The 72,089-nt window shown below is 36.6% G+C and overlaps 4 protein-coding genes and 1 pseudogene across 8 annotated transcripts; 3 read left to right on the top strand and 2 right to left on the bottom strand.

The window, feature by feature from the left end:
• Nucleotides 1-30,002: 30,002 nt before the first annotated feature.
• Nucleotides 30,003-31,939, top strand: LOC114294122 (UDP-glucosyltransferase 29 pseudogene; annotated as a pseudogene).
• A 4,029-nt stretch (nt 31,940-35,968) lies between these two features.
• On the bottom strand, nt 35,969-37,285 carry LOC114294131 (protein FAR1-RELATED SEQUENCE 5-like). Its single transcript, XM_082918532.1, has one exon. The coding sequence runs from the start codon at nt 37,283-37,285 to the stop codon at nt 35,969-35,971; it is 1,317 nt and encodes a 438-aa protein (XP_082774658.1).
• Nucleotides 37,286-37,411: 126 nt separating this feature from the next.
• Nucleotides 37,412-37,843, bottom strand: LOC114294132 (protein FAR1-RELATED SEQUENCE 5-like). The gene has a single exon (XM_028238245.2). The coding sequence runs from the start codon at nt 37,841-37,843 to the stop codon at nt 37,412-37,414; it is 432 nt and encodes a 143-aa protein (XP_028094046.2).
• Nucleotides 37,844-39,644: 1,801 nt separating this feature from the next.
• On the top strand, nt 39,645-44,485 carry LOC114294153 (uncharacterized). 2 transcript variants are annotated; one of them, XM_082866511.1, is made up of 8 exons: nt 39,645-39,734; nt 39,878-39,984; nt 41,233-41,480; nt 41,788-41,986; nt 42,242-42,276; nt 43,091-43,193; nt 43,609-43,669; nt 43,974-44,485. In XM_082866511.1, the coding sequence occupies exons 4-8, from the start codon at nt 41,895-41,897 to the stop codon at nt 44,277-44,279; spliced, it is 597 nt and encodes a 198-aa protein (XP_082722637.1). In that variant the 5' UTR covers nt 39,645-39,734; nt 39,878-39,984; nt 41,233-41,480; nt 41,788-41,894; the 3' UTR covers nt 44,280-44,485. The 2 variants fall into 2 exon arrangements, with proteins under 2 accessions (XP_082722637.1, XP_082722638.1); XM_082866512.1 differs by having other exon boundaries at nt 43,385-43,669.
• A 3,043-nt stretch (nt 44,486-47,528) lies between these two features.
• On the top strand, nt 47,529-52,090 carry LOC145792058 (inositol diphosphatase DSP2-like). 4 transcript variants are annotated; one of them, XR_014331238.1, is made up of 7 exons: nt 47,529-47,948; nt 48,089-48,182; nt 49,151-49,209; nt 50,403-50,463; nt 51,028-51,081; nt 51,446-51,525; nt 51,629-52,090. XR_014331238.1 is itself a non-coding variant. In XM_082872549.1 (5 exons), the coding sequence occupies exons 1-4, from the start codon at nt 47,692-47,694 to the stop codon at nt 50,425-50,427; spliced, it is 435 nt and encodes a 144-aa protein (XP_082728675.1). In that variant the 5' UTR covers nt 47,529-47,691; the 3' UTR covers nt 50,428-50,463; nt 51,028-51,429. The 4 variants fall into 4 exon arrangements, 2 of the variants coding, with proteins under 2 accessions (XP_082728675.1, XP_082728669.1); XR_014331237.1 differs by having other exon boundaries at nt 50,403-50,884; nt 51,629-51,843; XM_082872549.1 differs by lacking the exons at nt 51,446-51,525; nt 51,629-52,090 and having other exon boundaries at nt 51,028-51,429.
• Nucleotides 52,091-72,089: the final 19,999 nt, after the last annotated feature.

Below are 72,089 nucleotides of genomic sequence, written 5' to 3'. Positions count from 1 at the left end.
ATTTTCGACCCTTCTCAATGAGTTGTGTTGAAGCACAGTGCCTGCCCCTGAACATGCCGATGTCCTTTGGGGTCTGTCTCCTTTGTGTGATGCGTCCTCCGTGATTCTTCTCTTTTTGACTTTCTTCGTCCGACTTCCCTAGAAGGTCGGTGAGAGTATCTTTCGCTCCTGTTGTGCTGAGGGGCTACGGGGATTATTTTCTGCCCTCCCTTCTAGGCATTGGCCGCTGGAATCGACGTGTCCTACAGCGGGAACGGTGGCTGCATGACGTTATTTTGCATCATGAAATTGACAACCGACTGCAGGTCTGCCAATTTGTTTGCCATCTCTTTTACCTCTTCGACCCTCCGTAGGCACCTATCCTTCCAAACCTGGAGGTCGTCCTCGTTATAGTATCCATTTCGATCTGGTTTCTTTAGTGCGTCATCAGTCTGGACGACGTTTTTCACTCCGTGATTCTGGTCACGAGTTTTTGTGTTGCATTCGTCTCTTGTGATATCAAGGTCAATAGGTCTCCCACTCCCAGCAGGAGTGTCGTCTCCAATCTTTTCCTTTTGTCCGTTACTGGCCATCTATTCTCCTTTCTTTCCCACAGACGGCGCCAAATTGTGTGAGTGATTTTTCGATCACACTGCCCAACTCAGTATTCAGCTGGAGAACACTAGCAGAATAGATGACACCTGGCTAACCTGCAACAGAAAGAGAAGATTCCAGCGGTGGTTCGTCCACCCAGGGGCACCCCGACGATCAAGTCAGTATATCTCTCAAAGATAATCAATAGTGTTAAACTTACTATTCAGAATATAAATTGCGTACCTTAGACCCACGGGGGTGCCTCTCTTTTATAGCTAACTCAATCATTTTCCCAATAGGAGCCTAGCTTTAATGGACTTAGGATTACTATCAATCTTGGACTCCCAGTAGGATTGGGATAAACTCCCTAAGAGTCTTATTTACCTTTATTTACCCAAGGGAATTCTGGAGGGTACCACTTCCAGCTCCTATTTGGCACTGTGGGGATATATTTTCTGAGTACCAACACGTGGCCAAGGTGACACCGACGTGTCAGCCGACGTGCCACGTGTCTTGGTCATAACGCCGAGGTGATCTCGGAGAGGCCGAGGTTATTTCCGAAGATATCGAAATTCGGGATAAGCAGGTAAGGGACAAGAGTCCTAGAATGAAGAAGGGACTCAACTTGGATAAGGATAAAGCTCCTAGCGAGTTTATCTTTATCTATTGAGGAGTCTAGGATAAGAATTGAGCTAGAGTCCATTAAAGCAATGCTTCTATTGAGACTAGGATGGAGTTAACTATAAAAGAAAGGCACTCCCATGGGTCTAAGGTACGCAATTTAGATTCAGAACAGTGAGTTAAGCACTATTGATTATCTTTGAGAGATATTTGATTACTGACTTAATCATCGGAGTGTCCCAGGTAGACGAACCACCGCCGGAGTCTCTTCTTTCTGTTGCAGGTTATTCGTGCTAATCCTATTCTGCCAGTGTTCTCCAGCTGAATACTGAGTTGGCAGTGTGGCTGGAGATTCACTCATACAATTTGGCACCGACTGTGGGAAAGAAAGGAGAATAGATGGTCAGCAACGGACAGAAAGAGAAGATTAGGGATAACACTCCTGCTGGGAGTGGAAGACCTGTAGACCTTAACGTTGAAGAGAACAACTGCAATGAAGACCAGAATCACGGAGGAAAGGACGTCGGCCAGGAGGGCGACGTACCAAAGAAAACAGACTAAAGAGGTTACTACAATGAGGATGACCTCCAGGTATGGAAAGAAAGATTCCTGCGGAGGGACGACGAAGTAAAGACCATGGCAAATAAATTGACAAACCTGCAATCGGTCGTCAATTTTATGATGCAAAATAACGTCATGCAGCCGCCGTTCCCGCTGCAGGACACAATGATTCCAGCGGCCCATGCCCAGAAGGAAGGACAGAAAACAATACCTATAGCCCCCCAACATGCCAGGAGCGAAAGACTCTCTCACTAACCTTCAAGGGAGGTTAGGCAAGGAGAACCAAGAAGGGAAAAATCTCGAAGGACACATCGCACCAAGGAGGCAGACCCTAGAGAACATAGGCATGTTCAAAGGCAAGAGTTGTGCTTCGAGGCGACCAATGGAGAAAGGTCAAAAAGGGCTCACAACGAAGCTGGAAGTAGTGCTCCTAAGAGACTGAAATCAGGAGATAGCCGAGCTCCTGGGCAGACCAAAGAGGACTTGAGAGATTACCTCAAGAGGAAGTAAGATCATGCCGAGGTAACTTCAACAGTTAAACTAAGAACACCATTCTCGATAGAGTTAGATAAAGTTGAGGTCCCAAAAAGATTCAGTATGTCGCGGTTCCAAGTATACGATGGTAAGTCGGACCCCAACTTTAACGTCGGATTATACCTGAACTCAATGGCACTGTATACTGGGAACGAGCTGTTGCTCTGCAAGGTGTTCCCCTCATCCTTCAGTGAGATTGCATCGGACTGGTTTCACAAATTGCCCAAGGAAAGTGTGAAGACCTGGGAAAGCCTGGCCGAGATGTTCGTGGCCAGGTTCGTGACGAACAAATTGTAGCCATTAAGGGTGGATGCCCTGATGGCTATGAGGATTAGTGAGGATGAAAGCCTTAGGGCCTACGCAAAAAGGTATTATGAGGTGTTCAGCCGAATACCCGATTGCAACCAAGAGGTGGCAATCGTGTCTTTCAAGAACGGCTTGAAAAAGGATTGCGCACTACGAAAGTCATTGGCAAAGACATTGGCAAAAAGCATGGAGGCGCTCATAGCTAGAATTGAGAAATACGCCAGAGCCGAGGAAGACACTCCAGGGATTAAGGCAACAAAGCAGGAGAAAACAAATGGCTCGCCGAAGCGAAGCCGAGGTAAGAACAGATCCAACAACCAAGAGATAGGGCTGAGAACTGCACAGGCAGTCACAACTGTATTTCGAATCCCAATTCACAAAGTCCTCGGCAAAATCCGAACCCAACCCTATTTCAGAGCACCAGCTAGGGTACCAGGAGAATTTATGGGAAGAAGCCTTGGTAAGCATTGTGCTTACCACAATGAAGATGGGCACCTGACTCAGGGTTGTAGAGCCCTAAAGTCACACCTGGAAGACCTAGTGAGGTAGAGCCATTTAAGGGACCTTGTAGATGAGGCCAGGACAAGGGAGGAGCAAACAAGACTTCCTCAAGCACCAGCAGCTCCACCTCTCCTAGCACAGTAACCACAGGCAGGCAGACCTCGGGTAGTCAATGTAATCCACTCGAAGGTCAGCGAAAATGAAATATGGGGAGAGACCTAGAAAGTAAAGCACCTGCAGCATGTATACCAGGTTCGGTAGAAAAGACCTCGGGCTGACGAGTATCAGGGACCGGTGGTGTCCTTTACTGAAGTCGACCTTAAGATGGTATAACATCCGCACAACGATGCCTTGGTAGTATCCCTCCAGGTTGGGGAGTGCCAAGTGAAGCGCATCTTGATTGACCAAGGCAGCTCCTGTGACATCATGTATGTCAGATGTTACAAGGAGTTAGGCCTTCACCCTGACGATATGGAGCAATCCAATGGCCCAATGGTCGGGTTCAATGGAACGCCGACATGGCCACTGGGCGCAACGAGCTTAGATGAGTAGGCTGGCACGAAAAAGATAAAGATAGAGTTCACCGTAATCGACACACCTTCCCCTTATAATATTATCTTGGGAAGGCCATAGTTGCATGCAATGGAGGCTGTTCCTTCAACATTGCATCAACTATTGTGGTTCCCAACAGAGCATGGGATAGAGGAGGTCAGAGGAGATCAACTGCAGGCAAAGAGCTGCTCCATGGCAGCAATGAAATCCACCTGCAGTATATGAGAACCAGAGAAGACAGAAATCGAAGACGAGGACGTGGAAGTCTTAGAGGAAGTCGGTAAGGAGCCAACCGAGAAGAGTGAAGAAGCACTGACGAAATCGTCCAAGAAGGGGATGAATAACGCTTCTTTCTTCTCGGCTCGGGCTTAGCCGAAGAAGAGGAAAAAGAGTTGGAAGCTTTCTTGAGAGCAAATATTAAGGTGTTTGCTTGGACGCCTTACGAAATGCCTGGCATTGACCCCGAGGTCACTTACCATAAACTGAACGTTGACAGGTCAGCCAAACCAGTAATCCAACGAGCAAGAAGACCGACGTTGATGCACGTCGAAGCGGTAGAAGATGAAGTAGGCAGACTTTTGGAGGCTAAGGCCATTCGAGAGATAAATTACCCGACATGGCTATTAAATACAGTGGTGGTAAAGAAAAAGAATGGTAAATGGAGGGGCTGCGTGGACTTTACCAGCCTGAACAAAGTCTGTCTTAAAGACAGTTTTCCTCTACCCAAGATTGACCAACTGGTAGACGCCACTTCAGGGCATGGAAGGATGAGCTTCCTAGATGCCTACAGGGGATACCATCAGATAGCCATGTACTTCCCAGATGAAGAGAAGACTGCGTTTATCACCCTAAAAGGGCTGTATTGCTACAAAATGATGCCTTTTGGGTTGAAAAACGCAAGAGCAACTTACCAAAGATTGGTAACCAAGATGTTCAAACACCTGATTGGCGGATCGGTGGAAGTTTACATCGATGACATGGTCGTGAAGACCAAGGAACCTGAAGGTCATTTGGCCAACCTGAAAGCTGTCTTTGACATCCTTAAAACATTTCGGCTCCGACTCAATGCATCGAAATGTGCATTTGTAATTGGATCTGGTAAGTTCTTGGGATACCTGGTGACCAGAAGGGGCATTGAGGCCAGCCCAGATCAGATTAAGGCCATGCTAGAGCTGAAGAGCCCGACGTTGGCAAATCAGGTGCAAATGCTGACTGGAAGGGCTGCAGCACTGAACAGGTTCATAAGCAGAAGCTCTGACAAATGCAAACCCTTCTTCAGCTTAGTGAAGAAGGCCACAGACTTCTTATGGACAGAAAAGTACGAAGTCGCCCTGGCCGACTTAAAGAAGTATTTGACCACGGCTCCGGTTCTCTTAAATCCAAAACCTGAAGAGGAGTTGTTTTTGTACTTAGCAGTTTCAAAGCACGCAGTAAGCGCAGTGGTAATCCAAGAAGAAAAATGGGAGCAAAGGGCTATTTACTATATAAGCAAAACCCTGGCCGATGCAAAAACCAGGTATCTACCCCTAGAAAAATTGACGCTGGCTTTAGTAATGGCTTCAAAGAAACTGAACCATTACTTTCAAGCTTACAAAATTATGGTGCTAACAGAACACCCTTTGAAGTCCCTGTTGCAGTAAGGAGATCTGACAGGAAGAATAGCCAGATGGGCAGTGGCCTTGGGGAAGTATGACCTGGAATACAGACCCAGAACATCGATCAAAGGCCAGGTCTTGGTTGACTTCGTGGCCGAGTTCACTCCATGAGCCATCTCACATCGGGATCCATCGAGCCGAGATGAACGACTTCCAAGCAATCAAAGAGGTGCCCAGTCGAGGGCAACAAAACAGAGGGAAGAAAAAAAACTAAGACCCTGAAGTATTTACATCAGCGACTCCTTTCGACTGCTTGTTGATGGGAGTTCAAATCGACAAGGAGCAGGGGCAGGAGTAGTACTGGTATCTCCAGATGGGCAGATACTAGAACAATCCATTCGTTTGGGGTTCAAGGCCTCAAACAATGAAGCAGAATATGAAACACTAATTGCAGGACTAAAACTGGCAGTAGCAGTAGAAACAGATAAGGTGATAGTTTTTTGTGACTCTCAACTTATAGTCAACCAAACAACAAGCAAGTTCGCAACCCGAGATGAACGTATGTCGGTATACGCAAAGGAAATAGGCAGATTGGTGGCCTTGTTTCAGAATTGCCGACTACAACAGGTTAGCCGAGATAATAATAGCCACGCCGATGCCCTGGCCAACTTGGCTAGTGCAATACGACCTGGAAAGGCAAGGACGATAATGGTCGATTACTTATCGGGCCCGAGCATCGAACCTCTGACCACAGAGCGTGAAGCAATGTGTGTGGACCTGGGACCAAGCTGGATGGATGCAATAGTAGCATTCCTTAAAGAAGAAAAACTGCCAGATAATCACAAAGAGGCACACAAGATCAGATTGAAGTCGGCAAGATTCAATCTGACAGCAGAGGGACATCTCTACAGAAGATCCTTCACTGGACCCCTTTTGAGGTGTGTACATCCTTCACAAATTGAAGATTTTTTATATGAAATACATGAAGGAATATGTGGAAGCCACGCTGGGGGCAGATCACTTGCCCATAGGGCCATTACCCAGGGGTATTGGTGGCCCTACATGCAGAAAGATGCAGAAGCTTATGTGAAGAAGTGTGAAAAGTGCCAAAGGTTTACACCTCTGATACACCAACCAGTAGCAGATCTAAACCCAGTATCCAGTCCTTGGCCGTTTGCCCAATGGGGCATGGATCTCGTTGGTCAACTCCCCCAGGCAACTGGACAAAGGAAGTACCTGCTGGTGGCAACAGACTACTTCACCAAGTGGATAGAAGCTGAATCCCTTGCCAAGATTCAAGATGTGGATGTGAAGAGCTTCATATGGAAGAATATCATCACTCGGTTTGCGATTCCAAGAGCAATAGTTGCAGACAATGGAACATAATTTGACAGTAAGCTAATCAAGAGCTTCTGTGCAAAATTCAATATCAAAAATTACTTTTCAACCCCAAGCTTTCCCCAAAGCAATGGACAAGCAGAAGTATCCAACAAAGTTATCCTGGATGGGATAAAGAAGAGGCTGCAGGCAGCAAAAGGAAAGTGGGTGGATGAGTTGCCCAGTGTACTCTAGGCATATCGGACTACGCCGAGAAGATCAACAGGGGAGTCCCCCTTTGCCATGGCTTATGGCACGGAAGTTGTCATTCCGCTGGAGGTCGGCATCCCAGGGATCAGAACCCAGGGAGTAGAGAACGAAACTAATGATATACTCTTAGCCTGAGATCTGGATCTTCTAAAAGAAAGAAGGGAGAAAGCTACAATTTAGCTCACAGCGTACCAGCAGCAGCGTACCAGAGCTTATAATAAAAAGGTCAACCCAAGGGAATTTCAAATCGGTGACCTTGTCTTGAGAAAAGTCGTCGGCAACAAGAAGGATCCCAGAGAGGGCAAGCTTGGCCCAAATTGGGAAGGACCCTACAAAATCATCTCGGTATTGGGAAATGGGACATATCGGCTTGAGGATAATGAGGGAAACGAGTTGCTAAGGCCTTGGAATACTTGCAATCTTAAGTTTTTTATCATTAAATTTTCTTGTTCTTTGTTATTAGCCGAAGTAATAAATAAAGCTTGATTTTTTCGTGACCGATATGATAGTTAACGACATTTGCAGAATGCATGTATAATGAGAACCCAAGTAGAACTTAAGTCCACATTAGGGGGCAGAGAGTTGGAAAACGGTTTTAACACTTGTTGAAATTTGTGAAAAATTTACAAGTTGAAATTAGACCGAGATCATGTTTAACACTTGTTGAAATTTGTGAAAATTTACAAGTTGAAGTTAAACTAAGGTTATGTCTAACACTTGTTGAAATTTGTAAAAAATTTACAAGTTGAAGTTAGATCGAGATCATGTTTAACACTTGTTGAAATTTGTAAAAAATTTACAAGTTGAAGTTAAACTAAGGTTATGTCTAACACTTGTTGAAATTTGTGAAAAATTTACAAGTTGAAGTTAGACCGAGATCATGTTTGACACTTGTTGAAATCTGTGAAAAATTTACAAGTTGAAGTTAGACAGAGATCATGTTTAACACTTGTTAAAATTTATGAAAAATTTACAAGTTGAAGTTAGACAGAGATCATGTTTAACATTTGTTGAAATTTGTGAAAAATTTACAATTTGAAGTTAAACTAAGGTTATGTCTAACATTTGTTGAAATTTGTGAAAATTTACAAGTTGAGGTTAGATCGAGATCATGTTTAACACTTGTTGACACTTGTTGAAATTTGTGAAAAATTTACAAATTGAAGTTAGACCGAGATCATGTTTAACACTTGTTGAAATTTGTGAAAAATTTACAAGTTGAAGTTAAACTAAGGTTTTGTTTAACACTTGTTTAAATTTGTGAAAAATTTACAAGTTATATATAGCCGAGATCATTTTTAAACATTTGCCGATATGAATGATTGGTGTATATAACCGAGGTATTTTACCCCGAGAAGATTACACAGTAAAGTACACATTTGAAGATATGAAAAATATTCCAAGTATGGAAACATATAAGAGTAGAAAAGAGAAGACAAAGATATAAGCATTCAGGAAAGGAAATTGTATTGACATTCAAAGATACCATGTCGGCCAAAGCTTACAATTGTTCCAAAAAAAGAAAAACAAAAGTACAGAATACAAAGGAAAATAACGTCAAAATTAAGACTCTTCAGCAACAGCAGATGGTTGGGTTTGAAGTTCAGAAGACTGCTGGGAGAACACCTCGGCAGCCTTCTCAGCCACAAGCTCGGCATCTATTTCCTGAATGGTTTGATCAATGCTCTTCTCGGCAAGAAGCACGTCCGAAGATGCCTTCTCAAGAGTAGCATCCTTGGGAACCTCCTCACCCTCCTTATCTTGAGTCAAGTGAAAGACTTGCTCATTTTGAGTAGGGGGCTTGGCCCCAGCAGCTTGCTGTGACTTCCTCACCAGAGCCTCTTCCTCAGACTCAGAATTGTCGTCGGATTGGCTTGGAGTTGGAGGGAATGGCAGAGGAAGGACGTCGGTGTTCCTGAGGGGCGAGTCATCGGGGATTTCGAGCTTTTTAAGTAAAGTCATCCAACCAAGGGTGAAACCATTGTTGTATGCCTGCTTTACTTGTTTCTCGTAATCTGCTGTAACGTCGGCCACTCCCTCATTATATCCCTTCTCGTCGGCGGCCTTGACTTCGGCCTCTTTTGTGGCCAGGGCATCTTGAAGTTCTTTCTGGGCCTGGGACATCTTTTCCTTGGCCTCTCTTTTTGGGCCTCGAGAACCTTCCTGATGGCCTCAGTGGATTTCGCTTTTTCTTTGGCTTCATTTTGAGCTTTGATAGCAGCCTCGACTTGATCCTCCAAGGTTTTCATCTTTGATTGCAAGTCTTTATTAGTCTTTTGCAGACTAGCAGCCTCCCTCTTCTTGTCGACCAGCTCCTTCCGATTCTCAAAGGCTTGCATTGAGAAAGAATGACCATGCTGGATGGCCTGAAAGTGAACAGAACAGAAGTTATTAGAAACTATCATAAGCATGAAAAGAAGAGAAAGAAATAAAACTTAACGAATAAAGAGACTTACTTGAAAAGAGCACTGGAGCATCAGAGCACAGTTTTCATATTCGCTCAGCTCGGTGTTTCGGTCAAGATCTCCGGGAAGAAGCAGAGCGGTACTAACGGCAACACCGACATTAATGTCGTCGGCACTATCGCTAGCCCTAACTGGCTTATCCTCCAGCGTGATTTGGGGGGCCTAGGGGGCATCGTGCTTTAGAGACCCCGAGGTGGTTGTAGCGGATGACCTCAGCCTCTTTGATCGGTAGACTCGGATGGTTGGGCCTCGGCAGGCCTCTTCTCGGCGGCAGAATGAGACTTATCACTCTCAGCCAATTTGGAGATTGGCAAGGTGTCCTCAGTGTCAACCTGAGTCGCCGTTGCCTTGGGTTGAGCCTTCTTTATCCTTTTTTGTTTTGGCTTTGGAGGCTGTGTTGGTACTGCCTGAGCGTCTATGGTGGATGGAATGTTGGCTAGGAGGTCTTTGGCGACTGCTTTTTGGCGACCTATCTTAACAGCAAAGACAATTCGTCATCGTCGTCGACGTTGAGATAGAGGGATCAGATATGAAACCGAGGTTGACGGCTACTCTGCTGGATCAGAGGTCGATCCTTGATCAGGTCGAGATATAGAGGCAGTTGGAGGAGTAGTGGCGGAAGGAAAAGACTGACTCTTTTTCTTCTTCTTTGGGATGTCGGGAAGTACCGACTTGTAGGTCGGGATAAAGTTAAGTACCAAAGGGGCTCTCCGTTTGTGTACTAGCAAATCCAATAGTTTCTTCAAGTCTTTGCTGGGAAAGAAAGACTAGCAGAAGCCCTTTGGTGGTTGAGGAAGAGCTGCAAAAAAAATAGACATTAGAAACAAACGAAGTATTGAAGACTTTAAAGACGAAGTAAGTATGAACACAGGGCTCTTACCATTACCCTCTACAAAAACTGTTTGAGGAAGAGGGTAGAGGTGAAGGTCCTCATCTGGAGTGAACTCACAGTTCCCCGAGGTAATAAAGTAATTATCCCCAGCTCCCTTGTTGGAGTCTGGGAGGTCGGCAACAATTTTGTACTCTGTAGACCTCGGTTTCAGGTAGTAAATATATCATGTGTCTTTTTTGAGGCCACACATGGTGTAGCAGTATTGGATGTCGGCTAAAGTAACCCTAGCGTTTTCTTGTTTGGCTAAGGCAATTATACCATTTATGATTCGGTAGGAATTGATGGCAAGCTACATTGGGTTCAACTTATAGTAATGGATTATCTCACAGAAAAGGATATTGAGTGGAAGTCGAAGTCTGCACTCGATAACGGCTATAACGGGAAAGGGCATAGAATCAGTTATGGACATGATAGAGTCATCTTCCCTAGCCAACCTTAGATGAACGTCGGTCGGGATGTCAAACTCTCGCCTAAAGTGCTCTAACTTGGTCAGGGTGTTTACCCTGTGCTACCACATATCCATGATATCGGCTTAACTGAAGGAGTTGGATTTTCAGAAGGGAGTGTTTTTTAGGGTTTTACGGACCTCGGCTAAAGCTTAAGAATACACAGAACCTGTGGGGGAATCGTTTTAGTTTTTCCTAAAAAATTTGTAGGTTCTACAAACAAATCCCAAACCTAGATCTATGGAAATGAAGATTGGAGGCACGAATCTGGAAGAGTCACAGAAAACAGAAAAACAAGAATGTGTTTCAGAATCAAGAACAATATTGAACTATCAAGAAACTCGTGACAAAATATGCATAAGGGCGCGAGGCCAAGAACAATGGCAGAAGTAAGAAAATTTGTAAAAAGTGTGTGCGTATTCAAGACACAAATTGGGCAGAAACAAAAGCGTACGGTAAATATGCTCGAATACATGATTCATAAGTCAAATACTTGAGCAAAACAGCAATGACAACAAATGATGAAGCGAAAACTTCTTGAAGAGCAACGAGCAATTGACTACAAGAGGAACAGTGGCTTACCATAAAATGTCAGGCCGATGTGGAAGTCGCCGAAGTCAGACAATGGTTGCAAAAACGACAGAACAGAGAAAGCTTCACCGGAGGAGAGGAAATAAAAGCAGTTACAGAGCTTGGAAGTCTAAAACAATGGCGTATTCTATAGAAAGAAGCTAGAGAGAGAGAGAGAGTCGAGAACTTGAAGGATGCAAAAGTGAAGAGACAGAGAGATAGAAAATTGATTTTTGTTAAAATGCAAAAATGGCGGCAAAAAGGTCATTATTGTGCCTAAAAGAGCGTATATGTCAGAACGGCGCACGCGAGAAAATTCGACTTACAAGCGCGTAACAGATACGCTCTAGTAAGGGGTAGGCACGTGTCCTAAATGGTTGGGTTATTATGCATAACAACTCATACGCATGAAGAAGCTCTTGAGATTCTTATTCTTAAAGAGACATGTCGGCCTGTATAAGTGATCTCGGTTGGGGAATTTTAAGCCGACATACTGATATAGCTTCTATCACCTCACGGTGCCGAGGTAATAGAACCTAGGGGGCAGTTGTGGGGATATATGTTTTGAGTACCAACACGTGGCTAAGGTGACGCCGACGTGTCAGCCGACGTGCCACGTGTCCTGGTCATAACTCCGAGGTGATCTCAGAGAGGCCGAGGTTATCTCCGAAGATATCGGAATCCGGGATAAGCGGGTAAGGGACAAGAGTCCTAGAATGAGGAAGGGACTCAGCTTGGATAAGGATAAAGCTCTTAGGGAGTTTATCTTTATCTATTGAGGAGTCCAAGATAAGCACTGAGCTAGAGTCCATTAAAGCAAGGCTTCTATTGAGATTAGGATGGAGTTAACTATAAAAGAAAGGCACCCCCATGGGTCTAAGGTACGCAATTTAGATTCAGAACAGTGAGTTAAGCACTATTGATTATCTTTGAGAGATATTTGATTACTGACTTAATCATCGGAGTGACCCCCTGGTAGATGAACCACCGCCGGAGTCTCTTCTTTCTGTTGCAGGTTGTTCGGGCTAATCTTATTCTGCCAGTGTTCTCCAACTGAATACTAAGTTGGCAGTGCGGTCGGAAATTCACTCACACAGGCACCATTCTTTGGCCGAAGAATTCTAGCCAAGTATACACCTCCAATACCACTCGAAAAATATCTTCAATCGGTATGTCGGGCCTAGCCAACGAAAGATCCTTGGATAGTTTTGTAACGCCCTGACCCTTTACACGTCATCGATATTGTCTACTTTGGGCCACGCCCACACAGATTTGTTCTTCCCAGTGGGTCACCCATTCTAGAACTACTCCAGCCTAAGCACGCTTAACTGGGGAGTTCTAATAGGGATTTCATCACTTGGGAAAAGGCCTCGATACTATATAAGGTTCTAGGTTTTTACTTTTATAGCCCATGAACTCCCCCTCCATTCCCGATGTGGGACACCGGGGTCTTATAATCCACCCCCCATAAGGCTGCACGTCCCCGTGCAGTAGCCTGCCAGCTTGCAAGCCCGCCCACATACACCGAGAGACGCCAGGGGCCCACACTCGGTACTCCGGAGAGTCGACTCTGATACCAAACTGTCACGCCCCAAAATTTGGACAATTAAATATTAAATTAGAACTAACCCCAATCAATATTCCATCATCCAAATCCTAGGGGTGAAACAAAAAAAAAAACTAAACGCCAACCAAATCATCCACCACAATTTCATAACTATCAAATACCTCCAACATTAAAGTAGCAACAACTAGTCTAAACAACTTAAATAAAGTACGGTTACAAACCATGCCAAATTATTCCAATACTAAAGTCATAAAAAATAATAATAATAATAAATACATAAACTACTAACAAGCCTAAGCTTAAAAAAAATAAAAGAAATCCAAGAGATATGCCCAAAAACTTTAGTTACTTCTCGTCACCACCGTAGCCTCAACTAATCCTGCAAAGGAAGCTCAGCTGCGCTCAAATAGAACGCACCCGAGTTGCCAAGAGACAAAACGGGTCAGTATACGGGTATACTGGTATGAGTACAAGATTTAACACCCACGTGTCCACCAGACACAGACAAAAATACATTTAATTCTTATCACGGGACAAGACAAGTAGTTCCAACCGTACCGAGACGAATGGGTAGTTTCCCGAAAAACAATGGCATTTAGTTTCTTGTCCGTACACAACGAAATATAAATTGATTATAGAATAGACAAAATAGAAATAAAAAAAATATGGTGGGTCAGCCCTGCATAAAAAGTTAGTAAGACCCACCATCCTGCAAAACAAATAAAGTTAGTATAATTTAATCATAAGTAACTTATTAAAAAAAATATAAAATTACACCGTTTCATACTTAAATAATTCGAATTGATCAAAACTCAAAGAACGAAAGTTGTACAGAATCAAATTTCCTATCAGCCAACATGAACGAATTTAACAGAAGCTGAACAGGTTAAGAGAAAAACTTGATATAAAAATCTAGACAGAACTCAATCGAAAAATCTGAAATTGAAAACGAACCAAAGCTGCCCTAAGATGATTTTTTTCGAAAAATTTCAAAACACGAAAAGTGTGCAGAATAATGTTTTACTTCAGTTCACGCGAAACCAATAAAAATGAGCTCGTTTCGTGGGTTAAAACAGCCTCTAAAATCTGCCTTGCTAAAATGAATCAAACCGACAATAATCAAGATCATCCGATTATGAGTTCTAATCGATCTTTTTAATAAAAAGATAAAACACAAAAGTTGTTTAGAATCACGTATACGTGCTTCTGCTCAAATTTCATAATTTATTAAGGTCGTTTATATTATAAATATATATTTTTTATCTTGTACATATCAGTACAATTCACACTATACTAATAAATTCATAATTAAATTCTTTGTTCCTTAACTCCACCACTTCGGCCCTCCCCTTCCGGCCTACACATATATCCCACGTGCCTCTCGTATACCTAACACCGCTCCGAAGCCAAACTTGCACGGGGATATCGTCCCGAGTTTGACTCACACTCCCCGGATGGTTAGCATATACGTATGCGCGCAAATCAAAGCACTCGTCTACTCATGAGAACGAGGCAACAATATATATATACTCAACATCTCACACATGAGAATAAACATAACAATGTCGAGCCTAAGGCATTCAAATAAATCTCATAATCCTCACTTTTTTTTTATACACTCTTTTTCACCATCACTCAAATAAAACAACAATCCATGGAGTCATGGTGGAGTATAAGGAATTTATCTATGGGTTCCTAATTAATTTTAAATTTCATATAACCATGAGTGTGATTACAACAATAAAATAAATTCATATAACAACCCTAAATTTGACATACCCAACAAATCAAAATAATCAAAATCAATCAATCAACTAAAAACCCTAAACCTTTCATACACAACTAAACAAAATAATTAAAATCAATCAATTATCTATAAACCCTAAATCTTACATCTACAACTAATCAGAATAATTAAAATTAATCTTTCATCTTTATGTAAAAACAAAATCAAACTAACATCAAACAAATAAAAATAAATAAATAAATAAAACAACGAATTAAACATAAATCAAAGAAAGTAAGTTTTGTACTCACAATATTATTTTAAAGATCAAAGAAATCTTTGAAAAATTAATGAAGCCACCAAAACAAGATCCTAACCCTAATCCTCCTTCTCTTTTCACAGCACACAGCACAACACTCTATTTTGATTTCTCTCTCTCTCTCTCTCTCTCTCTCTCTCGGCTCTCTCTCACGGCAGCCTCCTCTCTTGTAAGGCCCTGTGTCCCACATCGGGAATGGAGGGGGAGTTCCTGGACTATAAAAGTAAAAACCTGGACCCTTATGTAGTATCGAGGCCTTTTCCCAAGTGGTGAAATCCCTATTAGAACTCCCCAGTTAAGCGTGTTTAGGCTGAAGTAGTTCTAGGATGGGTGACCTACTGGGAAGGACAAATCCGTGCGGGCATGACCCAAAGCGGACAATATCGATAACGTGTAAAGGGTCGGGACGTTACAAATGGTATCAGAGCCGATTCTCCGGAGTATTGAGTGTGGGCCCCTGGCGTCTCTCGGTGCATGTGGGCGGGCTTGCGAGCTGGTAGGCTACTGCACGAGGACGTGCAGCCTTATGGGGGGTGGATTGTAAGGCCCCGTGTCCCACATCGGGAATGGAGGGGGAGTTCCTGGCTATAAAAGTAAAAACTTAGACCCTTATATAGTATCGAGGCTTTTTCCCAAGTGGTGAAATCCCTATTAGAACTCCCCAGTTAAGCGTGCTTAGGCTGGAGTAGTTCTAGGATCGGTGACCTACTGGGAAGAACAAATCCGTGCGGGCATGACCCAAAGCGGACAATATCGATAACGTGTAAAAGGTCGGGGCGTTACAAGTTTATTATGCCAAAACCAAATAAACTCAATAGCACCCATAAACACCATAGGGCACTGCCCAACCCGAGCACTTGACCAAGAGTAACAGAATATTATTGAATAATCCCGGAACGTTACGTGGTCATATTCCAAGTTAATCATCAATTACTTAATACCATGTTATTTCTCATCTCTAATATAAATCGTGGGCCTTTATCCCTCCCTATCAATCAAAAACTTATAGAACACTACGTATTCATATTTCGAAAATACTAAATAAGTAACAACACAAATTTGCATCAATCCATTCTTGTAACGACAGATTGAAAAAAATCATCTGTTCGATTGACTTTGACCAGACTGTCCCAAATGAACGTTGGCAAAATCACATTTGTTTTACAAAAAAAATTAATAAAAAAAAAAAGAGAAGTAAAGAAGATAAGTATGTTTTTGTTTTGTTTTCTTTTTCTTCTTTGTATCAATGTTTTTTGGTTAAAATTTTAAAATGTCACAAGTTTAATTGTATAAATTCATTTGTTAAAATTGATATTTTTAAATTTGTCATTTTTAGATTTTTCAACTAATATTCGTGTTCAATATTAAATTCTAAATGAAAACAAATTTTTTTGGAAGAATTAGTAGATTTAATTGTTATACTTGACTGAACAATTATTAGATATAACAGTATTGTTAGAAACTTACAATTTGAATTCCAAAATTTATTCACAACAAAAAAAAAATTGAATCTTATATGATTGAATTTATGATAAATCAAAAATTAATATGTATCATAGCTTATTATTATGAATTAAATTAAGAGATGCCCATGTTTTTTATTTTTTATTTTTAAAATAAAATAAATCTGAAAATCAAAGCAAAGAGAGAGTTTCAAACATTTTTTTTTTCTAATTATGCAAATTCAACTCTTTATTGGACTGTTTTTTTGGGGGGGATCCTCGTAAGTTATTGGACTTGAATAGTTTTTAATGTTGCAATATAATAGTTTTGAATAGTTTTTAAGGATTAAAATTTTAGTTTTGTTTGGTTTAGTTTTAAAATCATAATTTGAGTTTTGAGTTTTTAAAATGAGTTTTGATAAGAGAAAATTTGTTTGGTTATAAATTTTAAAATTTTTTTTAAATTTTGAGTTTTTGAGTTTGGAGGGTAGATTGGAGATGGGTTGGGAGGCCATTGGTGGTGTGGAAGCAATGAGGAGGAAGGTCAGGCAATCAAGGATGGATATTAATGCTAAAAAAATTAAAATAATTTAAAATTATAAAGATTTGTACTTTCAAATATATTTTCACACTTCTATAGTGACAAAACTAAATCTATTTTAGAAGCATTGATGGAAGGTGGATTTCTACTAATTCAATGGAGAGAGAGTAGTTCTCCTGATTCTTTTCTTGATAGAAGTGACATTGATTGGTGTAGAACACAATGTTTCGATTAAAATAGTTATATAAGATTAAATAAATTATTTAGTTAAAGAAGATAAAATGTCATATCTAACTCATAATTATTTTATTTTTTCTTTCACAGAAGTTAAAAAAATCTATCTCAAACGAAATTTTTTAGTTCTAGATTAAAATTGCAAAAAAAAAAAAAAAAAAAAAAAACTCAGATACAAAACGAACCCAAATATATGTGGAAGTTTCTCCATATGAGTTTCTTGGCAAGCTCTAGGAAGGGAGAGGTGTGACCATGGGCCAACCATGTCAGCATTAGGACATTTATTTTGCTCTGTTTTGTGTCATGATCTATCTCTCTGGTCTCTGTTTTGTGATTGGGGAATTTAACCTTATTTGATGTGTTCATTGATATATATATATATTTACCTAGTGATGTTGATTGCCGTGAAGAAATTCACACCATTGCTTCAGTGGTGGATTGCCCACAATATGACGACTTGTAAAAATTGTCAATAATTTTTTAATTAAGTATTAAGTATGATTCATATTTTTTTTGTAATTATATAGTTTGAATAGAAATATTTAATGATATAATTTTGTAATACATTAGAATTTTTTTTTTGGTAACACATGCGTTCCCCTCCTCAAGCTTGAATATTTTTTTTTTCAAAAATAATATTTATTTAACAAAATAAAACGTCTATTTTAAAATCATTTTTGCTGGCAATTTTTTTTTTTAAAAAAACAAATGGGATCTAAATATATGATTAATAATATTCAATCAATATGATTTTTTATATAAATAATTTACTTAAAAATACTAAAAAATAAATAATTTACTTAAAAAATACTAAAAAATAAATAATTTGAATCAATAAAATAGATTTGAGATAATCTCACAATATACTCACTGATCTAACTGATGAGCCAGAGCAAACTGTCTCCATATAAGTAACTCTTAGACCATCTCCAACGGTGAACCAAACCCAGCATCAGATTTAAATTTTGATGAAAAACCCACTTTTTCACGCTCCAACGGTTTCACCAAATCGATATCAAATCCAGAATTCAGCAAAAATGGTACCAAACTGAGTGCAGGCGAAGCATTTCACCAAAGCACTGTTCCTAACCGTTGGGATGGGAGGGACGGGTCGACCATCCGGTTGACCAACCGGTTAACCAACCGGTCGCCCCGGAGAAAGTTCAGACAGTTCACAAAAAGGTTCAAACCATTCAAAAAAAAAAAAAAAAAATTTTTTTGCCTAGGTGGTCGACCACCCGGTCGACCGGCCGGTTGACCACCCGGTCGACCACCAAAAGTTCAAAAAATTCAAAAAAAAAGGTTCAAACAGGTAAAAAAAAAAAAAAAAAAAAAAATTTTTTTGCTGTTACCGGTTGACCGGCCGGTCAACCAACCGGTTGCCCAGCGCAAATTTGATGAAATGGATTTGATGTTGAACCGTTGGAGCGCGAAGTATCAAATTAAGGAAATGACCCATTTTCGACTCAGATTTGGTGAAACATTTGCTACACCGTTGGAGATGCTCTTATGAGAAACACGCGCAACACATGTAATCCAAGCAGGGAATAACTTATTCCAAAGATATGCCAGTCTTCAATTATTTAAAAAATATTTATTTATTTATTTGTGTTCCTTATAAAGTTTAGTAAAGTATACAAAAATGATTGATTGGTACACATCACTTCTCCAACTACCACTTTATGAATAATTTTTTATTTTAAAGTTTAGTAACAACTAGCCATTATGATGATAAAAAATAAAATAAAATGGATATGGTGATATTATTATATGGGTATGGCTTACGTCTAGTCTGGAATCGGATTGGACCGTGTTGTTAGATCTGTGGAGGTTCATCATGGATCTCGTTTTGATAATTTGAAAGAACTCGTCGAGTACTATATGCTTGTAAAAAATCACGTTGATCGGATATCGATAACTATATGATCAAATCAGTTTCGTATTAAAAAAATTGGACGGTGAACAAATTAACGGTTGACAAAAAACTGTTTTGATCACATAGCTATTGATATCCGATCAACGTGATTTTTTATAAACATATAGTACTCGACGAGTTCTACACATTGAACGGTTCAGATTATCAAAACGGGACCTATGGTGGGCCTCCACGGGCCCAACAACACAGTCCAGTCCGATCCCGGACTGGACAGAAGCCATACCCTTATTATATAAACAAAACATATATCAACATTTTCATAATCACCATAAATCACAAAAACAGAGGCCATGGATAAAAATAATAAAGCAATGTTAGTGTCTTAATGCTACCATGGTTGGTCATGTTATTCTTACAGTGAATGTGTGTGTAAATTAAATGTATAAATAAAATAAATAAAAAAAAGCAAATAATTAAAAAAATAATTATATAAATTAAATTTCGAATTAAATGCTTGCAGAAATTAAAGTTGAGGCTTGTGTTCGATACAATCTCTTTAAAGTAGATTTCGCCTTCGCTTCGGTGCTTCGAGATTTAACAGCGTTTACTTCCCAAGAGACAACAACTAACACTTGATTTGCAGCACTACAAAATCAAGTCTGGCGAACTAAAAACTATGCTGTAACTCTCTTTTTCTTTTCCTAGAATTAAATGTAGAATAAATGCAAGAGCACTGGAGGAACATAAGAAGAATGAAGAAATTTTGAGGAGAAAATTTAATGCCAAGACTTGCTGGAATGGAAGGCTTTATATAGAAGCAATGGTGGCTTTTCTGAACAAGTACCAATAGGAAAAACCTGTTCGGAACAGGAACAGATCTGTTCAGAATAGAAACAGATCTATTCAGGTGGAAATTGCATCTGTTCGGGTGGACTTTTTGAACCTACTTGGATGTAGACCTTATGAACCTGTTCGGATGTGTTTGGGTGAAGGAAAAAAAAAAACTAGATCAACTTATTTTTGAATTTTGAAACCAAAATTAAAAATAAATAAATAAATTACAAATGTCTTTGGCCCAAAAAGATAAGTATTGGGCCGGACAAGTCCAACCCAACCTCACACCATGCATCTGCGTCCAAGCCCAAGCCTAGGCCTAGCTCGCCTGGATAGACGGCGGCGACAACATGCGTGTGGTTTTTGTTTTAGGTCCAATAAGTCTAACCCACTTTACCTATAACCTCACATTTTCATAAACTTGGGTACCCCTTGGGGCCCATTCCAAGTATCCCAAGCTAGAGTATATAAACCTATTCAAAACTTTAAGCCTTTCCAATATGGGACAAGCACATTTCACAAATATGTAGGAAACCCACCTAAAGCCATTTTCACAAACCCGAAAATGCGCGTTGAATTCTTATTCATTCGAAAATGGTTTTAAGCAACCAAATACACGATTGTATTCATTACGCGATATTAAACATGAACCCAATGAGAAACGTTAAAAATAATGCTTGGGTTTCACCTTAATTAATGCTCAAAGTTAACAAAAAATAAGATTTTTCCAAAGCCTCTAAAACCATTTTCCAACAATCCCCCACATGAATGGAATTCACGATAACTGACATATAACAAAATACAGACAAAGAAAAGTACATTAAGAAGATACACCACATCGAGATAGGTAGCTTTTGACTTTGAACCTCCTCTAGTAAAAACCTATCGGACTTACTGGTTAACTAGTAGACGCGATGCCTTGAACTATTTAGCAGTTTGTGTAAGCCAAGACAATAGTCTACACATAGTGTATCTGCAGACACAGTTTGGTTCTTATGGTTGTGTTCATTTTGGCCCTGAACAACACTTGGTAATTCATGAGTGCTCTAAAGAATTTTGCCTTCTCAATTCTCACAAATGCGGTCCAGTTCACACTCATATAGGTGACTTCTTATTAAGAGTATCCTGCTATACCCCACTTGGATGTTCAAGCTATAAGAATCATTAAAGGCAAAGCTTATCCTACTAACGCTGCAAGTATCACTCTTCTTATCATAGAAATGCGTACGAGTAAACCTCCTTAGTGATACGTGAAGTCATCCATAATTCAGTTGTCCCTTTGAACCTAGATCTTGGGATCTCCAGTCAACTAGGTTGGGTTGCCATTATGATGACTTTTAAGTAATAGGCTTTAATCTCATTTCCTTCGATAAATGGTACAATTGCTCTCTGGCTAGCCCTTTAGTCAATGGATCCGCAATATTCTCTCTTGACTTTATATATTATATGGAAATTATTCCATGTGATAGCAAATGCCTAACGGTATTATGTCTTCGACGAATGTGTCAAGACTTACAGTGATACATATGATTCTGTGCTCATCCTATTGCTGCTTCACTATCACAGTGAATGCATACAGCTCGTTCTATTGCTGCTTCTTCTCCTGCTTTATCTAATGCGATAACCTCAGATTCCATTGTCAACCTTGCTATGCACGTCTGCTTGGAGGATTTCCAAGAGGCTGCAGCACCTTCCAAGGTAAAGACGTATCCACTAATAGATTTTGAGTCTTTGGTATCCGATATCCAATTTGTATTGTTGTACCCCTCGAATACTATTGGATATTTGGTATAATGTAAGCCATAATTCTAGGTATGTCTTAGATACCTAAGTACCCTAATTATCGCTTTCCAATGATTGGACTCTGGATTACTTGTGTACCTACTTAATTTGCTTACAGTATAGGCTATATCTGGCCTAGTGCAATTCATTAAGTACATCAAGTTTCCGATTATCCAAGAGTACTCTAATTGTGATATCCTTGTACCTATATTTTTTTGACAAATGAAGACTAATGTCAACAGGTGTTTTAGTAGGATGGTCGTCATGCTTTCCAAATTTCTCCAGAATCTTCTCAACATCATGAGATTGAGATAAAGCATATCCTTCAGATGTTCTAGTAACTTTTATTCCTAGAATTACATCTGCCACTCCTAAATCTTTCATGTCAAACATTCTGTTCAATATTTTCTTTGTGGATTTAATCATGTCATTATTGCTTTCAATAATGAGCATCTTATCTACATAAAGACAAACTATGACATAGCCTTTGTCTGTGCTTTTAACATAGATCCATTTGTCATATTTGTTTATCTTAAAACCATCCGAAAGCATAGCGTGATCAAATTTTTCATGCCATTGTTTTCAGAGCTTGTTTTAATCCATAAAGGGATTTGACAAGTTTACAAACCCTTTTTCTCCTGGCCGAGAACTTGAAACCTTTCTAGTTGTTTTATATAGATTTCTTCATCTAACATCCATTTGATATATCTCCAAATTATAAAAAGCTACAATTGCAATTAGTATGCAAATGTATGTTATGTTTGTGACTGGTGAATAGGTGTCAAAATAATCAAGGCATTCCTTTTGTCTGTATCCCTTAACAACAAGCCTAGCCTTGTATTTATCAATTGAACCATCTGTTTTCATTTTTCTCTTGAATATCCACTTATATCAAAGAGGTTTACACCCTGGTGGAATATCCACCAGTTTCCAAGTATGATTTTGCAATATTGATTCAATTTCACTATTCACAGCCTTTCTCCACAATGGAGCTTCAGGACTTGACATTACTTCCTTGAGACTCGTTTTCTAACAGGTATATCAGAAAATTTGGACCAAATGATTTAGAGATCCTAGTCCTCTTTCTATGTCTAGCTTCATCTGTTTCATTATCATTTTGGCCCTTACTACTACCCATAGCAGTATCAAAAGTTCTTTTATTTGAATTTGTTTCTTCAGTTTCCTTGCAAGGAAAAATGTGTTCAAAAAATGACGCATTCCTTGACTTAATAATAGTGTTTACATGCATATCAGAATTTTCAAATCTATGAACAAAAAATCTATATGTACTATTATTATTTACATAACTAATAAACATACAATTAACGATTTTTGGTCCTATCTTAGTTGTTTTGGGACTAGGGATTGCCTCCTTGGCTAAATATCCCCACACTTTGAAGTAATTGTAGGTAGGTCGTCGACCTTTTCATAATTCATAAGGTGCTTGATTAAGTTTCTTGTGGGGTATCCTGTTAAGGATAAAGTTAGCAGACAACTCCTCTCATAAGTTCTGCGGTAACCCTGAACTAATCAACATGGCATTTATCATCTTTTTAAGAGTTCAATTTTTTTTCTCAGCAACTCCATTTGACTGAAGAGAATAGGAGGTAGTGGTTTGGTGAATAACACCATGTTCAGAACAAAATTCCTCAAATACTGCATCATACTCACCACCTCAATCACTTCTTACTATATTAATAGTTTTGCCAAGTTGATTTTTAACCTCAAGTTTATATTGCTTAAAAGCTTCTAAGGCTTCATCTTTACTTCTCAATAATCAAACATAGCAATATCGAGTGCAATCATCAATAAAAATAATAAAGTACTTCTTACCTTCTCTAGTTTAAACAAATTAGAAATTACAAATATCTGTATGAATTAAACTTAGAAATTCAGTACTTCTTTCTACTTTATTAAATGACGCCTTAGTGAGTTTTGCCTCAACACAAATCTCACATTTATGACTAGGATCAAATTCTAAATTTGGCAAACATTCTAAAGAAACAAGTCTATGCAAAGAATTAAAATTAACATGTCCTAATCTACCATGCCATAAAAAAGAAGACTCAGTAATATAAACAGAAGATATGTTCTTATCATTAATAGCCAAGTTAGGTACAACAGTATTTACATTGAGCTTAAAAAGCCCATCACTAATATAACCTTATCCCACATACATTCCACTCTTAGAGAGTACAACTTTGTCAGATTCAAAGACTAATTTAAACCTATTCTTGATCAACAATGACCTAGAAATCAAATTTTTGCGAATTTCTGGCACATGGAGTACATTGTTGAGCGCGAGTTCTTTCTCCGGGGTCATTTTCAGCAGAATCTTTCCTTGTCCTTTCACAATTGAAGAAGAGGAGTTTTCTATAAAAAGTTGTTCTTCATTTTTCACCACTTTGTAGATTGTGAACATCTTCTTATCCGTACAAATACGGCGGGTTGCTCTAGTATTCACCCACCACTCCTTGGGATTGCCTACCAAATTTACTTTAGAGACTACTGCAGCAAGATTAATGTCCGCCACCCCATCGAAAAGATAAAAATCCTTAGCTATGGTGGCTTGTGTTGGCTTTTTGCTTGAACTCCCTCCGTCCTTACGAATGTGACAATTCTTAGCGCGATGTCCATCTTTGCCGCAGATAAAACACTTGTCTTTAAACCTCTTGTTGAATCCGTTATTGACCTCTTTGTTGATCTTACTAGTGGATCCTTGTTTGGGACTATTGCCATCATGCTTCCGTTTCTTGTTGTTGAACTTTGACCCTTGTTCATTTTCCACAACATTTGCTTTAGCCTACATGACATAGTTCCCTGATTTCTTGTCGAAACCACGGTTGTCCTCTTCAATTCTGAGTCACATTATCTGTTTCTCCAATTTCATCTCCTTGCGCTTATGTTTTAGCTTGAATTCTTTTCAGGATAGTGGCAATTTTTCAATGATTGCCGCTACTTGGAAAGATTCACTGAGAACTATCTCTTCTACATATATGTCATGGAGAATTAATTAGAGATCTTGAACCTGGCTATTAACTGTCTTAGAATCCATCATTTTAAAGTCTAGAAAATGACTGACAACAAATTTTTTTATACCTGCATCCTCTGTCTTATATTCATGATCTAGAGATTCCCACAGTTCTTTTGTAGTGCTTTTAACACTATACACATTGTATAGTGTATTGTCCAGCCTATTGAGGATATAATTTCGACATAGAAAATCACCATGTTTCCATGCATCAATTGCAGCAACCACTTGCCGGTCAATTTCTCCCTCGTTCAGTGCCAGAGCTTTTTTATGAGTGAAGTGAGCCAAATTCAATATCGTAAGATAAAACATCATTTTTTATTGCCATCTTTTAAAATCATATCCATTGAATTTTTTTGGCTTTTTCCTATGATTTATCGGTACTACCGAAGTCATCACTGGTATAACAGGTGTGGGGATTGTAGTAATAACAGTCTCAGTATTGTGTATTTCAGTTGTCATAATTTTGACGAAATAATAATACACTGATCACAAATTTATACAAAATGTAATCTACACACAAAATATACAGAATAATATTTTGTAACAAAATTTCAATGATAAACAGTATATGGCTACTATGTTATCAAAGAAATTATTAAACAGTCTATTACTACTATTTAAGAAATTAAACAGTATATGACTACTATTTAATTTTCCAAAACAAAATATTCGTCTGTCTAACACAAAAATAAATAAAAATGGCGAATCTATTTTAAGATTATTATTCCCACAGTGGATGTATGTGTAAATTAAATGTGTAAATAAAATAAACAACAAAATCAAATAATTCAGAAAATAGTTATATAAATCAAATTCCAAATTAAATGCTTATAGAAATTAAAGTCGAGGCTTGTGTTGGATATAATCTCCTTAAAATAGATTTCGCCCTCGCTTCAGTGCTTCGAGATTTAACGGCATCTACTTCCCAAAATGCTACGACTAACACTTGATTTGCAACATTATAAAATTAAGTTTGGCGAACCAAAAACTATGCTGTAACTCTCTTTTTCTCCTAGAATTAAATACATAATAGATGTAAGAGCACTGGAGGAACAGAAGAAGAAGGACGAAATTTTGAGGGGAAAATTTGATGCCAAGAATTGTTGGAATGGTATGCTTTATATAGTGGCTTTTCTGAACAGGTGCCAACAGGAAAAACCTGTTCGGAACGGGATTCAGAACAGAAACAGATTTGTTCGGGTGGAAATTGCACCTGTTCGGGTGGACTTTCTGAACCTGTTCGGATGTGGACCTTATAAACCTGTTAGGATGTGTTTGGGTGAAGGAAAAAAAACTGGACCAACTTATTTTTGAATTTTCAAACCAGAATTAAAAATACATAAATAAATGTTCGGATGTAGACTTTATGAACCTCTTCGGATGTGTTTGGGTGACGGAAAAAAAAACTGGACCAACTTATTTTTGAATTTTGAAACCAAAATTAAAAATAAATATATAAATTACAAATGTTTTGGGTCAAAAAAAGATAAATATTGGGCCAGACAAACCCAATCCAACCTCACACCACGTACCTACGCCCAGGCCTAGGCCCAACTCGCTCATGTGGTTTTTGTTTTGGGTCCAATGGGTCTAGCCCACTTTATCCATAACCTCACCCTTTCACAATCTTGGGTATCCCTTGGGGCTCATCCTAAATATCCTAAGCTAAAGTATATAAACCGATTCAAAATTTTAAGCCTTTCCAATGTGGGACAAGCACATTTCACAAATGTGTAGGAAATTCATCTAAAGCTATTTTCATGAACCCAAAAATGCGCATTGAATTCTCATTCATCCGAAAATAATTTTGAGCAACCAAATACACGATGTTATTCACTGAGCAGCATTAAACATGAACCCAATGAGAAAAGTTAAAAATAACGCTTGGGTCCCACCTTAATTAATGCTCAAAGTTAGCAAAAAATAAGATTTTTCCAAAGCCTCCAAAGCCATCTTCCAACAATCCCCCATATGAATGGAATTCACGATAACGGACATACAACAAATGCAGACAAAGAAAGAGTACATTAAGAAGATACACCATATCAAGATACGTAGCTTTTGACTTTGAACCTCCTCTAGTGAAAGTCTATCGGACTTACTGGCTAACGAGTGGACACAGTATCTTGAACTGTTCAACTATTTGTGTAAGCCAAAACAATAGACTACCCTCTCTTCATTGAATTAGTAGAAATCCACCTTCCATCATTGCCAGAGCTTCCTCCACACAATCACACACCAATGGCCTCCCATGTCGTCTTACCCCCACCCTCAATACAGCCTTTAAGATGGCAAGCCCAAACTTCACCAATATCTTTAACATGGTTATGAAATGTGGTCTTCAATTCCCCTTTTCAGAGATTCAGCTTTGGAGGGTGGATTTGAGATGGTTGGGAGGCCATTGGTAGTGTGGTAGTGAGGAGGAGAAGCTCTGGCAATGATGGAAGGTGGATTCAATAGAAAGAGCAGTGGCAGAAGAAAGAATGGACTAGGGGGTCATGTGCCCTTCCTGAATTTTGGAATTTTTTTTGTTGTAAATATAAAGAAAATATTTTAAATAAAAAAATTATAAAAATATTATTAGAGTGAAATGTCAATGACATTTTAAAAATTATGAGAACAATAATGGTTGTTTTGATTGAAAATGGAGAGAATACTATAAATCATATTATCTATGAAAATTTTATGAAATTTTTTGAATGTAACGGTGATGTCATTATTATGGACATGTAAGTATAAGTAATCTCACTATAAAGATATGAAATTTATTGGATTGTTAGTTACATTTGACATATGAGGTTTACTCTCTATGTGTTTATTTACTATTAGTTATTGATATCACATACTAATGATAACTTGTTATTACCATTATATTGAATTTTTAATCAAATTTTGTATAAAAAATTATCATTATATAATTTATTTTAAGACTTATAGTTATATTTTTTTTACTTATATTTATATTTTTTTTATATTGTCCATGATACATTAATTATAAATAACATTATTTTTTTGATATTTTTTGAAATCAATCGTAAAAATTTATAAAAAATATTTTTTTTAATTTTTTTGATATTATAATTAATAAGTACTCATTTTAATTTAATTTTTTAATTTCACCACTAGAAAAGAGTGTACTTTTCAGCGATAATTTTCTTGATGGATGTGAGATTGATTGGTGTAGAACACAAATATACGTGGGAGAGTTTCTTGGCAAGCTCTAGGAATGGAGAGATGTGACCATGGGCCAACCATGGTAGCGTTAGGCTGCTAGTAGAAATATATTAGTAAAAACAAAATGTATCGTGGTTTTTTTATTTTTTATTTTTTTTATCTTATTGTAATTTTATTTATGTTTTTGCAATTATATATAGATTGAATAGAAACATCTAATATAGAGTTTTATGATATTTGTTTTACATTTTATGTAGATAAAAATTAATGGTACAAAATTTTAAGAGAGATCAGTATAATTTATTTTTATTTATATACTATTACTTTATTAAATATTAAGGCTCTGTTTGGGAACCTAGGTATATAATCAAAAAATCATCATAAATTGTCATGTCACTCTCTCCATTTTTTATATGTCTTTTTATAAAATGTTAAAAAATCAACTAAAAGAGTCAATTTTCAAACGAGGCCCATGTCAAAGTTCGATTATAATGCCTCTATGCTACTACCAGGCTCACGTGCACGTGGTACGCTTCATTAAAATCGTGTTTTAGAAGCGATCTTTTATTTTTTTAGAAATGATCTTTTTTATTAATATTTGACACAATTTAAAAATTATTAATAATTCTTAAAACTCGTGACCTAACGAGCAATTTCTTCCCCATAACTTTAACAAATTATATTGAAATGAATTGTGTTACTGAAAGTTTCAATCACAGAAGCAAAAAATATTTATATGTGTAGTTATGAATATATTCGCGTTTATAGATATAAACATATGTGCTATATGTGTGCATTAGACTTTCCCGTATTGAATTGGTGCTCTTATTTGTACCTTTTAATTCTCTGTTTTCACCTAATGTTTGTCACATTTTTTGTAGTTATTTTAAAGGCAAAATTCATTTTTGTGTTAAGGATCTGACTACTTTACCCTCATAGTTTGAATATATACAAAGTCAAAAAGTCACTCTCAAAAGTCAATTCATTTTTTTCCCTTTACTTCTTCAAGGTTTTTATTTTTTGTCTTTTATTTTTATAAAAAGTCAAAAAAAATCATTCTCAGACATTTTTTTGGGCTTCATATTTTAGTTAAAAAAGTCAAAATAGAGCAAGAAGCTTGCATCAATTGATAATCAACAATACTAGAAATCAAGAAACAATATTTAGAAAAATATTTCAAAAAGCACATCTATAGACCACAATTATTCCAGGTGTGACTCACATCTTATCAACTTTAAATTTAGACCGTCCGTCTTATTTTTGAAGTAAATTTGAAACACAATTTCATGATAAATAACATTTTTCATTGCCCATCAACAATTAACTGAGTTCTTCTACATTCGGTGTGTGTGTATATATATATATATATATATATATATTAATATACCATTAAATTTGGAATTAGGTTTAAAAGGTAAAAAATCTGTTATATTTTCTGGCATGTAAGCAAAAATATGATACATAATTTGATTTAAAAATCAATAAATTTGTTTATTTATGCAAAGAATAATATGTGGAAGAAGAGAAAGAAGGGTATAAATGTCTTCCTATTGTTAATCCTAATGGTGTTAAATCTTGTAATTTAGTCTAAAATCACGTGGAGGCTCTATTATAAATTGGTAAAGTACTATAACCCTTAATCACAAGAGAGTAAATTGAATTATTTGAAAAAGAGCTCTAGAAGTTCAGTTGATATTCTCTCATCCCTCAAAATATTTCGAAATTGAGAATCATGAGACTTGTCCAACCTAATAAAGGGGCTTGAATCAGTATTTTGTTTAGGGATCATAAGGACATTGAGTTTTTGATACATATTATTAGTTTTTAGTGATCTAGTTGTTGGAGAGCTAGTAACAGTCTCAACCAGAGTAGTTAGAACTCTTGGCCAAGCATACATCCCAACGAATAATTTTACTTTCTTTTCTTTAAATGAGGGAGAAATAACGACAAATGAATGCAAATTATTTAATGTCTGAGCACATATCACAAAAGTTCATACCCAAGCAATACCACCTAATTGCCACCTAATTGATACGAATGTAATTTTAAAAAATATTTTATTATTATTATTTAATAATTAATGTTTAATTAAACTTTTTTTATATTATAAATAATAGAGGTAAGTTTTAGGCTATTATGTTAATCAATCCATTGAGAAAAACCACTCTTTATTTTTCTTATAATTCTATTAATATTAAAATTTAATAGATTATTTTTATTATTTCGCATTATGCATGCATCACATGGAGCCTTCTCTTATGAATAAAAAGAAAAAGAAAAAAAAAAAAAATCACATAGCCTTCTCTCTACCCATAGAATTTATATTACATTAAGGGCCTATTGTTTTCATTGGTGTCATATATATCTACATATGTGCATATATACCATTGAGTGCATTATATTGATCACCAACCACCAAAACAAAGGCCTGGCCAGAGAGAAATTATGGATTCAAAACAAAGCAGAATTAATGTCCTAATGCTGCCATTTTTTGCCCATGGTCACATTACTGCATTCCTAGAGCTAGCCAAGAAACTCACACACAAAAGCTTCTACATATATTTGTGTTCTACACCAATCAATCTCAATTCCATCAAGAAAAAGAATCACAGACAAGTACTTAAAAAAAATCTTGATTGTATTCTTCTTGAATTGATTACAGAGGTTTAGTGCTTTTTATATTGAATCTAATCATAACAAGCTAACAATAACAAAATAATCTAACTATAACAAAATAATCTAACCATGGTTTAATTTTAACAGCCTAACTACTTGAAACAGTTATGCTAGTACTGCAGCCTTGGCTGGTTTTGCTGCAGCTGGTACTGCTGGGGCTGCGGCTGGCTCTGGCTTATGCTCTGTGGGCTCTATGTGCTCTGGCTTATCAGCACTCTCTCTCCATTGAATCAGTAGAAATCCACCTTCCATCCTTGCCTGAGCTTCCTCCTCACTACCACACCACCAATGGCCTCCCAGTCCATCTCAATTCCACCCTCCAAAAAGCCTTTAAGATGGCAAGCCCAAGCTTCTCCACTAAGCCCAGACCTCATTTATGACTACGACCTGCCATGGGCACCAACCATTGCCTCCTCCTATAATATTCCCGCTGTTGATTTCATACCTATCGGTGCTACGATGATGTCTTTCTCCCTTCACAAGTTAATGAAAAGCAGTGTCGAATTCCCATTTCAAGCAATTCAGTTTTGGGGATTCCATGAAATGCAGTTTCACAATTCGATGATCAAGACTGCTGCAAACAAAGCCAAAAACAAAGTGTGCGCTATAGATGCCATGAAACTATAGAAAAAACAACGCCCAAATAGTACACATTAATATTGCCATGAAACGATCTTGCAACATTATTTTGTTCCACACTTTCAGAGAGCTTGAAGGAAAATACATTGATTATCTGCTTGTTTTTATTGAGAAAAAGATTGTCCCTGTTGGTTCACTTGTTTGAGACATTGACGATGAGGACGAGCACACTGAGATCATGGAATGACTTGACAACAAAGATGAGTCCTCAACTGTGTTTGTTTCCTTTGGGAGTGAGAATTTTATGTCCAAGGAAGAGATTGAAGAGATAGCTCATGGGTTAGAGCTTAGCAAGGTTAATTTCATATGGGTCCTATGGGAGAGAAAGTTGAGCATGAAGAAGCACTGCCTAAGGGGTTTATCGAGAGGGTAGGAGAGAGAGGACGTTGTGGAGCGTTGGGGTCCACAAGCAAGAATTCTGGCCCATTCAAGCACTGGTGGCTTTGTGAGTCACTATGGATGTAATTCAATAATGGAAAGTTTAAAATTTGGGGTTGCAATTGTAGCCATTCCAATGCATTTGGACCAGCCAATAAATGCTAGACTGGTCGAGGAGACTAGTGTGGCTGTAGAGGTCAACAGAGACATCAATGGAAGACTTAATAGAGAAGAGATAGCACAACTAATAAGGAAGGTTGTGGATGAAAAAAGTGGTGAAGGTTTAAGAATTAAAGCAAGAGAATTTAGCGAGAAGATAAGAATGAAAGGAGAGGAAGAGATAGATGAGCTGGTAGAAGAGTTGCTTCAACTTTGTAAGTTGAAATATGCAAAAGTAGAAGAATATCGAAGTTTTCAATCACTAATTTTTCTCTTATATCAGTTATTTCACTATGTAGAACTATTGTTGAAATATTTTGATGATCATCAGAACTTTAATGATGCTTTGATATGATTTGTTACGTTATATTTGTAAGAACAATTTTCATTGCTAAATGTTTCCAAAGACTAAATAGGGATGACAAGGGTTACTTACTTGTGGTGCTTATTTTCTGAATTTGTTGAGATCAGTAAAGCCAATTGGGCTGAGATAAGACTTTTCAATTTGTAAGAGGGTGTATATGTCTGCTGGCATAGATTATAGATGTTTGTTGGTGTCTGAAGTTTGACTGTAATTTAAGTTGTATTTGTATGAAGCTAATAAGGTGTTTGTTGTAGCTTACCACAAATTTAGTACTATTGACAATTGATGATGTGAATTGAGAAACAGAATTAATGATGTTTATTTATACTGTATATTTATTTTCTCGATTCACACCATCAATTCTCAATAATACTAAAATATTCTCATCTTCTCAAATTTTCAAAATCTAAACCCTAGCCATCTGCAATTTGTAGTTGCTGCAGTGTTCTCCAAAAATATAATGTGTTTGAGGAACACTAATATAATTAGAAAACTATAAAAATATATGTACTGAAGTAAATAGAGTTGTCGCAACTTAATTTAGCCACATTTTTTAGTTCAGAATGAACTTAAAAAGTACTTTTTCCTAATTTTTTTAAAAATTTTTTTAGTGTTTTTTTATCACTTAAAATAAAAGCTAACTATTTTTTTATCTTTAGTAAACTTTGTTTTAAATTTTTCTTTTAATTCTTAATTTTTTTATTTGTCTAATTAAGTAAAACTTAAAAACGTAAAACCTTTTGAAATTTTCAACAAAAAAAAAAAAAAATCATTAAAAATTGAAAAAACTAAAAAAAAAAAAGGTCACTAAATATACCAATCCCAATTTTTTATAACAAAAGTTGTAGAAATTGATTATCTAAAATCAGTGCTAGAGTTTGGGGACAACATATTTTAGTTAAAGAACCCGGCTCCTCAGCAGTTTTTAAGTAAACTGGACTGGATAGTCAAAATAATAGGATGGCGACATGTCCTCGAAATTGGAAACTAATGGCTCTGATTAAATTAGACACTCACAAGCTCTTTGAAAGATCTAAACGACATCGTCTTTTACAACCGTCAATGTTAACACCGTCTCTGTGGAATTTTCATGTTTCGGAATTGGGGTCACTGCTGTGCCTTTGGCACAGGAGTGACTGTTGTGCCTCATTTTGTGGTGCATTATGGATTTATTTTTATAATCTGAACCGTTCATATTGTAAGGTTTGTTGAGTACTTCATGTCTACCAAAAATCATATTAATCGGATACCAATAACTATATGATTGATAATCAAAAAAATAAACAGGAAGTTTTTCTTTTGAAAAATAGTATAAAAATATGCAATTCGATCATATAGTTATTGATATCCGATTAATATGATTTTTGGTAGGCTTGAAGTACTCAACAAATCCTACAAAATGACGGTTCAGATCATAAAAATAAGCCCATAATGTATTTCAAAATGAGGCACACCAAGTCCTCATGTTTCTCATTGAAATCCCTAACTCTCTCTCCCTACCCTCCCTCCCTCTCTTTCTCTCTCTCTATATATATGTATATATATATATATATATATGAGTTTACCACACCAACAAGCACTTGTCCTAGGCAAAGGCGAAGAAATAACAACAATACGTGGTCAAAGAACTGAGGCTCCGCATGGGTAAGCTCAAAACCATTAGAATTCAGATCAATTCAATCTAGGGTTTCAAATTTCTTATTCAAAATATGTATATTATGGCCCCGTTTGGTAGAGTTGTGAAAAAGTGATTATAACTTATAATTTAACAGCTTATAGCTTATAACTGTGAACATAAGCTGATTTTTGACTTATAAATTAAGGCCAAGTTTGGGAAGACTAAAAAAGTGCACTTTTTGTCTTTTTGGACTAAAAAATTGAGGTTGAAAATATGGATGTTTGGGTTAACTTTTTGACTTTTTATTGAAAAATGTGTAATAAAAAATTGTAAAAATTGATTTGTAGGGAAAATTTTGAATTGGGAGTTGTGCAGCCGTAATTGTTGACTTTTGGTGAATAGTGTTAACTTTTTAACTTTTTGAGTAACTTTTTAGCTTTTTGGCTTTTTTTGAAGTCCCCAAACTTGGCCCACTCAAAGAATAAGTTGATTTTTGACTTACAAAAAGTTATAAGCTGTATTGTTAAACTGAACCAAACACATCAAAATAACTTAAATTAAGCTAAAAACTGAAATAAGCTGGAAATAAGCCTTACCAAACAGGGCCTATGTATGTGTGATTTGTGTGCTTGAATCGGGATTCATTGATGTAAAGGTTCATGAAATTTTGTTTCCAATTGTTAATTACTACAATTTGATAGTGTTTCTGCAGAGTTTGACATTGTTGCATTTTCTTCTTTTGCTGAACTATGCTGAACCTCCAATTACTTTTTGATTGGAAGTTGAAATTTTGCGGGGAAAAAAAAGTCTCAACATGGCTTTCTCTATCCTTCTGGCTTGCATGTTAAATTTTTGCTCTGTTTTTATCAAGTACTATGGGTGTTTCCAGTCCTGAGGTATGGACACCATATCCACACCCTGTATGGTGCTTCATATGATTCTTTTGTATACGTATCGGGTACTTGAAACAAGTATTTAATTAATTTTTTTCTATTCATTTTTTACCGTACTCAAACGAATTAATATATATCCAAATTGTATCTCAGTCGAAATAGTATTTTATTCTAATAGAGAAATAAAGTTTCTTTAATTAGAATTCAAATTTTTATTTACATGATATTTTTTTTAATTATTTCTATCAGGTTGTAAAAGATGGAGGTTGAGTTCTCCTATTGAGTGGGTTCCAACTTTCAAGGATTTTAGAACTTGTGGAAGGAAGCTGTTGATAAACAACCTAAGGATAATCATCCATGATGCATCTGGGACTTACTTCATGCTCTTCATTACCCATCATTGCTACTATACAAGTGGGATACAATTTAGTGTCTTTTGGATTGTATTTTGTGGATGAATTTAAGTCATTGAAAGGGGTTGGAGAATGTAACGAAATGTACTGTACACTTGAATAGTTAAATGAACATCTTATAAAAATTCAAATATTTCATCACTTGCATTATTTTGGACCCTTTTGATTTAACTGAATATTTTCTTGTGCTCATTATAGATTTACAAAGCATTTTTCTCATTTACAGTTCACATGAAAAGTGCAAAATTACTAGAAAAAATATTGTTCACATAACACTGAAGAGTCAAATAAATTATTTATAAAATTCTGCAAAAAAATAAATAAATAAATAAATAAAAAATTGCATAAAAGGAATAACAATTGTACTTCTACCTCAAAAGAAATTGTAAAGGATGAAACCACTAAAACAATTCCACTAATCAATTACTGGAACTAAAGAAGCATTAACAAATGAAGAACATAGGGTCATTTTGTTTCAACGCATAGTACTTCTAGATCCTTGAGAATCTTGAAATGAAGAACAAAGCATAGAACTGGGCATCTAAACTCCCTGCAATAGAATAATAATTGAAGATATTAAACAATAGTGCAATCTTGAAATGAATAATATAAATGGAAAATTAGATAATATTTTTTTTACCATTTACAATTGAGTGAATGAAGAATCGTTCCAAGCTTGAGGTGTTTCTGGAATCATGCATGCCATGGAACTAGACATCCCAACACCCTGCAAATGAAGAATACTAATATAAATTAAGTTTTAATTTCATCTTAAATGATCACAACAACAAGACATTTCTACCTGTAATGAACAATCTGATAGTGGGGGATAAGTAGTATCTGCAAAAGTAGAAGATGAGTGAGGGGTTGATTGAGGTTCCAACATTTGTCTGCTTTTCTTGCTCTTTGCTTGCAACTCAACCCAACTCTTAGGCCTTTTTCTTGGCCTACTTTTCCCCAAACCCTCCTTTTTCTTTAACCCCTTTGCTCCTAAGGTATGTAAGTTATGAGGTTGATTTTTGTCCAAAACTTCTTCGCATGATTTCGATGAAAAAGGTGCATGAGTTTCACTTGCTTGTTGGCCAACACTAGGTTGTCAACTTAATATATCATCAATCTTTTTTGCCATCTCAACTGTAAATTTTGCAAGCATGTCCGTCGTTTCTAAACTTTCAGCCGCATGACAACCCAACTTAATCAAATTGGGGCATAACATCCTATAACGAAAATTCACATCCAAATCAACCGCTGTATGTGTATTTATACACCTATTAATGTCCTGTACTATTCCATTTTTTGCTTTCTTAGCCCATCTCTTCAGTAAGTATTGTTTTGGTATATCCTTGATGTTCATCATGTCAAGACCTTTCAAAGCATGGGCACACAAAATTCCACAACTCTCAAACAATTTACAAGTACATGACACCGTTGGGCCTTGTAAGTTGACTTTAACTTCACGAACTTTAGGCTTATCAAGCACTTTCACCATACAATCATGTGAAAGGTTGCTTTCATCCTGTTTCCAAGCAAAAGCAGACAGGCTTTTCAAAATTTTTTCTTTAAATATCTCAAAAATTGGGTTTGTATAAAAATCTCCTACATTAATCAACAAGGGAATGGGCAAGCCAATTTTTGGCAACTTCTGACGAGAAGCATACTCACAATCAAACTCAATATGAGTAATATCATCAATAACCCTCTCAAAATGCTTGAAGAAATACAATATCCCCAAATCTGATTGTAAGAAAGTACGTAGTTTACCATTGAAGCTTTCGCTAACTTGCGTGGTATCTGCCCAAGCTGACCAAACTTCTATGACATATGGTTTTCCCCATTTTTCTCTAACCCTATATATAGTAGGCAACCAACTATTATCACGAACATCAAATTTATCAAGCATGTCTTCCCAAGCACTAGAGAAACTTTCCTCATCTTCATAATTGTAAATAAATTTAGCAAGCTCTGCACCAATCCCACCATCATCACCTCTATATTTGCTTCCTAAATGCTTAATTGCATTTCGTCTCATATGCCATGTGCATATTCTATGGAACGTATTAGGCATAACTAGTGAGATAGCCTTTGTCATTGCAGGGTCTTGATCAGTGAAAATGGTCTTTGGTTGCTTCCCTGACATAGCATCTAAGAAACTTTTAAATAACCACTCGAAAGAGGCAATTGTTTCATCATATAGAAGTGCAGCCCCAAATATAACAGTCTTCCTATAATTGTTAAACCCTACAAACACCGCTAGTGGCCGATAGTCCTTGTGGGTTCTGTATGTTGTGTCAAAACTCACAAAATCCCCAAATAAACTGTAGTCAATTATCATTTTCGGGTCAGCCCAAAAGATGTTAGTAATTTGTTCTCCAACATCTAGCTGCACAGTGAAGTGAAAAGATGAATCCTTCATTGATTTGTCTGCAAAATATGCTAACAAACTTCCAGCTTCTCCAAACTTCAATTCCTTCTGATGTTTTGTCCGAAGATAATTTTTTAAGTCCTGACGTGTAAAACCAAGACATTCCCTTCCACCTGCCTATCGAGATGCAAGCTTAAATGTCGATCTCAATCTAATCCCAGATGCCTCTGCCAAATCAGCTGCAATTGCTTGAGCTTTTGCAATTTTTCTTTGTGAAGGCATTAAATGGACACATCCTGGAATATGAAGTGGGTGATTGTGGTCCTCAACAAAATCAATAACCACATAGTTTTGTCTATTTTTGTTGAATGAAACACTCATACGCTCCTTGCAACCAGTTCTTGTTTCTTGGTGTGAATTTTTAGTTTTATCATCTCTCTTGTCTTCACGTCGAAACCTTTCTTTCGAACATACAAACCTCCTAGAAGTGATCCTTCCTGTTTTCTTACATGCGTTAGTATATTCCATTCGAAGACTAAAACCGGTAATCTGCCCAAACTCATTGTAGAAATCTTTTGCAGCATCTAGTGAATCAAATTCCAAACCCATTTGAGGTTTGTAATCTAGAATTGTGAGACTTGAAGATATAGCTTCACACATTGAAGTGTCTTTTATAAAGGGGCCTTAATTTGGGTGTTGTCTTGCTGCTTGACACAAGAAACATTATTAGTACGAAGGAAAATAAATTCTAAATACATCATGTTTAATAATTAAAAAGATCCAAAAAGTAAAAACATTAATTAAAAAAATATCAAAAAATCAGTAAGAACATAAACAAAAAATGAAAAGTGCATAAAAACACAAATCAATTTTTTCAATAACAAAAAAATATCTATATATATATATATATATATTTTCAACCTTTTAATATGCGTATACATGAGTGTCTATGTACATAAACATATCTACGATGGACATAATTTATTTTCAACATGAGATTAGTGATTTGAATATTTTTATTTGTGAAGGGTTAATATGTCTATACATGAGCGTCTATATACATAAACATATCTACAATGAACATAATTCATATTCAACTTGAGATTAATGATTTGAATCTTTTTATTTGTGTATAGTCCTAGTCTCCATATATATATATATATATATATATTGAGAGTTTTATCTTTGACTTTGAAGATTTTGATCTTTATCAGTGTGCTTGTAACTCGTACAATTTTATTATAATAATATATATAAATCAAATAATAATAAATAAATAAAATGATAATATGTGCATCATACCTTTTCTTATTCTTTATACCTGCTGGTAGCATACTTTCAATCAACTAAGCTACAAAGAGAAAAAGCAGAGGACACGGGTTTTGATGGTTGACCATCAAAAACTCCAATTATCATTGATTTGCTCATTTCTTTGACATACAGGAAGAATCTTTGGTTGAAAGAAAAAATCAATGGGAGTGCTTGCGGCAAAGGAAATCAAATCCCCAAAGGAATTTGCGCCCAAATCAGATCTTTGAAAATCCCATAGAGACGGTGTTAACGTTGACGGCTGTAAAGGACGATGTCGTTTAGATCTTCCAAAGAGCTTGTGAGTGTCTAATTTAATCTGAATCATTAGTTTCCAATTTTGATGACGTGTCACCATCCTATTACTTTGACTGTCCAGCCCAGTTTGCTTTAAAGCTGCAGAGGAGCCGGGTCCGTAGTAAAGTCAAAAAGTCACTAAACTTGTCATATCACTCTCTACATTTGTAAAAATTTAAAAAATTATTAAAATAACTTGTTTCCAAATGAAAACGGTTAGCAGGAGAGTAAATTCAACTACCACATAAAAAAATAAAAATAAAAATTCAAAAATTAAAAGCATTACACCACTACAGGCCTCTCTCAATTATTTGGTTATCTAACGTCTCGTCACTACAAGAAAATTAGCTTATAACCACGCTTTTGTTATGGCGTTTTTTTAAAAAACGTCGTTTTAAAGGTTTTCAAAATATTTTTGTAAATAACTCATTTTAAAAAACACGCGTGCTTTGGTGTACGCACATGTTTTCCCTTTTAAGACCCACGCGTTTTTCATTCTTCTATTCTATTTTACGCAGCAATTGATAGATCTAGGTTTTCTATCTCTTCATCACTCCTCTTTCTTATGGTGAAAGGTCACTAGATCGAGCTTTGTAGGCTCCGATTCACGATTTGGTTTTCTCCATCTTGGCTCAAAGCTCTCAATCAGTCCGATTTGAAAATTAATTTTGTGAGTCCTCTAATTTTTTTTCATTTTGTTTATATACAAACTTAGATCTACGATCTCAAATCTGTTTGTTATATATATATACTAATTTATGTCTATTGATCACGATCGATTTTTATTCTATTGATCGATTTTTAGGCAAATCTCGATTGATTGATTTTTAATTTATTGATCGCGATCAAACACTCTTCTCTGGACTTGATCGATTGATTGCTTTTGTTCAGATCTGTAAGTTTGAGTCCCTATGCGCATATTAACATCCTCAAACCGACTCTATTTCTGACTCGTTTGTGGTGATCTTTACGTTTGTGCTTTGTATGCAATTCTAGGGTTAGTCTATTGAGGCTAATATCTATTGCGTTTGTGTACAGAGTCATAGAACCACCATCACAACCATACTGTGTCAATCTTTGCAGCAGCAATGTCTCTCTTCCTCACAATGGGTTTTGTGCACTGCAGGCACCTGATTTCCACTTTGGTGAGTCTTCTTTGATTCCCTCCTTCCTTACCTTGCTTATGATCTGTCTGGCCCTGTCGTTTGTGCATTTGGGTTTTTCTACTACTTTCCATAAATTTTAATGTCTTCAAAAGCCATGTATCTATGTGTTTGTTTATATGTGCATCAAAATTTTATTGGATTTTATCTTATGGACCCGCAAAGTACTTAGACTGACCAAAATTTGAGTTTATGTTCTGCAGCTCTAATAACAAATAGGAGGAAAACCTTGGAAGAGGTAGAAAGATAGGCTAAAATTTGAGTTTATGATAGGCCAAAATTATTGACAAAATTATTGTTAAGATGATGGGTAGAAAGATTTACTTATCCTGTCTGCAGTAGTTATATAAATAGAATCAGACGATGGTTTGAGTTGGGACCAATTTAAAATTTAGTCTGTCTATTGGTTAATTTGGGTATTGACTTAAATTTGATTTTTTCCAGCAGTGACCTCTCCAGAGGTGACGTATAAGTGTCGGATACGGACACACTCCAAACACGTGTCGGACATGTTGAAGACATGCTGAGAACACACTGGGACACCCCGAGGGCCATTTAAAAAAAATAATTAAAAATGAACTTGTGTTTACTATAATAGTATACCAGAGGTTGATAAATTTCGTAAAATTAAATATTTGACTTAAAATAATTATTAAATATTTAAAAATATGACACATAATAAATATATAAAATCATATCTTTCGCACATGTCTCTAACGCGTCGTGTCCTAAATTTTTTGAAATTTGCGTGTCCTTATCTGTGTTGTGTCACGTGTCCATGTTTGTGTTTCTTAGTAGGCATACATGCAGTAGAATTAAGAAGCATCGGTCAACAAAAGTGAGAGAATGCAGAACAAATATATGAGATATGTTTTTGATCTTAATGCATGACCTATTAATGAGAAAAACTTTCTACAAAAGAAATGAATATCCACTCTCAGTGTTAACAATGATATTGCTTTATTTAGTTATGTTTTCGATATTTGTTTTTACTTGGAATTTTCTGATGGCTATCATGGAAGTTCCTTTCTTTAAGGTCATTGATCATGTTTTTACTTGATCTCCTTTAAATGTCTGTATGGTTTTAAGTAATGCTTCATGCCTTCAATAACATGCATCTGTAAATGCTATTTTTTTATTATCTTTTAGCTCCAAATCATAGAGGGTGGCTTTATTATTGTCTTTGTATTTCTCTTGTTGATATTACTGAAAATTATTAGAGCAAATCAGGTAACAGGGCTGTATCCAGTAGGTGGAACCACATACTTTGGCGATACTGCCCCTTTCAAGTGAGTTCGCACACAAAAATGATCTTTTCTGCAAGGTCTGATTTTCAAGTGAGATTACAAAACTAAATGCACACAATTCAAGAAGATCAATGGAAGGAAGGAATTGGATAAGTATATCCATTGGATGGGACGACAACATAAAGTTCCTGAAAGTTCCTGCGATTTTTTATTAGTTGCACAAAACATGGAGTTAAGTAGAATTAATGTCTTTTTGTATTTGTTGTCAGCAATTACTCAATTAAACTGTATATGACAGATTTGTATATGAGTAATTTTGTATAAAAAAAATGTCCACGAAACTTCATAAACAGGGATTCACCAATTGGTGTTCTCCCTTTATATACTAGTATTTAGTATAGATATAATGAGGTATTGTTTGTACCCTTTTTGGTCTGAGGAGTGCAAACAGGTATCAAGGAATTATGAAATGGAATTGTCTGCCTTAAGTAATTCTGGTTATCTTCCCTGGCATTGACATATTATTTTGGTCTTGCAGCCATCCAAATTGTGAGACAAGGAAGTGGATAGTTTTGGGGGAAATAAGGGTTGGCATATTTGTGGAGCAAGATATTTCCGTTGAAACTGAATTGGCGTGTGATTATAATGTTGAATGGCATGGTGGTGCTAAGGTTCGATGTCAGCGTTGGGCACCTAACCGTTCTAAATTTCTCGAGGCAAAGTCTCCTACTTTTCTGGTGAGTTCAAAGTGATAACTTTTGAAGTCTATATTTGAAGATACATTAACATCTCATTTGACATTCATTCTCCTGATGGAACTTGAGTGATGAGAAAAAAAGAAAAAAAAAAACTGAAAATGAATTTATGCAAACTATTAAAAGGCAGCTGTTTATACTAAAGGCAGCTATTTTGTATATTCGTTTATTCACCTCATCTCGCAGTAAACTCATTGTCCTTTTTTTTTTTATAATGTTTTTCCATTTCTTTAAAAGGTGCATAATCATGTGTTGGAAGACGACGATGAAAGGTAACGGGTTATGCATTTATTACTCAAAATTTATAGGCAGTTATAGATAGTTATATCATTTGAAAATACAAGAATTGAGATTTAGAAATTATATTCAATGTCCCTCTGCCCTTTTCCTCAATAGTTATATTATTTTTAGTATTTGAGTCGACCAATCATCGAATGAACAAACTATAGAATTTGAAATACATGTAAAAAACTCGAACATACTAAACTTAGCAAAGGTTTTGTCACTGAGTTAAGTATAAGAACCTGATACACACATTTGTATGCTATGAGGATTATAATTCAGAAATGTTGAGAATGCTTTTGTACCAGAATTTAAGTATGCTAATTGATTGTCTATGAGTGTGGAAGATTTTGTTCTATACTTTTCTAGCTGGGAAAAAAAAAGTTTGTTTCATGTCATAATTACTACAAATTTGTGACCATTAACTTGTACTTGCAAAGATTCAGACACAGCAATGACATGGAAAACTGGCTTTTACATCCCATGAGGGAGAGCAACCTGCAATTATTTGCCCTTGTTTCTATATGGATCTCAAGAAAAGTAGGTGATCATACTTTGTTTATCATAAGCTTTCATCATTAGGGTGTAGTCTTGTATTTCTTACTAAATTAATGGGCTGCAAATGCATGATTCTCATCCCCTATCTGTAAAATGTTTGAAATCTTTGGGAGACGAGATGATTAAGGAGCAACATTTTACAATTCGTGATTTCTTGGAATCAGTAAGCTAAATTTCTGTAACTCCTTTAAAAAAAACTTCATCTCTATATTTTCCATTGTTGTGGTTAATGAAGATATTCTGCAGGAGGTGGTCCTAATGCAGGTAAATCCCATAGAACTATGGTGGATGGTTGCATTTGTCAGCTTCAACTGAGATGTTTTTCTACTCTTTCTCTTCTTCTTGAAAGGTATTGGATTTTGAGATTGGTACATCTAATATTGCTTTTAAATTCCTCGAGGAGCTTTTCATTCAGTTTAAGTGAATTTTTTTTTTTTGGGTGTCATCATTATAAAATATGTTGGCAATCGTAAGGTTAGAGTTTAGACCAGTTTACTGTTTATTCTAATGGGTCACGAATTCTGTCTTATATGAATTTAGGGGAATTGCAACGGTTGGGAAACTTGTAAACTTTGAAGCATGCACGGATATCATGGACCTTCTCTATGAAAAGGATCAAACATCAGCACTTTATAATTCTCCCAAATATCTTATTGCATTAATACTAGCATGTGCATTTACATTTCTTATTTCTAATTTACTAATTCAGAAATTTTGCACCTGCTATGTCTTTTTACTTTGTAATAGTTTTGGATCTTTTGCAGGTTGCTTCATATGTTATCACAGTTCCAAAATAGAGATGGGAGTTTCCTGTTCTTCCTTGGGGTAATATTTCTGTACTGGAAATTTCTCCGGTCGCCTCTTCTATTTGATCTACAGTTATCATTTTGTGTTTCTATGGTTATGCCAAAAAAATAAGATGTCATGCACAGTCAGAAACACTAATACCAATTATTATGTGCCATTTTATTCTGATTAGAAAACTACTAACCACCAACTAAATCTGTATTACAGAAAAGTGATTTACTTGAGGTTTTTGTATAGCTTAGATTTTTCACAATTGTGTTTATACAGTTGTTTTAGACTAATAGTCATCAATAGATTACTCATTTGGTTTATCATTCTGTAGCCAGCTTCACCTACCACCCTTGGAAAGGAAATTGCAATTCTTGCTGTCAGATTAAGCAGGGAAAGACGGAATATTTCTCAAGTTGAGATAATGGGGAAGTTTGCTGGTGCAGTTAGAAATTACAATGCACATCTTGTTGCATACCCTGATATTAAATGGCCTCAAATTGCAGAGGAGTTCGTGAAATCTCTTGGATTAAGTTTCAATCCCTATGTGACTCAGGTGTGTTCCATTCACAAGATTTCTTCTCGCTTAAGTTTTATTAGGTTTCTCCGTAATTCTTCACAGACCAGAGTAATTTTTTGAAGTTTTATCAGCAAGTTCTAAGTTAACAATCAGTAACCACATTTTGATGGATCCTTTTGATATGCTATCTGTTGGCTCGTAGAGACCTATCATGCACTACACGGCTGCTCTATGTACAAAGCTAGAGAAGTCGGTAGTCTTTATTACCAATTAGTTACTCATTAGTGAACTTTCTTCCGAATTTTTATCCTGTCCTTGCTCCTTATTGTTTTTATCTAACAACTAACACTACAAGAAAATGGGGCTTAAAAGACGGGACTATTTGCGACGGTACACTTGCCGTCGCAAACCGTCTCAAAAAACAGAGTATTTGCGACGGTAAAAAATGCCGTCTCAAAAAACAGAGTATTTGCGACGGTAGAAAAATACCGTCGCAAAAAAGGAGAGTATTTGCGACGGTATTTTTCTACCGTCGCAAATACTCTGTTTTTTGAGACGGTATTTTTTACCGTCGCAAAAAGTTACTTTTGTGGTTTTTTTTTTTAAGTGAATATTTTTAAATTTTTAAATTTTTTTTTAGATGCACTTTACTTAAATGTATCTAAAAAAAAAAAATTATGAAAAAATATTTTTAAAAATTAATAAATACATACAAATATAAAAAAAAATGTATTGAATTATTGTATTTCTTTTGTATTTTTGGTATTTAATGAATTTTTAAAAGATTTTTTTACTTTTTAGGTGTATTTATGTTAGGTGTGTCTAAAAATTAAAAAAATTAAATATTAAAAAAATTCAGTAAAAATAATATAACACGGAAAACAAGAAAGTATAATTTTCTCAAAAGAGTTTTTGGAAAACTCTAACCTAACATAGTGATTGTGGTTTTGAGACAGCTTCATATATATACAGTCACAAAATAGTTTGAATAAATTCAATGGTATTTTTCTGTCACAAAAAAAATAAAAAAAACGATGTCGTCTTACTTTTTTAATATAACATCTCTTTTCATTCATTTTTTCATCTTCCTGTCTCTCTGTATTTATCTCTCTCTGTTCTCTTTATCTCTTTCACTCATCACTCTTCTTTCTCTGTCTGTCTGTGTATCTCTCTCATTTTCTCTCTGTGTCTCTCGCATATCTTTCTTCTCTCTATCTCTTATGTCTTCTCTCTTTATCTCTCTCGCTCATCTTTCTTCTCTCTATCTCTCTCATTTATTTTTTTCTCTCTCTCTCTCTTATTTATATCTCTCTCTATCTCTCTCGCCCATCTCTTTTTTTCTGTGTCTCTCTCTCGCTCATCTCTTTTCGCTCTATTTCTCTCTTTTTGTCTATCTTTCGCTCATCTCTTGTTTCTCTCTCTTTTTCTATCTCTCATTCTCTCTTTCTCTCTCTTTCTCTCTCTCTTTTTCTGTTTATCTCTCTCTCTCTGTCTCTCTCTCACTCTCACTCTCTCTCACTCATCACTCATCTCTCTCTCTGTATGCTTGTCCATTTGTGTATTTCTCCCTCATTATATTCGTCTTGCTCACTCTCTCCATCTCATATTCTCTATTTATCGAGCTTCTCCTCGATTTATCTATCTTTTCTCTCATCTCTTTTCTCTCTCTGTATCTTTCGTTCATCTCTCTTCTCTCTATCTCTCTCGTTCATCTCTTTTCTCTCTCTGTCTCTCACTCTCTATCTTTTTCTCTCTTTGTCTCTCTCTCTCTCTCTAACTCATCACTCTTCTCTGTTTGTCTGTCTGTCTCTGTCTCTCTCTTTCTCTCTTTCTCTTGTTGTCTCTCGCTCATATCTCTCTCATCTGTCTTCTCTCTCTGTCTCTCTCACTCATCTCTCTTCTCTTTATCTCTCTCGCTCATCTCTCTCTGTCTCTTTCTCATTTATCTCTTTTTGCTCTTTCTCTCTTTGTCTATATCTTTTCATCCATTTTTTCATCTTCCTTTCTCTCTTCTCTTTCTCTTACCGTCTCAACCTTACTAAATGTAAAAAAAAATAAAATTCATCAACTATAAAAAAAAAATTATTTTAATAAAAAATAATTTTTTTAACAATTCTTCCGTTGCAAAAAAAAAAAAAAAAATCTTCTCTCTCTATCGCTCATTTCTCTTCTCTCTCTGTCTCTCTCTTTTTCTGTGTCTCTCTCTCTCGCTCATCTCTTTTCGCTCTATTTCTCTCTTTTTTTTGTCTATCTCTCGTTCATCTCTTGTTTCTCTCTTTTTTTCTATCTCTCCCTCTCTCCATCTCTCTCCCTATCTCTTTTTCTGTCTATCTCTCTCTTTCACTGTCTCTCTCTCACTCATCACTCTTCTCTTTCTCTCTCTCTCTGTCTACTTGTCTATTTGTCTATCTCTCCCTCACTATGTTCGCCTTACTCACTTTATTACTCTCATCTTCTCTATTTATCGAGCTCCTTCTCGATTTATCGATCCACTGCAAACGATGTCGTCTTACTCTTTTGAACATTTCTCTTTTCACCCATTTTTTCATCTTCCTATCTCTCTGTCTCTCTTCTCTTTCTCTCTCTTATTCATCACTATTCTCTGTTTGTCTCTCTCTCCCTTTCTCTATGTGTCTCTGTCTCTTTTCTCTCTCTCTCTCTCATCACTCTTCTTTCTGTCCATCTCTCTTTTTCTCTCTGTTTCTGTCTCTCTTCTTTTTCTCACTCTGACTCATCACTCTTCTCTATCTGTCTGTCTATCTCTCTCTTTTTCTCTATGTCTCTCGTCTATCTCTCTTCTCTCTATCTCTTTCATATATCTTCTCTCTCTGTCTCTCTTCTCTCTCTTATTTTTTTCTCTCTCACTCTCTTGCTCATCTCTTTCTGTCTCTCTCTCTCTCTTATTTATCTATTTTTGCTCTTTTTTTTCTCCCTCTCTCTGTCTCTCTCTTTGTCTATATCTTTTCACCCATTTTTTCATCTTCTTCTCTCTCTTTTCTTGCTCTCTCTTATTCATCACTCTTCTCTCTCTCTCTGTCTATTTGACTCTCTCTCTCTCTGTGTCTCTCATTCATTTATCTCTTCTCTCATCTATCTTCTCTCTTTTTCATTGACCACAAAAATTAACTTTATTTTAATGGAAAATATTATTCCTATTTTTACCAAATAAAAAAATAATAATTATTTTTTATTCATTAAAATAAATATAAAATAAATATAAAACAAATAAATTTTTAACTTTATCAAATGAAAATTTTTTTTTTATCAACTATAAAAATTATTTTAATAATTTTTTATTTTAATAAAAAATTGATTAACTATAACATATTTGTGGGTGTGTGGGTGTGTGTAGGGTTTTGTTTGAGAACACACACAACACAAACACAAACACAACCCAAACACAACAGAGCCGTCCCTCTCCTCCTGCTCGCTCTTTCTCTCTCTCTCTCCATCTAGGGTTTTGCCTTACTGCCGCTGCTGCCTCCCTCACTTTCTCTCTCTCTCTCTACTCTACTCTTTAATTCAATCAGTTATGACCGTTGAGGAAGTCCTCCAAGGCGGCGGCGATATGTGCAAAACCATCGAAGTCGCCGTCGTAGAACCACCACAACTCAACCCTCTCACGAAGCTCTCGCCGCCGAGCCTCGACGACTTCGACCCCACCGACGACGACGGGTTTTATATTCCTCCTCTGAACTTCGCGATGGTCGACAATGGCATTTTCAGGTCCGGTTTCCCCGACACCGCCAACTTCCCCTTCCTCCAATCCCTAGGCCTCCGTTCCATCATGTAAGTAAAAAAAAAAAATAAAAATTCAACCTCATTGATTATATGGCAGTGATGTGTTGGAAAATTATTTCAATTCAGTGAATGATTTGAATTTGCTGATTATATACAGATTTGATGATTATAGGGCTTTGGTTTTGCAGATGCCTTTGTCCAGAACCGTACCCGGAGGCAAATGCCGAGTTTGTCAAGTCAAATGGGATTCAATTATTTCAATTCGGGATCGAAGGTTGCAAGGTAAGTCTTGTAATTTTTGTTTATTTATTTATTTTTTGTGTTACTTTTTTACTTATTAGCAGTGGGTGCAAACTCGATTTGTTTGTAATTTTACATTTTTGATGATGGAGGGGCCATTTGATGAATAAAGAAATCATTTAGCAGAACAGTAATTGAAATTGATCGATACAGGAAAGGCATTATTGGAAAAATAAAAAGCTAATAGTATAGATACTATAGTATAGATTATCAATTTTATTTTTTTATTTTTTTTTGATTTGGTATGGTAATTTGAGTGTGACATGGAATGCTTGTTCTTTGTGATGTGGAGGAACAGGGGATTGTAATAATGCAGTTCATTATGTGAAGTGGATTGAGTTCACTGTTTAAGACTGAACAACCATGTGAAATCTTTGAATTTTAGGTATATGAGTTTATTGCTGAAATGAGATGACAATGTTTGGACTATGAGATGACAATGTTTGGACTATGAGATGACAATGTTTGGACAATGTTTGGACAATGTTTGAATTTTAGGTATATGAGTTTATTGCTGTATGTGTGTGTGTGTGTAAGATAAAGTTCATGGCATTGAAAACAAAATAACAGAATAAATTTTTTTGGGAACTCACGTGAAATAACTTCAGTTAATGGCCTTTCTGGGGGAAAAAATGGGGAAGAAAACAATTAGAGAATGGTCACAAAGATTACTATTGGATTCTCTACGATCCGATGTCTGCTGAATATGACTATATATAGTGGTAACCCAGTCATAATGTGAATGATTTCAATTCTGGATTTCATATTGAGACTTAAAGTTGTCTTGGAGGCAAAAAGTGTGTATTTGTCTGCATATGTTCTATCACTAGGCTACAAAATAGACTCATCTTCTGCACAATTATTTTCAGCTTGACCGTTTTCTCCTTTTTTAGGATTTTGTGTGGCTAATATGTGTTATTTCACTCTGGTGTTTGCTGCGATATCAACAGGTAAATATTAGGACAAGGTTGTTGACAAGAATGCACCAAATGAAGAAGTTTGGTTACGGGTAACTTACTTTTTAGTTGATTTATCATACTGGACTGCATGAATCCTTTCCAGTGCATTGTCGAGTCAAATGAGAGCTTGATAAGAAGTAAAGGGAACAGTGACACTCCTGCTTGGTTTGTAAACATATATGCATCTGACATTGGGAACAAGTGATTTGGGATAGATAAAGAGTTGAAACCCATAATTCTTAAGTCATGGCTGCACTATGATTGTATGCATGTCTAGAGAGCTAAGCATTTTGTACAAAGGTAGAAATATGGTAGCGTGATTTTGGTTGACTGACTTTGGGATAATAATAGGTATTACCATTCAAAAGTCTAAATAGGCATTCCATCTCGTGTCTTTTCCTAGGTAGTCTACCTCTTTTCCTTTTTAAGCTGTCATAATGTGAGATTATAAGCAGTTTGAAGCCTAAGCTTACTTTGTTCCCACTTGTAGTATATTTTTATCTCCTTCTCGTTCTCTGTTATCTATGACATATTTGTGGTAAGAAACCTTATCTCTGAGGTCATGTCAAGGAAACAAATATTTCCCGCTAGTTTGGCACTGGGAATTCTCAATTTTTTTGGTGGGTGGATGGATGTTGGAAATCCTTACTGTGGGGGATTGGTGTTGGGAAACATCAGTTCAAGACTGGTGATAATGCCCTGCTCACCACATTATTAATCCTTGTGCATCGATGTAGATTATGTGTCAACTTTTTCTTGCTTGGATGTGGAAGATTATGCCAGTGTATGTGGAATTATTTCTATTTTAATCGAGTGATAAACAGCAGGCCCATAATTTTTAAATTTCATGTTTCAATTAATCTTATTTACAGTCAATATAATACTAAATTTGACCAAAATAACTCACTGACCAACTTGTTTTTAATGCAATTTTAGACTATCTTGCCATGGATAGCCGTGCAATTGATCTAACTGAATGTGAATTGACTTAATAAGTCTGTTTATATTCACATATTTGCACACATCCACATATTTTTGTAGATAAAGACATAAAGCAAGAGTGCTTAGGCAAACTGAAATTCCAAAGTATTGCAGTGTAGGTATTCGACCCCAAAGTGAGAGCTGGGTAGAATTTCAATCTCAAAGCTGCTTATCAGAGACCTGTTCTAGATGAACCATAAATTTCTTATGTCCTTTTTTGAAATCAGATTTGCTTTATGTCATCTTTTTCTTATTTCTGCAGATTGAGGAAATGTGCAGAAGAATGAGAGCATCTGCTGTTCCTATTATGTCTGATTCTGAAGGTTATTATGTTTACTTGTTCCTTAATATATTTACTCCCTTAATTTTGCAATTCTATAGCTTTAACTAGTTTTTATCATTATTTTTTTAGGCTTCACCTTGCTAATTCAATTGGTACTTATGTTGGATGTATTGGTTATGACTTAGTGACTAATTCCGAATGCTCTATGTTCCACAAGGATGACATGAATGTTAGTTTGCACCTCAATTATATAAAAAATTCTCTTTAGTCTTGGCGATGTAATTCCAGCAGACCAAGAAAGTCAATAAGCTATCGACGTAAAGAGATAGCTTATTCATCATTCAATTTTCACGGATGGTGACAAGTCTTCGTGGAAGCTAGATTCTTCCTCAAACATTGATTCCACTGTTTATCCTCTTTTTACTCTTTTCAAATTGTTGAAAACTAAACCATTTCAGAAGGTACTTTATTTGTCTCTTTGAGCTCCTTTGAAATCCAACATCTGATGAGCACTTGAAATTTATGATTATGTTTATTTTCTGTAACATTCATAATGGTTGCCAATCAAAAACATTTATATTGCTTCTATCACTGCTTCAATCAGGTTGAATTCACCCCAGAGGAACTTGATTCTCGGAACGGGTCACTAAATCTACAAGTATGTGTTGTTATTTCCTCATCCATTTCTCTTATTATTTATGTCCTCTCCATATCTCAAATCCTATTATACCTGTCAGAAGAGATGAAAGATTTTAACCACCCTCAGCAGAAATATACAGTACCTATATATTACCAATACCAAAACACACACTCCTTAGCAGGTTTTATATAATCGTTGCTCATGCATGAATTTACAACATATAGCATATATTTGATGAGATCACATTGTTAGTTTAGTGCCTTGGAGCTGAATGATACATGAAACTAAGTATACCTTAATCTATAATTGAATGATAATAATTGATGATGATGTGATAGTGAAATATTGGTGTTAACTTTGGTTTGTTCTTTGTGATGTTCAGGAGATAGTGATGTCACAGAAAAACCAGTAGACCTGATTAAAGTTTACTCTGAGAGATATGCAGTTGTTCCTGATGACAACGTAAGTGTTCTTTTCACAGTTTTCATTGTCTTCATTACTGGTGTTTAAATAGTTGGTTTCTCCAAAAGATTATAATTTGCAACTGTTATCTATTTATTTGTAGGTCAAAAGGATAAATTTTGCCGAGGGGAAGATCTGATTCTAGAAGTAGGAATTTGCAGCTTGATTTTTGAAATAGGCTCAAAATTGAGATCTTGTTGGAAATTTTTTATTTTTTTATTTTTTGTAAGAGCATTTAAATATCCAATGTGTTGATTGGTGAATTTTAGATTTTATTTTATTATTTTATTTTTTTTTAGGATTTGGGTGAATTTTATAATTTAAATATGCTTTTATGAACGTGTACAGTTTAATTATTCTTTGTAAAATATTGAATTTGATGGTTTGATCAATTTTTATTTTTATTTTCTGTTATGATGTTTTTGTGAATGGAATGTAAATAATCAGCTCTTAGAGAGTGAGAGACGGCACCACCGTCGGAAAAAATAGAAATTTTTAATATTTTTATTAATTTTGTTATAGGTTTTACTTTTTGCGACGACATTATACTGTCGCAAAAAATAGAAATTTTATTATTTAAAATAAAAATTTTATTATTTTTTAATATTTTTTGCGACGGCATTACACTGTCGCAAAAAATAGAAAATTTTATATTTTTTATACTTTTTGCGACGGCACCACACCGTCGCAAAAACAGTGTTTTTTTTTAAGAAAAAGACTATTAGCGACGGTATTTTTTGCCGTCTCAAATAACATTTTTAGCGACGGTAAAATAAGGCCGTCGCAAAAAAGTCAAGAAATTTCAAACGTTATTAGCGACTGCACGGTGCCGTCGCAAAAGGTAAAAAATGCCGTCGCAAAACATTAGCGACGGCACTTACCGTCGCAAAAACTCTTTTGCAACCCCTGCAGTTGCGACCCCTCTCTTGCCGTCGCAAAAAGTCATTTTGCCGTCGCAAAAAGTATTAGCGACGGTATTTTACTGTCGCAAAAAGTCAATTTTTTTGTAGTGTAATTCATCCATATTAAACTGTGATAGAGGACATCACTTATATGTGTTCCTTGAAAATTTGGAATTCGGTTCATTATCTTCTAGCTAATGCTTTCAGAGTTTAACCATGTTCTGCAAGTTAGTTGCTGCTCCAGATTATCAATGTGATAATTTGAACCACTATTCTAAAAATCTTTTTAAAAACAGAATGATTTTTGAATGGAACTTACAGAGGGCTTATGATGCAAGCATATTCATGCATATTTACCTGATCTAATTTAATACAATTTGAACATGTTATGCAGATCGAAACTCATGACTATATGGCAAAACTTTTCCATGCAATTATCCAGTTTAACATCGTAATTGATTTTGATAGGGACATGTGGGGCTACGTATCTTTAGGTTACTTCAAGCAGGTGAACTTTCTGATATATTTGTGAATATGTTGCTACTGGTTTTCCTCTGCTAGAGCTTATGTTTTTTCAAGTTCAAATGTCAAGCAGATAACTAAGGCTGGTGAGATTGGGTTCTCGACTATGCCTCATAAAGTAAATCCCATTGATTTTGAAAGTAGTGAGGGCAATCTTGGGAAAGCTAATGGAGGTCTATCCCATTTAAGCATAAAATTACCTATTTCTTGTTGGCAGGTAGAACTCTCTTTCTCTCTCTCTCTCTCTCTCTCTCTCTCTCTCTCTCTCTGACTTCTTTGTAAAGATATATGAAAGCTCCATTTTGAGTAAATATTGATTGGTAGTTTTTAGGCACTAAAAGTTCAGAATGTAAGATTATGTCACTGGGCAATTATGATTTTCTTTGCAGAATGTAATAGTTTTGGTCATCTAATTTAGTGGTGATAGAGTGAGACATGCTAGAAAACATACTCAGCCAAATATAGTTTTTTTTTAATATTATATATTTTATAAAATTTAAAAGCATACTCAGCCAAAGGGATTTGTTTGGGCACAAATGAAACTGCTGCCTATAGGTAAATGTTACAGTTACTTTTCTCTGTGGACTAGGTAAATGTTACAGTTACTTTTCATGGGTTGGAATTAGGTGCATGCATGTTATTTTGTAGATAATAAAAGTAAATGGTGATTTTTGTGGGGGTTAATAAAAGTAAATGGTCATTGGCTAATAAAAGAATGCTGATTAAAGTTTGAAGGATATTTTGTGGGCCTTTTTTCACTCCTGTCCAAGCCATGGAAGAGACTACCATGTTTTTTCACTCCTGTTCATGAACTTCTTTAATTAGCTCATTGCTGAGGTCTTGAAAGTATATAACTCAATGATTTTTTCCTTGTGTTGATTACAGGACAACTTGCTCGGGAAGTTTACGAGAACATTAGGAGAGGCTTCTTGTTTGAGAATTCAGAGAGATTTTTGTATGCATCTTGCTAGGAAAGCTTATAAAGAATTGTGCTCCTCTGCTGTTTCTATTCAGGCTAGCATGCGTGGAATGGTTGCACGTGATGGGCATCGCTTCAGAAGGCAGATTGCTTTTTATGGAAAGCTTTCATTGTTGTATTCTCTTAGACTACTTGACTACATGAATTGTGCATTTGGATGTATTAGTAGGAACTCCAACAATTTCTTTTTACACTAGCTTCTGTTCAACTAATTTCTTTAAAATTACCATACTATAAGCATTTATAATAATGTTTTTCTTTTGCAGAGTAGTTTGAAAATTGTCTCAGAATCTCTGAATACTTCTTGATGGGTTTAAAATTAGCACAATTTCAAAAACAAAAAAAAAAAACAAAAAAGGATATCACGACATTTTTCAAAACGCCACTTAAACCCTAAATCTAACGGTCATATGTTTTTAAATAGATACGATGGCGTTTTAAAAACGTCGCTAAATATCACAATGACGTCATGGTACTGTTATTTAGGACATTTGGCGGCGTTTTTAAAAACGTCGCCTATACTGATATTACGACATTTTTAAAACGCCACAAAGCTATAGCGACGGCTGCGTCCTCGACGTTTGGTGCTAAGCGTCGCAAAAGAAATTTGTGGCATTTTTGACACTTATAGCGGCGTTTTAAACGCCACTAAAAGTCTGTTTTCCAGCAGTGCGTTTGGAAAACTTAATTTTAATTAAAAAAAATCATTAAAGTCATTCAAAAAGTTGAAATGTAAAAAAAAAAATATTAATTCATAAAAAAAAATGAAAGATTCAATTTCACTCTCTACTTTTTATATATTTTTTTCATAAAATAGTAAAAAAATTCTTTCCAAACATAATGATTTTTTTAATTTCATATTTTCACCAAAAACCTATTTTCCAAACAAGCTTTAGAAGCTTTAAATGAATACACATCTTGAGCATTTGCCCAAGTAATCATGAAGATGTCACTTAAGAGCACTTTTGGTACGATAGAATGTAATGCTCATTTTAATTTTATATTCCTTTTCTTTTGTTTGGTACGCCTTATTTAAGTGAGAATAGTCATTCTATTGGAATGACTAGTCCAACAAAATATGAGAATGCCTATTTCTTCCTTCAACTTAAAGAATGACCATTTCATTCTATCATGTAATTACCATTAAAATTTATTCAGCTTGCTTGGTTCTATTTTTCCAAAAACATTTTTCAAAAAATTTTACTTTCTTATTTTCAGTATTTTTTTGTTTTTACTGAATTTTTTATTATTTTAAGCAATTTTTTTTTACTTCTTAGACACACCTAACATAAATACACCTAAAAAGTAAAAAAATTGTAAAAAAAATCTTTTAAAAATTCACTAAATACCAAAAATATAAAAAAAAAAATACAAGAATTTTGTACATTTTTTTATATTTTTATGTATTTATTAATTTTTTAAAACATTTTTTCACAATTTTTTTTTTTTTTTACTTTTTAGATACATCTAAGTAAGGTACATCTAAAAAAATGTTTAAAATTTTAAAAATATTCACTAAAAACAAAAAAAACACGAAAACTAAAAAACTCAATTTTCAAAAAACTTAATCCAGAAAACTCAAACCAAACACACTGATTATTATTATTTTTGTTGGCACTTAAAAAAAATATTATTATTTAAGTACTACCACCACTCTGTTCTACTACTACCTTACTGCCACTGCCACCATCGCCGCTGTTAGACTTATTTATTTTGATGATTTATTTGGAAGAGAAAAATATAATCAAAATTTATTTTGATGATTTATTTGAAAGAGAAAAATATAATCAAAATTTATTTTGATGATTTATTTATTTTGATAATTTATTTGAAAGAGAAAAATATGATCAAAATTTATTTTGATGATTTATTTGAAAGAAAAAAATATAATCAAAATTTATTTTGATGATTTATTTATTTTGATAATTTATTTGAAAGAGAAAAATATGACGATCAAAATTTATTTTGATGATTTATTTGAAAGAGAAAAATATAATCAAAATTTATTTTGATGATTTATTTATTTTGATAATTTATTTGAAAGAGAAAAATATAATCAAAATTTATTTTGATGATTTATTTGAAAGAGAAAAATAGAACCAACATTAATTTTGATGATTTTATGTTTTAATAAAATCAAAATTTATTTTATCTCATTATTTCTCGCCTAAATCTTTATCCTAAATGTTGTTAGAATGTATTTAATATTTGATTAAATCAAGAGTTCAAATAGCCCAAAACAAAGGTTCAAACAGCCAAGCACAGCAGCAGGCCAAAAGGTTCAAGTGAAAAATATTCAAATTTGTAATGATGGAGACGAAGAAATTCAAATTAGTAATGATGGAGTACAACGGCTATAAACGGCTATAATTTTCATTACATATACCAAAGCCTCTAATGTAAACATATAGCGATCCCGGGTTTACCCTTGTTGTATAGTGATCCGGACATGTGTCCGTGGATGTTGGTAGTTGTTTATTATCTTGTTTACATCCTTTCTTACTTTGTATTTGAGTTATAGGATGTGTTGGGCGGGTTGGTTACAGGTTGGTTGAGTTTAGAAACCAAAACTAGTTGCCCAGATTTTTTGGCCTGTACGCTCGAGCGGAGGTGTTGGCGCTCGAGCGGATAATACACCCATCCAGTATTTGTTGTGCAGTGTTGCACGCTCGAGCGTGGAGTTGGCCGCTCGAGCGAATCTGTGTGAGTGGCTGCTCGAGCGTAGGGATTGGGAGCTCGAGCGGAGGCCTGGTTCTGCAAAAGTGCTGGGCGAGTGCATTCTGCGCTCGAGCGGGAGGTTGGCCGCTCGAGCGGAAGTCTGTGAGTGGCCGCTCGAGCGGGGTGTTTTACGCTCGAGCGGAAGACTGGGTTTAAATCCCGAAATTGTGACTTTTCAAATCACTTTTTCACTTTCTCTTCTCTCTCTTACTTTTCCAAAATCACCATTGTTGAGCCTCTCACTCTAGACTCTACCTTCTCTCTAGGTTTTGATCTAGTATGAGTGATTTACTCACCTTTGGCCTTTACAAAAAAGTTGTTGATCGTCGAGGGCTTCATTTTAATCTGAAAATCTCGGGTTTTGGAGCACGTTGGGTTTTGTCGTCTTCTCCTTTGGGACTCCGAATTTGAGGTAGGGATAACCTACTCCTCTCTATGGGTTTTGTCTTTAAATTTTGGTATTTTGAGATGTTGGGCTTGGTTTGGTAATTTTGTGAAAGTTTGGGGCTTTTGTGTAATTTTACAAAAGTTGGGGTTTTATTCATAATAAACCTAGATGCATGTTTGGCATAGAAAAATAGAATGATTGTTGAATCATTGATGAAAATGGGACCTAAGGGTTGAAATGGTAATTATGGAAAATGGCCTAATTACATTGTTTAATTAATTGGGATAATTAATTGGTGAGAAATGAGGAAATGAAATGTTGATTGAATATCCATTTGTGCATTTATTTTCTGTTTTAGAAATAACTGCTTTGGGCTATCGGTGGAGGATAGTCGAGATTGTTGTAGACAATGCATGATGATTAGGTAAACGGAAACTAATCAATGGAATGTGTCATGGAACTTGACGGTTGATAGAATACATTAATTGTGTGTATTGTGTGATTGTATATAGAACCAATGTGTTTATATACGTTATGTGTAGAGGAGGAGATAGGGGATGTACTCCGCGGTTTAGGGGAAGATAGGGGATGTACCTCTAAACTGGATAGGTATTGGGAGGAGATAGGGGATGAACTCCGTAGACAGAGCTCATATGCTTGTCTAGAGAAGTGAAGATAGAGCTCATATGCTTATCTTTGTGAAGTGTGGATACAGCTTATATGCTTATCTGTGGATATTGTTGATATACATATCTGTTGTAGAGTGTGGATACAGCTTGTATGCTTATCTGTGGATATTGTTGATATACATATCTGTTGAGAATGTGGATATAGCTTTTATGCTTATCTGAATGTGAGATATAGTTTTTATACATATCTGTGGAAATGATGATAGAGCTAGCATGCTTATCTGTTGAAAAAGGGAAAATGAAAAGTAATTGGGACTTGTAAGTCGTTGACATAAATATGTAATTTATGTGATTGTATCAGTGTTGACCAACTATCAATTGCTAATGTTTTAGTCATTGTCCATGGTTGGTTTAGTGTATTTCTACTGGGCTGTGGCTCACCCTATATGGGAATATCATTTTCAGGTACAGGAACCATGCCACCTCCAAGGACATAGCTTGGAAGGCTAGAGGCGGACATAGTGTAGTTGTTTTACTTTTGATGTATTACATGTAACTTCAAGCCAAGGGCTTAATGTGTAAACGAGTTAGTACTCTTTTGTTGAAACCAAGTGTTAACTTGGAAAGCTGTAAGCCCGTAGGGCATTTTGTTTTGATGTTAACATGTAATACTTATGTAATGAAACTCAATGAAATAAAGGAATGTGGTTAGTTTATATGTAAATGCTTGTCTTATCTGATGGGTTTAATGTTATTATTTTGAGGGCGTTACAACTTGGTATCAGAGCGTACCAGGTTCGAATACTTTGGGTACGTGGGAAGTGATTAGGATCACAATGGGTTTGTCTCGCTTGATAGAGACGTAGATGTAGTACCATATGCTATGTGTTTATTTGATAACATGCTTATGTGACTATGTGGGTATGGGATTTAATTTCTTGGATGTTGATCGGATCCTTGAGTTTCTGGGAGTTTTGTTGGAAAAGCACTTGATCAACGCTGTTTCTAACCGGAACTCTAGTAACGCCTCGGGACTATCATTATCCGGAAATGAAGTTCGTAAGTGCTTATGTGTTTATGTGCTTATGTGGAGTGAATTACAGTTGTCCATGCACTAGGACGTGAGTGTTTAGTTTCGGCACATTTATGAATGTGCTAACGTTCTGTGTTGCCTTTATTAGGATGTCAGGACGAAGAAGAGGTGCTAGGCGTGGTAGACCTGCGAGGCAGGAAGTACCGTTACAGGGTGAGATTCCGGCAGTGCAGGAGGGAGTTGGGCAGGCCAATGTGGCCGAGCCAGTAGGTCAGCAGGCTATGGGTGCCTTGGCCAGAGAGATAGCAGGAGCTTTGGGTATTCTTAGAGCTGGGAATCAGGCAGCTGAGTCAGGGCCTTCCTTCTTGAAGAGGGAGTTTTTCCGGTGTAATCCGGACGAGTTTATCGGGGATCCTAAAGAGCCGCTTAAGGCAGATGAATGGCTCGAACAGACAACGAAGACGTTTGAGATGCTTGGCATCGAGGACGGAGCACTGAAAGTGACCTTGGCATCCTTTCAACTGAAGGGAGATGCGGGTCAATGGTGGAAGTACGAGAAAGCTCGTGTTGGTGGTACTTGGGAGGCGTTTGTGAATGCTTTTCAGGAGAGGTTTTTATCAGCAGCAGCTAGGGAGAAGCTGAGGGATCAGTTTAGCCGGCTTAATCAGCAGGGCTTGTCAGTGGCCGAGTTTGAGGCTACTTTTACCAGTCTGTCTAGGTTTGCACCTGAACTGGTGGCGTCTGAGGAACGCCGTTGCTATGAGTTTGAGCGGAAGTTGAGGCGGGGCCTCAAGTTGAGAATTGGTGGGTCTTATATTCGAGAGTATAGACACCTAGTGGACGCTGCAGCTCATATGGAGCTTATGATGCAGGAGGAGGATGAGGGTCAAAGAGGCTCCAAGAGGAGCCAGGATAGTCAGAGTGATGGCAGGAGACAGAAGGGTTATAACCCTCAGCAGTCGCAGGGTGGTGTTGCTAGATCGACCTTCCCAGTGCCGAGTGCAGGCTCCGGGAGAGGTGGTCAGGGGGATTTCACTTGTTACAAGTGTGGCCAGCTGGGTCACAAGGTATCTGTGTGCCCGCAGAAGGGTGGGGGTCAGAAAGCTGCTTCTTCTTCAGCTAGACCGCAGAGTCAGAGTTTGGGCAGGGGGCAGCTCTTGACTTGTTATCAGTGTGGACAACCTGGGCACATGGAGAGGTTTTGCCCACAGTTGAGTGCCACTTCGGGAGCGTCTGGTTCTAGGCAGACGCAGGGTTTTCAGCCAGCTCAGTCTGTGCAGGCCTCGAGGGCCAATCCGGGAGTTTCGTCATCCCAGTCTGTGCAGAAGTCTTTTGCTCCGAGAGGTGAGCAGGTAGACCAGGGGCCTACGGGGCGCGTGTATGCTGTTACCGCGCAGGACTTAGTACCGGCTCCATCAGTAGTGAGAGGTACTTTTCTGTTTTGCAACTCAGTTGCTAATGTGTTGATAGACACGGGTGCATCTCATTCTTTTGTATCTGCTGCATTTGCATCTGTTTTGGAATTGGAGTTAGCACAGTTAGCATCTCCTATTTGTGTGGTATCGCCTTTGGGTGGTGAGTTGATTCTGAAACAGGGTGTTAGAGGATGTGATATAGAGGTCGCCGACTATAGGCTTCCTTTTCCGTTTGTTGTCATGCCCATGAAGGGTTTTGATGTTATTTTGGGTATGGACTGGTTATCGTCATACCGGGCTGTTATTGATTGCTACCGCCAGAGGGTCACGTTATGTACCTTGAGCGGGGAGTGGTTCCATTTCTTGGGAGACCGGGTTGGTAGTGTTTTGCCACCGGGGTATGATTCGCGAGGGCGAAGTGAGCTTAGTAGTCTACTTGCCAGTTTTGGGAGTGGTGAGAGTGGTGAGACCCGGGTTGTGTTACCGAGGGTGGTTTGTGAGTATTCGGATGTCTTTCCCGAAGATCTTGTTAGTTTGCCACCTCACCGAGAGATAGAGTTCTCTATTGATTTAGTGCCTGGTACGGCGCCGATTTCTATGGCACCTTACCGTTTTGCTCCAGCAGAGTTGGTTGAGTTGAAAGTTCAGCTCCAGGAATTGCTAGATAAGGGCTTTGTTCGCCCTAGTGTTTCACCGTGGGGAGCACCGGCACTCTTTGTTAAAAAGAAAGATGGTGCCTTGAGATTGTGTATAGACTACCGGAAGTTGAATCGGGCTACGGTTAAAAATAAGTACCCTATGCCCCGTATAGATGATTTGTTTGACTAGTTGAAGGGTTCCCGTTGTTTCTCTAAGATAGACTTGAGATCGGGTTACCATCAGTTGAGGGTCAGGGAGGAAGATATTCCTAAGACGGCATTCCGTACGCGGTATGGCCATTATGAGTTTTTGGTGATGCCATTCGGACTTACCAATGCACCGGCAGTCTTTATGGACTTGATGAACCGGATTTTCCGGGAGTTCTTAGACCGATTTGTGGTTGTTTTCGTGGACGATATCCTTATCTATTCGTCTTCTGAGGAGGAGCACGAGGCACACTTGAGAGTGGTGCTTGAGTTACTTAGAGCCCATAGGTTGTATGCCAAGTTTGGGAAGTGTGAGTTCTGGCTGAGGGAAGTCAAATTCTTAGGCCACGTGGTATCCGGGGAAGGGGTGTCTGTTGATACATCCAAGGTTGAGGCAGTGCAAGATTGGGCACAGCCTAAGAGTGTGTTTGAGATCCGCAGTTTTCTGGGATTAGCTGGGTATTACCGTCGGTTTGTGAAAGATTTCTCCAGGTTAGCGTCACCGTTGACTAGACTGACTCGGAAGGGAGTCAAGTTTGTGTGGAGTGAGACTTGTGAAAAGTCGTTCCAAGAGCTAAAAGTTAGATTGACCACCGCTCCGGTATTGATTATTCCGGAGAGAGGGTTGGGTTATGCAGTTTATTGTGATGCCTCACGAGAGGGTTTGGGTTGTGTGTTGATGCAAGAGGGAAAAGTGGTAGCTTATGGCTCACATCAGTTGAAAATACACGAGAAGAATTACCCCACACACGACCTAGAGTTAGCAGCTGTGATCTTTGCCTTGAAAATCTGGAGGCACTACCTTTATGGTGAGAGGTTCGAGGTATTCTCGGATCACAAGAGTTTGAAGTATCTGTTTACACAGAGAGACTTGAATCTGAGGCAGAGGAGGTGGATGGAGTTCATCGAAGACTATGATTTTGAGTTATATTATCATCCGGGAAAGGCCAACGTTGTGGCCGATGCCCTTAGTAGGAAATCCATTAGTGATGTTGCTAGTATAGCCATCCGGGAATGGGAGATGTTGGGAGCACTTGGCGAGTTTGATTTGCTACTGGGCGAATCTGTTGAGGTTGCGGCCTTGTTTTCTGTCGTGGTGCAGCCTACACTTGTGATTAGAGTGTTAGAGGCACAGAGAGGTGACCTTGAGGTAGAATCCCTCCGAGAAAAGATCTCCAGTGGGAAAGTTGAGAAGGGTTTGACGGTGTATCCCGACCTGAGTGTGAGTTACCGAGATCGTTTGTTTGTACCGGAGGCTTGCCGAGAGGAGGTACTCCGAGAGTTTCACCATTCGCGCCTTGCGGTGCATCCGGGAGGTACTAAGATGTATCAGGATTTGGGTCGCCAGTTTTGGTGGCGGGGTATGAAAAGAGATGTGGCTGTTTTCGTATCGAAGTGCCTTACTTGCCAGCAAGTGAAGGCCGAGCATCAGAGGCCAGCGGGTTTGTTGCAACCCTTGCCTATTGCCGAGTGGAAGTGGGAGCATGTCACTATGGACTTCGTTGTAGGTCTTCCGAGGACTCAGCGGGGTAGTGATGCTATTTGGGTGGTTGTAGACCGGTTGACTAAGTCGGCGCACTGTATTCCTATGCGCGTGAGAGATTCGGTAGATCATCTTGCCGATTTGTATATTCGGGACGTAGTGAGATTGCACGGGGTCCCAGTGACGATCGTCTCAGATAGAGATCCTCGTTTTACTGCTAGGTTGTGGCAGAGTTTGCAGAGTGCCTTGGGCACTAAGTTGACCTTTAGTACGGCTTATCATCCTCAGACTGACGGGCAGTCCGAGCGTACTATTCAGATCCTCGAGGATATGCTTCGGGGTTGTGTCCTGGATTTCAGTGGGACGTGGGAGAGGCACTTGCCATTGGTAGAGTTTGCCTACAACAACAGTTTTCAGTCTAGCATCGGTATGGCACCGTTTGAGGCCTTGTATGGCCGACCGTGTAGGTCTCCAGTTTGTTGGGCCGAGGTGGGTGATGCACCTTTGTTGGGTCCGGAGTTGGTTAGGGAGACGACGGAGAAAGTTGAGCTTATCCGTAGGAGGCTTGTTACAGCCCAGAGTCGACAAAAGAGTTATGCCGACCGTAGGAGGAGGCCTTTGGCGTTTGAGGTAGGTGATCATGTCTTTCTGAAGATATCACCTAGGCGAGGTCTGATGAGGTTTGGGAAGAGTGGGAAATTATCCCCTCGGTTTATTGGTCCTTTTGAGATCCTTGAGAAGATAGGCGAGGTTGCTTATCGGTTAGCCTTACCGCTGCAGTTGTCCGGAGTGCATGACGTGTTTCATGTGAGTATGCTTCGGAAATATGAGCCAGATCCATCACATGTGTTGGATTGGAGCGATTTAGAGGTAGATGAGGATGCCTCGTATGAGGAGAGACCGGTTCGGGTCTTGGATAGGCGGGATCAGGTCCTGCGTGGCAAGACCATTCCTTTGGTGAAAGTCTTGTGGAAACATCACGGAGTGGAGGAAGCCACTTGGGAACGTGAATTGGAAGTCCGAGAGAAATATCCGGACTTGTTTGTTGTTATGTAATCTTATATTTAAATTTTACATTATGTTGAACTTAAGAGCTTTTATATATGTCTTAAGTTGTAAAACATTGAGAATGTTTTGATTATTGGAAGCATGTTTTGGAACTTGCCTCATATGGTAGTTGGATGTAACACTATATATGTTGAATATATTGTTGAAATTGGAAGGATAGTGCATAATGTTGATGCATGTTGAAAATACATATGTTGTTTACATATTGTGATATGTCTCTTGTTAAAGGGATGGGATGACCGGTAATGGGTCGAATTGTTGAATGTTAAAATGTAACATTGTTTAAAATGGAGGAAAACTTGTTTTTGAAAACTTGTGTTTAATTTCGGGGACGAAATTCTTTAAGGGGGGGAGGTTATAGCGATCCCGGGTTTACCTTTGTTGTATAGTGATCCGGACATGTGTCCGTGGATGTTGGTAGTTGTTTATTATCTTGTTTACATCCTTTCTTACTTTATATTTGAGTTATAGGATGTGTTGGGCGGGTTGGTTACAGGTTGGTTGAGTTTAGAAACCAAAACTAGTTGCCCAGATTTTTTGGCCTGTACGCTCGAGCGGAGGTGTTGGCGCTCGAGCGGATAATACACCCATCCAGTATTTGTTGTGCAGTGTTGCACGCTCGAGCGTGGAGTTGGCCGCTCGAGCGAATCTGTGTGAGTGGCCGCTCGAGCGTAGGGATTGGGAGCTCGAGCGGAGGCCTGGTTCTGCAAAAGTGCTGGGCGAGTGCATTCTGCGCTCGAGCGGGAGGTTGGCCGCTCGAGCGGAAGTCTGTGAGTGGCCGCTCGAGCGGGGTGTTTTACGCTCGAGCGGAAGACTGGGTTTAAATCCCGAAATTGTGACTTTTCAAATCACTTTTTCACTTTCTCTTCTCTCTCTTACTTTTCCAAAATCACCATTGTTGAGCCTCTCACTCTAGACTCTACCTTCTCTCTAGGTTTTGATCTAGTATGAGTGATTTACTCACCTTTGGCCTTTACAAAAAAGTTGTTGATCGTCGAGGGCTTCATTTTAATCTGAAAATCTCGGGTTTTGGAGCACGTTGGGTTTTGTCGTCTTCTCCTTTGGGACTCCGAATTTGAGGTAGGGATAACCTACTCCTCTCTATGGGTTTTGTCTTTAAATTTTGGTATTTTGAGATGTTGGGCTTGGTTTGGTAATTTTGTGAAAGTTTGGGGCTTTTGTGTAATTTTACAAAAGTTGGGGTTTTATTCATAATAAACCTAGATGCATGTTTGGCATAGAAAAATAGAATGATTGTTGAATCATTGATGAAAATGGGACCTAAGGGTTGAAATGGTAATTATGGAAAATGGCCTAATTACATTGTTTAATTAATTGGGATAATTAATTGGTGAGAAATGAGGAAATGAAATGTTGATTGAATATCCATTTGTGCATTTATTTTCTGTTTTAGAAATAACTGCTTTGGGCTATCGGTGGAGGATAGTCGAGATTGTTGTAGACAATGCATGATGATTAGGTAAACGGAAACTAATCAATGGAATGTGTCATGGAACTTGACGGTTGATAGAATACATTAATTGTGTGTATTGTGTGATTGTATATAGAACCAATGTGTTTATATACGTTATGTGTAGAGGAGGAGATAGGGGATGTACTCCGCGGTTTAGGGGAAGATAGGGGATGTACCTCTAAACCGGATAGGTATTGGGAGGAGATAGGGGATGAACTCCGTAGACAGAGCTCATATGCTTGTCTAGAGAAGTGAAGATAGAGCTCATATGCTTATCTTTGTGAAGTGTGGATACAGCTTATATGCTTATCTGTGGATATTGTTGATATACATATCTGTTGTAGAGTGTGGATACAGCTTGTATGCTTATCTGTGGATATTGTTGATATACATATCTGTTGAGAATGTGGATATAGCTTTTATGCTTATCTGAATGTGAGATATAGTTTTTATACATATCTGTGGAAATGATGATAGAGCTAGCATGCTTATCTGTTGAAAAAGGGAAAATGAAAAGTAATTGGGACTTGTAAGTCGTTGACATAAATATGTAATTTATGTGATTGTATCAGTGTTGACCAACTATCAATTGCTAATGTTTTAGTCATTGTCCATGGTTGGTTTAGTGTATTTCTACTGGGCTGTGGCTCACCCTATATGGGAATATCATTTTCAGGTACAGGAACCATGCCACCTCCAAGGACATAGCTTGGAAGGCTAGAGGCGGACATAGTGTAGTTGTTTTACTTTTGATGTATTACATGTAACTTCAAGCCAAGGGCTTAATGTGTAAACGAGTTAGTACTCTTTTGTTGAAACCAAGTGTTAACTTGGAAAGCTGTAAGCCCGTAGGGCATTTTGTTTTGATGTTAACATGTAATACTTATGTAATGAAACTCAATGAAATAAAGGAATGTGGTTAGTTTATATGTAAATGCTTGTCTTATCTGATGGGTTTAATGTTATTATTTTGAGGGCGTTACAAAACAAGTTACAAAAACCTGAAAATATTCTTTGATTTATAATCACTCATATCTATTCTCAGAAATTATACACCAAGCCTTATAGCTTTAAGCCCATCTTTCCTGTGTGAGGTTTACAGAACAACCAGAGTTTCATTTTTATATCTATCTTTGAGAGATAATTCTTGTAGCTTTCTGTGAAAGCAAAAACACATTCTTTTCAACCTTGTAAGAGTGTAGTACACTCAGTGTTCTTGACTTAGAAAGTCAATGTAAAATCTGTGGAGGATTGCTCCATCTATGAAAAGGTTGCTAGCACCTTGTGAAGCTAGAGTATAGTGGAAAATCTGAAGTGAAGCTTGAGGAGTGGACGTAGTCCGAGTTGAAGCCGAACCACTATAAATTTGTTTGCTTCTCTCTCCCTTATCTCTTTATTTTATTTTATATTACCATAACTATATTTCACATTTTTACTGTGCTAAAATCATTAACTAACATAATTGTTAAGACACTTGTTTTAATTATTTTTATTTCATTAATTATATTTATCTATTGTGCTAGTCATAATTTTTATTAGGGTATTATTAATTTTAATTATAATAACCTAATTCACCCCTCTCTTAGGTTGTCTTTTGGGTAACAATTGGTATCAGAGCCTAGACTATTGTTTTAGATTTAACCATCTAGGAGTTTCGATCCATGGAAACCTTAGCTGAAGGACAAGCCACAAATAGGCCACCATTGTTTGACGGAAACAACTATAGTCATTGGAAGGATAAGATGACCTTATACCTACAAGCCATTGATTATGCCATGTGGATCATTGTCACCAAAGGTCAAAAAATTCCTACCAAATTAGTAAACAATATTAGTGTACCTAAAACTGAAGATGAATGTGATGAGAGAGATTATAAATTATTGCAAGCCAATGCTAAAGCCAAACTCACCCTTATTTATGGATTAGACTCTAAAGAGTATAATAGAATTTCAAGTTGTGATTCGGCAAAAGAAATTTGGAACAAACTTGAGATAACGTATGAAGGTACAAATCAAGTGAAGGAATCTCGTATTGATATGCTTGTTCATAGTTATGAATTGTTTAAAATGAACTCTGATGAATCTATTTCAAATATGTTTATTAGATTTATTGAGATTGTAAACTCTTTGAAATCTCTTGGCAAAACTTATACTAACAGTGAGTTGGTAAGAAAAATTCTTAGGTGTTTACCAAAGAATTGGAAAGCAAAGGTCACGGCCATTATAGAAGCCAAAAATCTCTCCACTCTTGGATTGGATGAGCTTATGGGTTCCCTTATGACTCATGAGATCACCATTAAAGGACATGAGAATGTTGAAAACAAAAAGAAAAGTGGAATTGCATTCAAAGCCTTATCAAATGAAGAAGAACATGAAAGCTCCAGTGAGGATGAAAGCTATGCCATGTTTAGTAGAAATCTCAAAAAGCACTTCAAGAAAAACAATTATGGAGAAAGAAGACATTTCAAGAAAGAGTGCAACAAAGATAACAAGAAAGATCCTATAATTTGCTATGAGTGCAAAAATCATGGACATATGGAGATGGATTGTCCAAAATTGAAGAATCATGGAAAAGACTACAAAAGAAACAAAAAGGCCATGGTAGCAACTTGGGAAGAAAGTGAAGATGAAAGCTCAAGTGATGAAATTAAAAATGAAGTAGCCAACTTATGTCTCATGGCTCTTGAAGATGAAGACTCTACTCAAGATGATGTAACTACTCTTTATGAAGAACTTGAAAGTGCATTCTATGAACTATTAAATGAATTTAGAAAAGTTTGTGCAAAAAATAATGTGTTGAAGAAATCTGTTGCATCTTTATCTATTAATGTAGAAGAATTAAAGAAAGAAAAAATTATTTTGAAAAATGATTTTGATACTATCTCTAACGAGAAAACTACTTTAAAAAACAATGTTGATAATTTAACAAAAACACTTGAAAATTTTGTAAAAGGTAGAGATAATCTCAACATGCTTCTTGAAAATCAAAGATGTGTTTTTGATAAAGCGGGTATTGGATATGACCCTATTAAGAAACAAAAGAATCTCAATACAATTTTTGAAAAGGCACCTCTCATGACACACCCTCATATTACTTGTCATTATTGTAGAAAGAAAGCCCATTATATATCTTATTGTCCATTCAAAAAGAATATGAACATGAGAATTGAAAGGATTTGGATTATTAAGGGATCTAACAAAACTAACCAAGAAGGACCCAAGAAACTATGGGTACCAAAAATCAACACTTGATTGTTATCTTGTAGGTTTGCTTTAAGTCTAAAGCTAAAGAAGGGAAGTGGTACTTTGATAGTGGATGTTCTAGACACATGACCGGAAATAAATCATTCTTTACTAAACTATCATCGAAAGATGGAGGATTTATTACTTTTGGAGACAACAAGAAAGGAAAAATCATCGGTATTGGTAGTATCGGTATTTTTCCTAACCTTTCTATTGAAAATGTTTTACTTGTTAATGGACTTAAGCATAACCTACTTAGTATTAGTCAATTATGTGATAAAGGTAATCGAGTTATTTGTGATAAATCACATTGCACAATTGAAAGTACATATGATCATAAAGCTTTATTCGTTGGTAATTGCCATGATAATGTTTATGTTTTTCATCTTAATGATCTCTATGCCAGTGATGTTAAATGTTTATATGTTAATAATAAAAATAGTTGGTTATGGCATAGAAGATTTGGTCATGCTCATATGGATTTAATTGCTAAACTTTTGAGAAAGGATTTGGTCATTCGACTTCCAAAAATTAAATTTTAAAAAGATCATCTTTGTAGTGCTTGTTAACAAGGAAACCAAACTAAAATATCATTTAAATCAAAATCTCATATTTCCACAACTAGACCTTTACAACTATTGCATATGGATTTATTTGGTCCCTCAAGGACATCTAGTCTAGGTGGTAAACATTATTGTCTTGTTATTGTTGATAATTATTCAAGATTTACATGGGTTATGTTTTTAGCACACAAAGATGAAACCTTTTTTTCTTTCACAAAACTCTGTCGTAGAATTCAAAATGAAAAAGGCTTTCTTATTTCTAATATTCAAACTGACCATTGTAGAGAACTTGAAAATGAGAAATTTGAATTGTTTTGTGATGAGCATGGTATTGCACATAATTTTTTAGCACCTAGAACCCCTCAACAAAATAGTGTAGTAGAAAGAAAGAATAGAACTTTACAAGAGATGAGTAGAACAATGCTTTGCGAAAATAATCTTCCTAAATATTTTTGGGCCGAAGCTGTTCACACCGCATGCTATATTTTAAATTATGCATTAATTAGACCTATTCTCAAAAAGGCTCCTTATGAACTTTGGCATGATAGAAAGCCCAACATTAGTCACTTTCATGTTTTTGGTTGTAAATATTTTGTGCATAATAATGGTAAGGATAACTTAGGTAAATTTGATTCAAAATCTGATGAAGCAATTTTTCTTGGCTTTTCCTTAACTAGCAATACTTATCGTGTTTTTAATAAAAGAACTCTTGTTGTGGAAGAATCTATACATGTGGCATTTGATGAAACTGACATCTCTGCTCAAAAGCAAATTGTTAGTGATAATATAGATTTTGAACAAAATGTGGAAGATTCAAGTATCTACAAAGAAGAGAACCAACCATGTAAGTTGAACAAAGAGATTGAACAACCTATTTTCCCACATCAAGAAGAAAGAGGAAACAATGATGGTTTGCCAAGAGAATGGAAGTTTGTTCATAATCACCCTAAGGATTTAATCCTAGGTGACCCTACAAAAGGTATTAAAACTCGCTCTTCACTTAAAAATATTTGTAGTAACTTGGCTTTTCTCTCACAGATTGAGCCTAAAAACTTTCAAGAAGCCAAATTCGATGAACATTAGATGATAGCTATGCATGAAGAGCTTAACCAATTTGAGAGAAACTGAGTGTGGGAACTTGTGCCAAAACCTAAAGATCATACCATTATCGGTACCAAATCGATATTTCGAAACAAGCTCGATGAATCCGGCACAATTGTAAGAAACAAGGCTAGACTCGTTGCACAAGGATACAATCAAGAAAAAGGTATTGATTTCGATGAAACCTTTGCTCCGGTTGCTAGATTAGAAGCCATTCGCATGTTATTTGCATGTTTTAGAGATTTTAAACTTTATCAAACGGATGTAAAAAGTGTCTTTCTTAATGGTTTTATAAATGAGGAAATTTATGTTAAACAACCCCCAGGTTTTGAAGATCATACTTTTCCAAATCATGTTTTTAAACTATCAAGAGCTTTATATGGTTTGAAACAAGCATCTCGTGTATGGTATGAATGATTAAGTAAATTTTTGATTGAAAATAATTTTTCTAGAAGAACGATTAACACCACACTTTTTGTTAAAACTAAAAATGATGATTTACTTATTGTGTAAATATATGTGGATGACATTATATTTGGTGCTACTAATGAAACCTTGTGTAAGGAATTTGCTAAGTGTATGCAAGGTGAGTTTGAGATGAGCATGATGGGAGAGCTAAATTATTTCCTTGGGCTTCAAATCAAACTATGTAAGGAATGAATTTTTATCAACCAAGCTAAGTACACAAAAGAGCTACTCAAAAAGTTTGGTATGTATGACTCAAAAATAGTTGGAACACCTATGAGCACATCCATTAAGCTAGACAACGATGACAAAGATAAGTCCATTGATCAAACAAAATATCGAGGTATGATCGACTCACTTCTTTATTTAACTGCAAGTAGACCCGATATTATGTTTAGTGTATGTACGTGTGCTAAATTTCAATCAAATCCTAAGGAATCATATCTCAGTGCTGTTAAAAGAATTTTTAGATATCTTGTTGGTACTCAAAATTTGGGACTGTTTTATCCTAGAGATGTTGCATTTGATTTAATTAGTTACTCGGATACCGACTTTGCCGGATGCAAACTTGATAGAAAAAGCACCAGTGGCACTTGTTACTTTCTTGGTAACTCATTAGTGTCTTGGTTTAGCAAAAAGTAAAATTTTGTTACTTTATCAACAGTTGAAGCTGAATATATAGCTTCCGGAAGTTGTTGTGTCCAAATACTTTGGATGAAACAACAATTGGAGGACTTTGATTTGCATTATGATCATATCCCTATTAAATGTGATAATACTAGTTCCATCAATTTAAGCAAAAATCCGCTTCAACACTCACGAACAAAACATATTGAAATTCGATATCATTTTTTAAGAGATCATGTTCAAAAAGGAGATATTGTACTTGAATTTGTAAACACCGACAAGCAATTGGTAGATATTTTCACAAAACCCCTAAGCGAGGATCGCTTCAATTTTAATCGTGGCGAGCTTGGAATGTCAATTTCTACTTAAAAAGTTTTGTTATGACTGTGCAACTTGAATTTTTGTTAAAATGATATATGTGTATTGTTACATTGATATGGAAACATTTATATCAGTTGAATGTTCTCAAGTCCTTCATACATTTATTCTCCTTAACAATTTGTTATTCTCAACTGTGTAATTTTTTTTTGGTTCTGCATCTTGAGGTAAAGTTAACTTTGCATACATTGATTTTTTTTTAAACCCTCATGGTATTTTTTTTTGCATTACCATTCCAGCAACACCAACATCCCATTAAGTTTAATTTCTGCTGGTATTACTTTATTTTACTTTATTTTTTTATTTTGCTATTAGGCTTAATTTCTTTTATTTTTATTTTTTTCTCATTCTGCTTTTTAAATTCATTTTTCAGTACTTAAACATAAAAACAAAAACAAAAACAAATCAAAATACAAATATTTACATAAAAAAAAAAAAAACACCCTTCATTTTTTTACGGCCACACGCCGATCAAAATAAACATACAAAAAAAAGAAAAAAAACCCTTCATTTTTTCCAGCCATACGCCGATCTTACTTACTCGCATTTTCCATCGTTTTCTTATTCTTTATATCACCTTGGGCGACCCTTGACACCCCTGCCCCCGTGCTTTCATCGAGCGCGACGACTCCCCGCTGACTATCAAAGGCTAAGAACAACATTGCTCCAAATCGGGCCATGGAGGTGGTCTTCCGTTTAAGCTCTTTATTTTCGACCTTCAGTGCGCCTATT

The sequence above is a fragment of the Camellia sinensis genome, chromosome 1 (genome assembly GCF_055761805.1).
Source record: "Camellia sinensis isolate YWXY chromosome 1, ASM5576180v1, whole genome shotgun sequence".
NCBI lineage: Eukaryota > Viridiplantae > Streptophyta > Magnoliopsida > Ericales > Theaceae > Camellia > Camellia sinensis.
Note: the sequence above shows the minus strand (reverse complement) of the source record. Positions and strands in the feature narration are given on the sequence as shown.

Excerpts from the sequence above, each read along its gene's own strand:
- LOC145792058 (XM_082872549.1), top strand. The coding sequence starts at position 47,692 with ATGACCGTTGAGGAAGTCCTCCAAGGCGGCGGCGATATGTGCAAAACC. Across the intron at positions 48,183-49,150 it reads TCGGGATCGAAGGTTGCAAG|GTAAATATTAGGACAAGGTT; the intron begins GTAAGTCTTGTA and ends CGATATCAACAG. Across the intron at positions 49,210-50,402 it reads ATGAAGAAGTTTGGTTACGG|ATTGAGGAAATGTGCAGAAG; the intron begins GTAACTTACTTT and ends TTATTTCTGCAG.
- LOC114294153 (XM_082866511.1), top strand. The coding sequence starts at position 41,895 with ATGTTGAATGGCATGGTGGTGCTAAGGTTCGATGTCAGCGTTGGGCAC. Across the intron at positions 42,277-43,090 it reads TTGGAAGACGACGATGAAAG|GAGGTGGTCCTAATGCAGGT; the intron begins GTAACGGGTTAT and ends GATATTCTGCAG. Across the intron at positions 43,670-43,973 it reads GTTTCCTGTTCTTCCTTGGG|CCAGCTTCACCTACCACCCT; the intron begins GTAATATTTCTG and ends ATCATTCTGTAG.
- LOC114294131 (XM_082918532.1), bottom strand. The coding sequence starts at position 37,285 with ATGAAGGATTCATCTTTTCACTTCACTGTGCAGCTAGATGTTGGAGAA.
- LOC114294132 (XM_028238245.2), bottom strand. The coding sequence starts at position 37,843 with ATGGGTTTGGAATTTGATTCACTAGATGCTGCAAAAGATTTCTACAAT.